The sequence below is a fragment of the Engraulis encrasicolus genome, chromosome 3, assembly GCF_034702125.1.
Source record: "Engraulis encrasicolus isolate BLACKSEA-1 chromosome 3, IST_EnEncr_1.0, whole genome shotgun sequence".
NCBI lineage: Eukaryota > Metazoa > Chordata > Actinopteri > Clupeiformes > Engraulidae > Engraulis > Engraulis encrasicolus.
In genome coordinates this window covers 13,646,370-13,718,458 of record NC_085859.1, presented here as the reverse complement: position 1 = coordinate 13,718,458, position 72,089 = coordinate 13,646,370, and the positions used below count along the sequence as shown (strand labels likewise).

The window sequence follows — 72,089 nt, the reverse complement described above, 5'->3', positions numbered from 1 at the left end:
TTTTGAAAGACCTGTATTGTATCAAAATGTTGTAACATTACGTTTGTTCATGTTTCTTTGTTGCGCATGGAAAGGCTTTGGAGGTTGAGAAGGAATTGTTGTCTCCAGAGAACAGGTTGATGGTCAGTTGTTGTTGTCAATTGTTCATGAAGGTAAAAGTGGTAGCTATATTGATTCATGCATTTAGCAAAGTGGATAGCCATGTTGTGTGTAGGTCCAACAAATTCTGGAAAATAATGTGTGAATGTAGCCTACTTGTTGACGTCCTTTTGTGAAAATAGAAACCAAGTCTGCAAGGAAGGAAGCACACTAAAGGATGCTGGCCTTACAGCCTGCAGGTCCTCCTGCCACCTCAACCATGAAAGTAGGGATGACAGTGGGAAAAGATTTGTCCTCGGATGGCATGATAGTACAGTATGCCCTGTCATCATTAGGATGGCCACTGTGATGAGTTTTATTTTTTTTCATCAATGTACAATACATTTCTTCTCAGGGTTCATTCATGACGATTCATGATGAGGCATCCATGATGATGAACTTTGCCTTGCAAAACCAGTTATATTCTCATCTTTTATTCTTAGAAATAATGAAATAATTTAGGCTTCTAATCTGGCTGTTCTTCATGTTGTCAGCTTTGCAAGGTTGTTTGGACTGTCCCCTTGACCAGGTCATATGTTAGGCTTCTGTTGAAACAGCTTTGGGTGGATGTGTCATTATCATTGCACTTTGGGAAGACAGGTTCATGGGGAACAAAGGAATGGTAGGGATGGTAGCCAGACGCTCAGGGCCCGTTCAGTATGTGGTTGGGTAGTTTCAGCATTATTCAGCTGTTGTTCCAAATAAAATAACATTTTAGCATGGACATGGTAAGGATGTCATGACAACATCCTCATACACTGCTGAGATTTTTACAGTCGCGAGTAATGCTGCAGCTACTGATGATGATGATCATGGAGATGATGATCAAGTCAAGTCGGCTTTATTGTCAATTTCTTTACATGTGCTGGTCATACAAAGAATTTGAAATTATGTTTCTTACTTTCCCATGCAAACATAGACATACCGGTATGTCTATGTCTGCATGGGAAAGTAAGAAATGTAATTTCAAATTCTTTGTTTGCTCAGTGGTCATACAGTGATCATGGGGGTGGTTGATGATGATGATGATGATGATTATGATGATGATGATGAAAACCATGGTCGATGTTGACAGGAACAGGACTGGAGGATTTAAGATTTGTTTGAGTTCTGATGCTTCTGAGGCTTCTGTGAAAATGTATTTTTCCAAACCTAACAGGGGACTACCTGAGCTGTGGGAAGGGAACATAGTTACGCTACAGTTGTAGACAAAACTCCTACTGCAAATTAACTCAATATGGTGTCATCACTAAAATTGCTGCGTCTGCAAAACCAAACCTTGTCGCCGTGATCTACTTTGTGAGTACCCTCCAGTGTTGCATTGGTAATTGTGTTGCTTTCTTTTTTTACTGAGGTTCACTGAGTGCACTGTAGACATTTGCTTCACATGCCACTTACTATAAAAAAGAGCTGCTTGAACAGTACAACCATCATTTAAAAACACAAATTAGATGTGTAATGTCACCTTTTAATTTGGGTTGACCCTCACGTTTTGTATGGGATGCATTTGTATCAAGGGTAGTCAAATTAATCGTCAACTCAACTGGCGGGAGACCCAGGTGATATGGGCATGATGAAGTGCTTGTGAAGAGAGGTGTGAAGAGTATGAGCATTTCAATCACCTTTGGATGAAAGAATATGAACAGAAGTTAATTTCAATTCAGCATTTTATCTCATTGTTATTCATTTTTAGATTTAATATGTTTTTTTGAGAAATAGTGTGATGGGGGGGGTAGATTGGGATTATCAATTAACCGTAAATCGATCGATAAGGTCAATCAACCAACAATTAATTAATTAATTGATAATTTGCATCCCTAGTAGTTCATATGTTCAAAATCGCTGCTTGAAATAGTCTGAGGAAGACAGGGTAAAGCAAATGTCCTTCTTCTTTAATGTCGCGTCTAAGCAGCACTCTCCCAGTGTATTGCTGGGCCTTTGTGTTACACAAAGGGGAGAGCAAGTGCTAGAGGCTCTGATTAGTGTAAACAGTGGCTTCACAGGTCACTGGCTATGCCATTTTGTTTCAGTTTCCTTCTGGTCTTGGCGGAGGCCCGTGTGAGAGAGAAGCTCCAGCTTTGAAGTCAGGCCATGACTCACTAAACTGCTCCTTTTAAATCTGCTTTCTCTGAGGTGCAAAACAAACATCACACATAAATGCATGATGGTACTAGGGATGCAAACGATTAATCGATTAGACCCAGGTGAAATGGGCATGTGAAGAGTGTGTGTGAAGAGGGCTGTGAATAGTGGGAATATTTAAATCACCTTAGGATTAAAGAATTGAAATATAATTCATTTAAATGTGGTATTTTATCTAAATTTTTAAATATGTTTTTTAGATTTAGTAGGTTTTTTCCGAGAAACATTGAAATTTGGGGGGGAAAACGCCGCTTATCAATTAATCGTAAGTCGATCGATAAGGCTATCAACTAATGATTAATGAATTAATCGATAATTTGCATCCCTAGATGCCAATAAATGTCCAAGGAAGAGCTATTCTGTGCATTAAGCTTATTCTACCTAGTTATATCTAGTTGTTAACTGTCCAGTGCATTACAGTAACTCTGTGATTGTTCAGTGTTTATCCCATTTCCCATGTTGCAAATATGGCTTACTTTGTATGGCTTTAAGGTGCATTAAAACACTACAGTACGTACATGTTGCCAGGAAGTCAAGTCCAGAATTTGAAACAGATACATGAAATTACATACTAGCTGCTGCACAAAATTTCACCTGACCTTTCAGAGGTGAAAACCTTTCATCATATGATAATTTTTGTATTTGATATTTTAACGTGTATGAAACGCACAACACTCATTGTGTGGTGTGCTGACTTCCTGAACTTTGTGATTACTCAATAAACAGAGAGTGCCACATATATGATAATCTCTAAATTATTTTTTTCACCACAAGCCAAAATGGGAGCATGTCTTATGTTCCCACAGCCCATTGGTCCCACATCCCATTGGTCCCACAGCAGTAAGATTTTTAACATTGTTTTTTAGGCCTATTGGTTCTCTTAGTTTAATTGGAAATGTGGGAACACAGAGTTGTAGAGCATAGGGCCTATATTTGAATAATTTCTTAAAACTGTGGGAACCTGGAGCAGCAGGAATAAGCTGGGGCCATTGGGCTGTGGGACCAATGGGCTGTGGGAACATAGAGCTGACCCCGCCAAGATGGCTAGTAGATGCTAATCCTAGTAACCAAACACACACTCACTAATGGGTCAGTACTGTAAGTGGCTAGTAAGCTGGTCTTTTCTACCAGTCAAATTAAAATTTCACCAGCATTTGGCCGGTTGGCTGGTGTTAATTTAGAGCCCTGTATGAGATGCACGTGAAATGCATGTGTGATTTTTGTGTCATTCTGAAGTGTAATGCTGCTTGCCAAATACCAAGAGTGTGAAGAAAAAACACTACTGACATGTCCTCACCAGAGAATAGAATTGCAGATATCTCCTTCAGAATTTGTGTGCTAACTGACTGACAGTGGACAGTCCAGTCTTACCTAGCTTACTAGTTGGGTGCTTGAATAGAGTAACATTCAGACTACCAGCCTGTCATGTCTAAGATTCTAAAAAAATTCTGATATTGAGCATTGGCAGCGTGCATTTCCTCGTAAATTGTCCTCTTACCATGTGAACACTTTAAACGAAAGTATGTCAGCCTTGGCCTAATGGTCAAAATATTGGCCTAAACACACAGTTAAGAGACCAAACATTAAAAGGGTCATTTTTTCCCAGTCAAAATAAGTCAAATATAGGCAATCTGTTAAGGATTGAAATCCTCTGCCTCTGCAGCTCTGGGGGCTGAACGGAATTCTGCACAAGCTGTTTCCCTATTATTCGGGTGTGTGTGTGTGTGTGTGTGTGTGTGTGTGTGTGTGTGTGTGTGTGTGTGTGTGTGTGTGTGTGTGTGTGTGTGTGTGTGTGTGTGTGTGTGTGTGTGTGTGTGTGTGTGTGTTTGTGTGTGTGTGTGTTTGTGTTTGTGTGTGTGTGTGTTTGTCTGTGCGTGCGTGCGTGTATTTGTGGCAGTGTGTGTGGGAGTATGCGTACAGTAATGATGCATGTCCTGATGTGGTCTGGTGTCTGTGTGTGCGCGTGCGTGCGTGCGTGCGTGCGTGCGTGCGTCTTTCGGTACGTTTGTGTGCTTTTTTGTCTTGGCAGGTGGTGCATGAGATTGACAGCCTGACGAGCAGCCTGCGCCTGGAGGAGGAGATGACGGACAGCTCCAAAACAGACACGCTCAACAGCAGCTCCAGCAGCACCACCACCACCACCACTGCCTCCAGCATCGACAAGATGATCAGGACCTCGCCGCCACGCCTGGACGAGTGCCTGTGTCGACCGCCGCCACTCCCATCGCTCCCATCGCTCAACTCAGGTTACCTGGCTGTCTCCAAAAATATGTATTTTATTACTTAGTTTAAAGGCTACATGTTTGATCCTCTTGTCAAGGATCGAAAAGCCTGAGGAGGGTCCGGCAAGAAGATGGAAATGTTGCTTCAGGTTAAGTTACCTGGAGGTTACCTGGACTGTCTGCACTAAATTAGTTTCTGCCATATTTTGAAGTAGTTGTGAATATATCATGGGAACATACATAGCTGTGAACATACCACAAGCCTGCATAGAAAGGGCACAATGGGCAATGGCAGAACAGTAGTTTTTAGGACATCAAACTTGAACACTTTGAAATTGGACAGTGTTGAACTAATGTACATACAGTATATACAAAGGATGACTGAATTTTGGTTAAGCTTAAGAAGAACATAGAATGAGTCTCGAGAACACAGAATGCATCGGTTCATACTTTACCCTTTACTTACAGCAATAATTGTGTGATTTTGTGTCCAGGTGTTTTGACCGTTTTGAGAAAGCCCCACCCTCCGCCTCCACCCCCGCGCCTCACCCCACTTCGGCCAGAGGACCACCACCACACTCACGCGCGCAGCCGCAGTCCCGGGCGCATGGTCAACGGCACCCTCATCCGGAACGGGACGTTTCCCGGAAAGCCGACGGCGCTCCACAATCTCGAATCCTGCTGCCTGCCTCGACCAATCCCTGTGGACAACAGTAAAGCGCTGGTGCCCATTGTGCCATCTCAGCCCCCCGTACCCGTACCCGCGCTGCTGCCTCCAGTGCTTTCCAGACACGAGAAGAGTCGCTGTTTGCAGTTCTCCACGTCCATGGCACCGCCAACAACAAACGCTGTGGTCCCGACAGTAGCTGCAACTCGGGAAAGGGTTCGGTTCAGTGAGACTGTGCAGTACCACGGCTATTGCCCCGACTGTGACTTGCAGTACGACGAAGATCACACAGAACTCCACCTCCATGACGGCATCCTTGAGGAGGAAGAGGAGGAGGAGGAGGAAGAGGAGGAGGAGACACCTCTTAGTCCCACACATCATCATCACCACCGCTGCTTCGCCTCCACGCCTTCGCCTCCTCCACACCCGCTCCCACTGGAGAATGGAGGAGGTCTCAGCTCGAGCCACAGCTTCCCGCCAGGTGGACTACTCCCCTTACCGCCGCCCTGCACACCCCACCACGCCCAGTCCTCTTCCTCCGTGGCCAGCTCCACTCTCAAGCCTGTGCCCAAGACCATCTTACGCAAGTCCACCACCACCACCGTTTGACGTAGGCCTGCCTCTGTTGAGAATGGATACCGTAAGCATAGTTGTGGACGCTTGGCTATTTTTGGATATGGAATAGTTGTCTATTTTTTACAAACTCTTCTCTAAAAACGATGACGTTCGGCACGTTATCGATCAGCCCTCCATCAGCAGAGAGGGAGCTTGAAGGGAGAGTGATCTCACACTGGTCCTGCCGTTAACCTAGATGGTGAGTATCTATTTGTTGCTTCTTCTCAGGGATTAACCCATTGTGTCCTGGAGACACATATACGCTGCATTCAGGCTCTTGAGATTTGACCCATTTTGTTACAAATGTGGGTATGTTAGAGCTGCATGAACACATTCTAGTACAAAATAAAGCTTCTAGCTTTTAAATGCAACTTATTTCATGTTTTTAAGTGCTTCACAGGCTGAGATATTTAGGTTTTAATAGGGAGGCGTCATACGTCGGCATCACACGTATGACATGACAGTGTCATAGCAGTGTCGTAAGACAGTCATGTACGTGCTATAAACATTATGTCAATCTCATGAGCATGTTATGACTGTTTACATGAAATGGCATTTCGGTTTTGGTAAAGACAGCCCAAACAATGTCAACTTTTTATGACCCTTTCATGGCATTGACATAATGTTTATGACTTAGGGCTGGGCGATATGGAAAAAAAACAATATCACGATATGGATTACTTTATATCACAATAACAATATATATCACGATATCGCACAATTACATACGTTTTCAGTTATTCTCTTTATTTGCTCTTTATTTTTTCATGTCGCAAAACAACCTTTCTTTAAAATTGATCTTTTTATTCTTATTTTTACAGTTACATGAACTTATAGTGTGTATTGTGTGTATTAAATGATATTCAATTGTATAAAATTGATAAAATTACTATCACGATATAAACGATATAGGAGAAAGGTCACAATATACACTTTTATATCACGATAACGATATATATCGTCATATTGCCCAGCCCTATTATGACTCATCTATGACTGTGTCATCATACCGTTTTGAGACTGTCATTGCATGTGTCATCTCATGCCGGTGTCAAGTAAAGTGTAACCGGAGAAAAAGAAAAGCATTGTGATTGAATGACCCATTGCTCAATCAAGACTATCCCCTATGGTGCAGCACTTGACTAACCTGTCAAGCAAAAATATATAAACAAAGTTTTGCTGCTAGGGTTCATCTAGTTTACTGCTATATAGACTATGTACAGGAGGCTCATTGAGGTATTCTCAGCCCCTAAGTAACAAGCATACAATATTGGAAAATATTGTGAGGGAATGAATACCAAAATAAGCTGAACTAGAGCAGACCTCAGTCACACCGTGGAAGAACGGCAGCCCAAAGGTTCATGTACACTTGGGGTATGTGGGATATTGGAGAGTGGTGTGAGGGGCATAAATAAATACCTATTTTCTCCCACATTGTCTCATATTAGTAAAAGGACTGTCAGGATTCAATTTCAGTGCTCTATTAACTTTTATTATTTACATCAATTTTGGGCAACCTGGATTCATTATTAGTTACAATCCAGTTCAATCCCAAATGACGTGGTTTTAACAGCTAATTGTCTGGTTGCATTGGAATATGGAATATGTGTCATTGGGTTGAAAATATTAAATAGATGTTGCCATGTTTACACTAATGACTAGCGGGAAAAAAAAAAATGAAAAAAAAAACATTGTCATTTTGGTCTCCCCTTTCCTTCTTTATGAGGTCTGGGTCATGTCATCTAGCCTCGCGACGCCATCCTATGTACTCCACCCAAAGATTTTGGCTCTGTCAACAGTCGGCTTTTCGCCCAGGCTACATGTCATGCTCTTGGTTTGGACTTTCTGTCTTTCTTGACTTTTCTTTTTCTCTGGTCCCACCCTCTCTCACTCTCTCACTTTTTCCAATTGTCTCTCTGCAGTCTCTTCTCTTCTCTTCTATTCTCTTCTCTGCTTTCATCTTTCATCTCCATTTATCTCTACATCGATTGATGTCTTCTACTGCTGGGCTTTCTTTCTTTTTCTGTTGTTTGCTTTGCTCTTTTTACACATTCTCTCTCTCTCTCTCTCTCTCTCTCTCTCTCTCTCTCTCTCTCTCTCTCTCTCTCTCTCTCTCTCTCTCTCTGTCTCTCTGTGTCTCACTCTTCATCTGTGCTTGTACAGAGTTGGGTCCCACTGCATCCATCATTTAGATAAGAATTGCTGCTTACTCAAGTGTGCTGAAACTGAAACATGAATTTCAAATGAAAAGATGGTTGCGATGGAGTAGAGATACCCCCTTTAAAAAATACCACCTCCACACCCCACACCCCTTCAGTTTTTGTATTGACCAATCACACCCTAGCCTGGCCATAGCCATCCTCCCGTCTTTTTCATGTATTTTCATCAGGCAACATTATATTACTTGATGGGCCATCTCAGCAGTGGCCCTGTGCTCTGTGATAGGTCACACACGCATCGATGGTTATCACTGGTTCCCACCCAAAGTGAGCCTTTTTTGCCTGGGTAAAACAACAGTGTATGAGATAGATATTTTTATATATACAGATGATGTGATGTTCCTCTCTCTATTGCCATGAAAACAAAAGTGCTGTGTGCGTGTGTAGCTATGTTTGTGTATTTATGTGCTGCTGCCTAATGAATAAGGAACGAGCCTAAAATAACCAACAGATTCAGAAGCTACTGCTTTCTGTTACTCAGAAAAGGAAAAGGCTGGGAAATATTTGTGGTGTACTTTACTTAAAAGAGAACAATAGGCGTTGGCTGGTGAATATAGCAAAAGAACAATATAATCCCCTAGCCCTGGTAGAAACGCTGCAGTCATCTGATTTACAATCTGTGAATGAAGTGAATATGAATACTGGGGAACTAATTGTTTAAAGTGAAATCCTCGTTCATCATGTTTCCTTAATATGTGGTGACATGTTCTTTGTCCAACGACCTTATCATGAGCGATTGCTGTAATAAAGACAGGAATGAGCATACCCATATCCAATCATTCGGAAGCATATTGACACAAAATCCTAATTAGCAGGAGACAGCAGCCAGCAAACATCAAAATTGGATGGAAATTTCTGTGTTGCGTTAACAAAAAAAAATAAACAAAATGGTGTTTAGCGCTAAATACCGGACTATCCAGTGTCCTTATCCCCTTAAGAAGCATCTTAGCAGGGAAACATGGCCCTTCTCTGTGAATCAAGCTGTACATCAGTTTCAGTTTTGACCTTCTCGCCCAGCCCAAGTCAGACACATAGTTTTGATGCAGTTCTTGGCTGACATTAATATGCATGGTTGTTGTGTGTGGGCTTCCCTTTGTGTGCCTCTATTGCATGCGAGCGTGGGTGGGGTGTATACTTGCCATGTGCTCTTAGCTCATCTCCAGTGTGTGGAGGTCGGATGAGTTAGTCAAGTGTCCTAGCTGTAGAAGGGAAAAAAATAATGAGGCATTTAATTTAAGAAGCGTCTTTGAATAGTAATTTCAAAGGTCTGAAAAAAACAAGACAATCATTTGTTGTATTCCTGTTTAGTTGTGCTTTCAAGATAGATACTCCAAGATGCGCAACTAGGTGATGAGTGATCTCCATTATATGGCAGAATTGTCACCACATACGTACCAGTATAAAGTAATAACATTAATCTTCATGTATTACACAGGAAGATTTGAAGTTACATTTGAATAGGCCTGACTCAGCTTAAAGTGCTTTTCAGCATTTTCATTTTTTAGGTCTGAAAAATGCTCACATTACAAGACTTAATCATTTACATGCACAGCTTGGCAAGACTAGACTTCTCTCCATCATGCTCAAATGGCAAGCACTTTGTTATACAGTACATGCCCTGCACAAATAGGACTGAATGATATCGCTGGGAAACCTCTCACAGAAAACCATGTTAGTGTGGAGGAATGTGAGCCTATAAGACTGTTTTCGCATGACTTGTCTCAAAACAATAATCCTAAAAAAATATCTTTACAAAAAACACCCTTGCACTTCACTTGTAAAATATATTGAACCACCAACATTTTAAAAGTGAAAGCAATGTTTTTGAATTGTTATTGCATCAGGTTGCTTTTTCTTTAAGTTACTGTAGTTCTAAGCAGGTCTCGTTGTGTACGTGGGCTGAAGGAAATAAATCAATGCGGCACTTCACTCTGCCATCCCACTCAGGTTGACCTTAAGATGCCGTCTCTCTGTAGGCAAAGTCATCCAAAGACGGGATGTTCATAACGAAGATGGCCATAATTATCTTGGATCATTTGGTACTGTGTGTTTGATCATCACCACAAGAGAAAGAACAGGCACTCCCCTTTTCTGAATTTCAGTGACAGAAAAACAAGCCTAAATCTTAAATTAAGTAAGGGCCCTCTTGCTGAATCCCTTCATTGCAGCGAGTAGTTAAATATGCCAATTAAAATCAGAATCACTAAAAATAACCACAGCAGTTTCTGTAATAAAGAAAAGAACATGGTAGAAAAGAAAACGAGAAATACCATAGGTATGGCCTTCAAATGACCCAATAACCCTATCAGATACTGTACCAATAGCATACTGTAGCCTGACTATACTTTTAAACAGGATTTGTCAAAAGCGTCATTAAGACTTTTGACATCTTTGGCCTACAGCTCTTGAAAAGTGTGAAGCTACTGGAGTTATAACTGATGTTACTATCAATGTGTTTTGAACACATTCTGTGATACCCCTACTCCAGTCTCTCCTTCAGTTACAATACCTGTGAAGTGTCCTATCAAGTTGGTAGACAAAACAACCAAAGAATCATCAGACCTACATTGTGCACAATCACAAAACAACAAACCGGTTTCCTACCTCCCTCATGTCCCCTGTGTATGTATTGGGAAGAAAAAGGGGTCGCACACAGGAGCTGGATGCTATGAGTGAAACTGTATTAAAAGCAGAAAATGAAGAGAAGCCAAAACTGAAAGTGGGTTTCAAACGTTTCGGGTCTAGCCCATCATTACTGTTCCCTGTGTATTGAAGGAGCAATTGTCAATGATGCTACTTGTGTGGAACAGCTCCTTTCCCTTGCTATGCTGTGTGTCATGGGTTGGGTATACTGTGTGACCTGGGTGTCTGTGTTGGGATCTTATCTGTATTGTAGATAGGCCTACTGAGGAGTAAAGTCCAATGGACTGCAGATCTACTACTGCACACATGATCATGAGCTCTTCTCATTAGAGATGCACCGGATCCTGATTTTTAGGATCCTGCCGGATACCGGATCCACTGCTTAAGATCCTGCCAGATCCGGAACCGGATACCGTATCCTACGAAAGGGTTGAAACACATAACCTACTCCCACACGTGGGCCCTTTTTATTACGTTGGCTCAAACTATTTTTAGACTCATTCCCGTACTGCCACACTGCCCGCACTGGCCACTTCCAAAGTTCTTTCACTCCATGCAGCAATTGGGGTTGTGAAAGACTGACTGAAAAACCTAGGCTAGAGATGCACCAGATGCTGATTTTTAGGTAACTGACGGATACTGGATCCACTGTTTAAGATCCTGCCGGATCCGGATCCTGTGAAAAACCCTATTATCCTGCCGGATCCTGGATCCTGTGCATCTCTACTTCTCATTGATTGTATATTACAAGAATTATTAATTAGTTCTAATATGCATTATACAATAGTTAGATCCGGTCAATTTATTTTGCGATATCTGATTGGATGAGACGCGTTCTACTGGCATTCTACGCGTCGGTAAGGAGGATGATGTCTAGGTGGACATCATCCTCGGAGACTCATCACACCTAATAATCACTCCGCCGTGGATAGAATGTAACCAGGGCCGCGCATTTTGAACTCGCCATCATTCTATCTCATAGTCTACTGCGGAGAAAGTGAATGTAACCAGGGCCGCGTAGTTTGAACTCACCATCATTCTATTTCATTGTTCTATGCTGGACTAAGTTGGGCGCACGCACGCCCGCATGACAGAGAGCGTAGGCTATCCCAGTTGGTGGCTGGATTCTGGCAGAGAGGAAAGAAGTTATCTGATTCTAGTGCAGTTGTCTGGGCAGTTGGCAGACCTCTGCGGCCGCTATTTCGTAGTCTTTTGAAGGCAATCTAACATGTAGCCTACTTTAAATATTAAGATAGTTTCAAACGGGGAATATGCGAGACAACGGACACTTTTTTGACACAGAGACAGAAAGGCTATGTCAGTCTACTGCAGTGTATGAGAACCGCTATAATCGGATCTCATTTGTGCTGCGGGAGAGGGAATGACGAGGAAGAGATGCTCTTAAAAATATAGCCTAGGCTATCAGCAATTGCCGTCCACCACGTGCAAATTAGTAGGCTACAAAGTGGGCATCTGGAAGCAAGATACCGTGTGCCATGCGATTTAAAATCATGGCCGCTTGGAACTGGAATGAGTTGCCTTTTCGTTTAGGAGGGAAAACGCGAACCCCTTTCTCGGGTTCGCACCCACATCAGACGTTTGCATGAGAAAGTGTTTCAGCAACAAAGTTGTAGCCTAAACTTTAGCAGACATCGGGGTATCATAGGCCTACAAGGGATTGATTTGTGTGGTTGTGCGTGTGAGAACAGCGCTCGGATCTCATGCGGCACTGGAGAGGAAAGGACGAGGGGGGTGTCTTTACGCAGCTAGCAGCAAGTTTGCGGTCCACAAAAATGTGAAAATCAATATCGGCTGAAAAAGGCTTATAAAATAGGCATCTAACTAAAATGTTGAAGTTGCACAGTGTTTTCATTTAGGCCTATCATGCATCATTTTAGTAAGCGAAGCCCAGTCACAGGCCACACAGAAACACTTCACACCGTTTCATGGAACTTTGCGCGCTGGCGCTGTCAGCTTGTCAGCTCGTCATTGCATAGCAACCATACAATCAATTCGGAACTACTTTGCTTAGCGGAGCAGGTAAACAAAGTATGATTAAGGTAACTAATAAACACGAATTCGAACATTTATTCTGGTATTTTGTTGGCAAATGAACTATTGTATAAAAGCAATATGACCCTCGTGGTCGGGATGATGTGCACTGACATCCTCCCTGGTGTGATTGCCGACGGCACTCAGCCTTCGGCTTCGTGCCTATGGCCGAACCACACCAGGGAGGATGTCAGTGCACATCATCCCTCCCACTCGGGTCATATTGCTTAAACAATGGCTCTTCTGCCTGAAAATGCTCTCCCTGGACTTCAATTTGCTTTCTCTCTTCTGCCTTTCCCAAGTACCTTTTAGCCTGACCAGTAGATATTAGAGAACTAAGGCAGATGTGGTGTGTGTGTGTGTGTGTGTGTGTGTGTGTGTGTGTGTGTGTGTGTGTGTGTGTGTGTGTGGTGTGGGGTGGGGTGGGGTGTTGTTGGGTGGGGTGAATATTTGATTATATTTTGTTATAATTTGTTGTATGTGTGCGTGCTGTGTATGGACTGTATACTGCATGTGTCCCTTTGTTTCTCTGTAGTAATTCATTATTAAGTCGATCTGATCTTCTCTTCTCTTCTCTTCTCTTCTCTTCTCTTCTCTTCTCTTCTCTTCTCTTCTCTTCTCTTCTCTTCTCTTCTCTTCTCCTCTCCTCTTCTCTCCTCTTCTCCTCTCTTCTCTTCTCTTCTCTTCTCTTCTCTTCTCAGGTTCTGTCAGTGTTTGGCTATCTGCTCTTTCAATGAGAACGGTGGGCCACGTGGATGGAGGAGGGAGAGGAGCTACCGTTGTTTCACAGCTAAAGGAATTCTTCCAGTCACATCCACACGGCTCCAAAGTGTCACCTTCTGGATGGCCAGAAAAAGTATTACATAATTATGCAACAAATATCACACACTATTGAGATGATTTCTTTTTGTTTTACTGAAGTATATTTGATGGGCTTTTGAGCCTTACTGTATTCCACTGGATAGTGATGACCAGACAGGAAATAAGTGGGTGAGAAAGATGGGGTAGGTTTGGGAAACGACCCAGGCCAGATTTGGACCTGGTCCCGATGGGCAGTGAGCACTCCCATTGAGCTGATTTCTATCAGACAATATTTGAGTGTCAGACAATATTTTTATTTATTTTTGGTCATCATCTCATATTTCTTAACCCTTTTCCTTAAACATTCTACAGTTCCCATAGAGCTCTATTTGAAAAATTGTGACATCTTAGTATAGTGAGAACTTACTTGTACTCCTCAAAAAGGCCACCACATATAATTTCTAACAACATTGCAGAACAATGTCCGATCCAGCAGTTTTCATTTCTCCCTGCACATAATCGGCACACTTTTTTTCTTGCAAACAAGAATGGCAGCCGTTGGATTCAACAATTAACAAGTGGATCCAACAAAATTAGAGCTCAATCATAATCAACAGCGAATGTCAGTGGTGGACATGGGCTATGGTGTACTGGGGTTGTAATGAAAACAGTGGAATTGATCGCTGGCAGAGCAGTGCTATGCACTTTGAGGGAAGCAATATGTGGTTGCCTAAACACTGAAGTATCCAGTAAAAGGCCTATCAATGTGAGTTTAAGATCCTGAAAAGCCATTATGCTGTTCTTTGTTTTCTTTTGTTTTTGGTTTATCAGATTACAAGTCAATTGCATATTTATTTGAGACACAGATAAAAGAGGCTGGAAGAGGTTATTTTTTTCTGTGATGGTGGGTACCCACCTTACACAAGTGAGGCGAGCAGTTCATTCCCAAAGAAAACGTTTCAAATTCTCCCAGAGCTTTCAGTGTGAAATGCATGTTAGAAATGTTTTAACAACGTGGTAACTAAACTGTCACAAGAACATTAATGAAACAGGAGTTGTGACCTTTGGTGCAGTGTGCACACAGCATACATCACTGAAACTGTGCCAGAGTGGTATGCAAGGGGCAGTGTAGCCTATTTCCCTTCCCTCTCCATGCTAATGTTGTAGTCCAGTGTTTCTCAACTGGTGGGTCCCGACCCAAAGGTGGGTCGCGGAGGGGTCATGGGTGGGTCGCAGAGCCGTGGTGTAAAAAAAAAAAATCGTAATTCATTGATTCGCAAAAAAAAAAAAAAAAACCCTTATGAACTGGTGTCATCTGTCGTCATAGATAAAATCAGAATGTTTATGCGAGATAGTAGCGTGCAACCAGACATTCGAGTGTCGCTAAAAAAAAATGGGTCGCGACCGAATGAGAGTGGAAAATGTTGGGTCCCAAGACTGTTCCAGTTGAGAACCACTGTTGTAGTCAACAGCCAACCTGGATATGGGAAATTTGATCCTACCAATACAGCTTACTTGACTTATAAAAAATAAGTTTAATTGGCTTTTGCCTTTTTTTATGGATAGGACGATGAAGACCATGGCAAGAGGAGAGAGAAAGGATAGGATTGGGAAATGACTCAGGCTAGACTTGAACCTGGGTCCCCATGGGTGTGCAAGCCCAATTCATGTCACGGAGCATCAGTGTGATGTGCCACTTCACCTTACTTTACTTTTTCAATAACATATTTTTACCCGATAACACATATGGTGTGGGTAGTTTACTCAAATATAAGTTTAACTTTTTTCCTCATGATTTAAAAATGGCCTGAAGGGTGACTCTAGGCTATGTAAAAAAACAACAACACTCACAAACTGAAGTGTTGTATAAAATGGAAGCAGGTGAGTACCGCAGTAGGTGGACCAAATGTGAGCTGTAGGCATACTCGACTTTGGGTTTGTAGAGCCTGGATGTCCAGCTGTTCTCTAACAATACTGGGGTGAATTTCTCGAAAGAGAAGTTGTTCGCCTGTTAGCAACTTCGGTAGTTGCCAATGGGAAAATGCATTGAAAACAATGAAGGAGCTAATGTAGTTAGCAACTTCGGTTTTGAGAAATGCACCCCTGATATTCCTTTTTGAGTGCTGATAACTACTGCTGTGGCTGTTGTGGTGGCTAGTGTTACACTCTTTACCACTAGGGGGTAGTAACAATCGGATTGGCAAAGGCACAGTCTTTAGATGGAAAGAGGAAAAATCCTTCTCAGCAATTAAAAAAAATAACACAGCAGAGTCTGAGTACAAAATGTGGCGGGGAGTATGTTTTAAACAGATATGTGTGCGTATATATCAATATAATGTATACAAAGTGATTTTTCTATAGAGATTTTGAAGTGTTACAAATATTTTTGATATTTCTAAAGATGATTTTAAAGATTACTCTGCTTTTTTTCCGCAGAGCTGAAATCTTAGCAGGAAATGTATGGATAGTTTATTTATGTATCATTTGAAAAGTACAACTGAAGATTAAAAATGATATTTATATGTTTCTTACATTAGGGAAAAAAACAACAGGACAAGTCAGTCGTTTCTAAGCAAAATGTGAAGCAAAACAACAAAAAATAATAATGATGCCAAATACATGTTTTGTGAGTGGACAAGGCATGACCCACAGGTAGAGAGCATGATGGACTATTGATGCATCATACAACACTGTGGTCTCCTATGCATTTTAACTTACAGAGAGTCTTTGGATATGCAGTGACTGTTGATTTCAGTCCATTTCGTCTCTTTCCTTTCTTCACCTTATGTCCCTCAGCGTGTCTCAAATGGTGCACTTGTGCACTTGGGGCACTATGTTTCAGTGCCACGGGTGCTCATGCTGCAAATGTAGTGTACTGAAAGTACCCGGATGCTGCTCTACGTAGTAACGGTCTAAAATGCAGTGTGTGAACGATAGACACTGTGCACACTTAAGCCTGGCTCAAACTACACGACTATCGCGCCGATTCTCGGCTGAAAACCCCCCTTACGACAATCGCTGGAACGTTACCCCCCAGGACCATCGCAAGCGATTGTCGGGAAAGATTTCCTCGTCGTGAGCGATGTTCTAAGATAGAACTTTGGCAGCTCCAAGAGTCGCCGATCGCAAATCGTAGAAATCAAACAGTGTTTGATATTTGCGACTGGAAATAGAACGTCGGGCATTGTCTCGGTGGCTGCGAGCAGCGACAAGATTGACAGTTGCGATTCTCTTCTAGTGTGCGGTGCACCCCGACGCCAAAATCGGACACACAATCGCTAGTCGTGTAGTTTGAGCCTGGCTTAAACAGCCGCCATGTTAACGTAATGGAAGAAATCTGATGTTCGGTTCAGCAGAAGAATTTCGTCAACAGTCCAGTCCAACGACCAACCTGTTCATGTCAAGCCAAGTATGGTATGCGACATAGTCACCATTTGGGGTGAAGGAAATGTAAGTACGTACAAACATGAGACACTGTGTAATGGGAACAGTAGCCAACTGATATTTTGGCGCGCTAATGCTATGCTAGTCCGTCACTTCCAGTAACGGCACAACGTTGGTGGTCCAGACTTTCTCTCGACACTATGCACTGCAGACTTCAGTGCACTGTGTGCACTATGCATTAAACGCCAGTGCACTGAGACAAGTTCGCCATTTGACACACGCCACCTGAGTCCTTTCTCTCTGTCTTGTCCATAGCTCACCCATTGTATATTGTGTCTCTGTCGCCCACTCTCTTTTTATGTATTAGCTCCATGAAGGAGCTTGTGTTTTGGCGGCATAGGCGTTGTTTGTTTGTTCTTTTATTTGTTGGGTTATTAGCTAGCAGGACAACACAAGCATTTGTTCAGGATGTATCAGAAACTGGCTAATTCAGAAATTATACGATTTTTCAACTGATCGGCACGCTTTTTGCCTCCAGATATTTTTAAAGGATCGTTCACCGCTGCTAGATAAGACCGATATTGATTGATTTCTTGTTTTAATGATCCACATGGGCTGATGTTTTTATGGTTTTAGTTGCACTTACAACTAGACCGCTCAAGAGGGTGAAATTGAGCTGCCTCGGTGGATATCTGCATCTCTGGGCACAATTCTAGTTTTTCATTTGCATTGTTTTTCAGCTGCTGTCTTCCTTGCTTCTTCACTAAGCACCTCTATACACTTGCCTTTTTTAGGCTATATCCACATTAGTCCATTTCTAAATAGAAACGTAACATGGTTGTCATATTTTTTTACCCATCAATTGAAGTCTTTAATTTTTGGTCTCTACGTAATGAACGGTTAAACCAGTCCTGTGTTGTATTTGGAGGTGGAAACGACAAACAAGGACAGAAATAGTTTAATTTCTGAAACCATATAAAAAAATGGACCAATGTAGACGTAGCCATACTTCTCTCTGGTGTCATTGTCTGCCTCTGTGTCTGTTTTCTTCAATTTTCTCTCCCAAACCTCCTTCCACCCCAAGTCCTAGTTTGAGGACCTTCTGTCCGGTGAAGCAGCTGGGTGCTGCCCATTGGTTGCTATGATGGTATGAAGCTTGATGATGTCACTGATTGAAGACTGTGAGAGAGGCATGAGTTTATACTAGATCTTGTGAATCATTGCACTTTGCACTGTAAATTTTATTCTTTATACAATGGGAAGATTGAACCCCCTTTAATATGTGAAATACAGAGTACATTTACAATTTCTCCTTTGTGTCATCTCTTTCTTTCCTTCCTGTATGTATATAGGCAGAATAACAGGACATAAAAATAAGAAGGAAAAAAGGTATAGTTTCGCCTTGGAACAGCAAGAATCTGTGTGCACTTCACAATTCAGAATTATCTTAGTTCAAAGGTGCACAGTGTATTATTTTCAGTAGTTTCCCCTGGAATTCATGCTGCCCATTCACAAATGTTACTTTTTTCACTAATTTTCATTTACCATTATCAAATTCTAAGTATTTTGGGAAAATTGCACTTTTCATACATGGACAGTTATGGGTAAGCGGTTAGAGCATCAGACTTGTATCCCAAAGGTTGACGGTTCGACTCCTTACCCGCCAGGTTGGTGTGGGGAATAATTAACCAGTGCTCTTCCCCATCCTCCTCCATGACTGAGGTACCATGAGCATGGTACCGTCCTGCCGTACTACTCCCGTGGGGCACCATTGGGGGCTGCCCCCTTGCACGCGTGAAGCATAAATGCAGTTTCGTTGTGTGCAGTGTGCAGTGAACACTTCTGTGCTGTGGAATGCTGTGTCACAATGACAATGGGAGTTTCCCAATGGGCTTTCAAAAGGCTTTTCTTCTCATTACATTACATTACACTTAGCTGACACTTTCATTTATTCAAAGCGACTTACAACTATTATTTTTCAGGGTATTGGTTACAGTCCCTGGAGCAATGTGGGGTTAGGTGCCTTGCTCAAGGGCACTTCAGCCATGGATGGTGATGTAGGGAGAGGTCAGGGGGGATTCGAACCGGCAACCCCTAGATTGAAAGACGAACTCTCTAACCACTAGGCCACGGCTGCCCCAATTCCCAATTCTCCATGCCTGCCATTTTGAATTTCCAGAAATATAAATTTTAGCTGCAAATCTTACTGTACTTTGGTCATACCAATAAAATATTGGTTTATTTCTTAGTAAATAATATTAATGAAAAGATCAAATTTGGTAATAGGCAGCGAAGTTTCAACGAGCAGAGTAATTGCAATACCTAGCCTACTCTGGCCACCATCCTACACAGTCTACCTTTAATTCTGGATAAAATTTAATTTTGCTTTGAAAAGATCATGTAAACACTTCACAATTCAGAATTAAATGAATGTGCAATGTAAATTACTGTAACTTTTAATTCTGAATTATTTAATCGGAAATTAAAACATCATGTTGTAAATGTCAATACAACAAACGTCATTTTAAACTTTTAACAACACATCTTTTCAAGACGTCGTTCTATCGCCTTCTGTTAGGACAGTCTAACATAAAATAATGTAACAGAATCAATTCTGTCATAAGCCTAGCCTAGTAAACTAAACGAACCCTAGTGGCAGAATTTTTTTTTTTGTCTGGCAGGTTGTTGTAGCACTGCACCATAGGAGATCGTCCAATAGGACACAGCGGTTTGCCCCATCCACAACCTAGAGCTTTGGACAATTCATTTCATGTTAGGCACATAGTTACAAGATACTGTAATATTTGTGTGTGCATGCGTGTGTGCGTGTCAGTAGTTCATGGATGACCAAATGCAGACAGCAATTTTCCCTGAGGGATAGTAGCCTACAGTACATGCATACATGCTATGGATGCAACTCCCTCCTCACCACCACCAGCCAGCCTCCATTGTCTGCCATGTTAAGTGTGTGTGTGTGTGTGTGTGTGTGTGTGTGTGTGTGTGTGTGTGTGTGTGTGTGTGTGTGTGTGTGTGTGTGTGTGTGTGTGTGTGTGTGTGTGTGTGTGTGTGTGTGTGCGTGCGTGTGCGTGTGTGTGTGCGTGCATTACATAAGCTTTCAACACGTCTCAGGGTAGAAGATGAAATCATGCATAATCCACTCATGACTTTTTCATAACACTCTGTCATAACTGGGAGAGAAGCTGAGGCAGCCAGACAGAAACGTTCTAGACACAAGAGCTTGGTCTATCTGGAAAACACTACTTAAAGCAGTTGTACAAAAATCTTTTCTTCTGTTTATTTTATGATAGAGAAGCAAATGGATGGAAAGTGCAGTACAGATATACTCGATGAATAGCCTACATACAGTATGACAACTTGCTGTTGTATTCATAATACTGACACACACACAAGAACTGTTCATGTTTGACACATACTTTTTGACACATACAAGAGCTGAGTCTGTTTGATGAGTGAATAGGTTAGTATTTCCTTTACAGCACTGGATTTTTTATGTGTGATCAGGATCAGATTTGACATTTGAGAGGACTGGGGATTGGGGGATGAATAGTGTACATCTATAGTTGACATGCTAACTAACTATTTCGTTTTGTTTAATGTTGCATGTTTTATTGGTGTGACACCATTTTACATTCTGTTGTGAGTATTTCAATCCCACTGACATGGATGGTTGTCACATTTAACCTGGCTCTCGTCAGCAGAATTTAATTCCTCCTTGCTCCACACATACATCTGAGGGCGAACAGCGTTGGACTCTTTTTCAGAAGGCGTGGCCTTGTCACCAACTAATTCCTTTAAAACCATTCTCTGTTCACCTTTTAAAGTAAGCTTATCAATATATGAAAGATCAGACTGGCATCATGCAAACACATTTGTATTTCACGCCAGTCCATTCCATGTAGCATGTTAAGTTGTGCTCTACAACGCTGCAGAAAAGCAGTTTTGTCACAAGACCAGGCTTGCGCCGTTTTCCTGCCACCGCGGCAAATTTCTGTTGCTAAACACGAAAATGCTCAACTGTGCCCTGAATAAAACCATCCCTAGCCCCAATCTGTCACTAAAGCAACGTTTCTGCCGCTTAAACATTGGCCAGACATCCCTGTGACCTTTAAGAAATTAATGTAAAATGAAGATTATGATGATAGGAGGGAGGCCTAAATGTACACCCCTCTTCCTTGATATAAACACATTGTATAGCTAATGTTAAAAACAACCACAGCAACAACCCAAACAAGGTTTTCCATACAGAGGTATATTTCACTTACCCTAACCCTTGAATGCAATGTAGCCTATCGCAGAGGCCGACAGAGGGGACAAAGGGGTCACTTGTCCCGGGCCCAGGGAGAGAGGGGGCCCAGAATTGGATTCTCATTACTTTGTAGTGTATGTGTTGGGTTTGGGGCCCTTTCAGATGTGTTTGTCCCGGGCCCAGCCAAAGCTGTCAGCGGCCCTGAGCCTATGCATTTTGCATTTACATTTTAAACTGCTTGGCTCGACCATAGTGGCTCTCTGCGGAGAGCTGGCTGCTATTGGAGTGCTGCCTACTGACAGTGGTCATCCCGTGCAGTCTGCCACTTAGGAGCGCAGGTGCGAAGCCACTGAACCTGACGTTTAGGGTCAATGTGTATCAAGCCATTAGCCTGGAAAACCAGCACCAACTGCTGGACGGCAAAATGTTTTGCCTTAGACATAGACATCCAATCCATTTAGGCTGGTTTATCAGGCTATCAATCCATCTGTGTGAGGCTTTGGGGTAGAAGGTTTAACTATGTTCAACTCTGCTAGTTGGCATGCGCATGTTACACCATGCAGGATCCAGCAGTACCAAAAGCACGTCAGCAGGTCGTAGGTGAAGACTGCTCCTCTTTGACTATGCAAAACCAAAATCAAAGAGATGCTTTGGTGAGCTGCTCATGATCAGATCTAAGGTGAGACGCATCTGTGCTGGCAGGACACATCAGAAAGGGGGTTTGGGGACAGGGTTGCCAGATGAGGCTGATGATTTCCAGCCCAAAAAATGCTCAAAACCCTCCTAGAAGCACTAAATCCCGCCCAATTCTATTGATTTCTATGGGCAAAATTGGGGGTTTTCTTGCAAAATGCCATTTTTACCTGCAGACTGCCATTCTAACCAGCCCAATTGGGCGGGAAACAGCCCAATCTGGCAACACTGTCTGGGGGCTGGAGCAGGTGCACGGTGCACCTGCATGACCACGGGCACCTGCGGACATGTGAAAGAGCAGTATATAGCCTACAGGTAAATGGAATAGCGTGACAAGTCAGAACATGAAAATAATCTAGTCTGGCACCACACCGTTCAGAGTGCTGAGGGCTTTGGGTGGGACCCCATATTCATTTCAAACCACCTCTGTCAAGACTGTGGCAGTCAGAGGTTCATCTTGTCACCAGGCTAGGCAGGCAGCCACTTGGGGCCCCCAAGCCTATAGATGAGTGAGTAACAGCTAAGACTTCAGACTACAGTAGTGGCGATTTGTTGCGAATGTTCATTCTTTTCAATTTTCCCTTGAGGCCTCAACTTAGCCTAGAATCGCCTCTGGCAACACTGTGACTAACCCACCCCTCTGAGGACTAACTGCTGGGTGCTAAGACAGGTCAAATTTCACCAAGCCCCCCTGACCTTTTTTTCTTTTTACAAACATGATTGATTCATACACAATTCCTTTATCCAAACAGATCTACAGACATCGATGGTATCTGGATCATGTATCTTCATAATATCTCATGTCCTATGCCTGCAGCCTGCATATTGTCAGTAGGGACTTGTTATATCTTTAAGTCCACCAGGGGGCAGCAGACAAACATCCAACATACAGCTCTGATTCTGAAGGCAGACACACCAACCACCAGGCAGTTGGTCATCTGTAAGATAGTGAGAAATTCTCTCCCAATTCATTGGAAGCAGTCGGGAGAGTTGGTGGGTTCTAGCAGGCAGGGTGAGGTCAGTTTCAGCATGCAGTCTGTTGAGTCGTACATGAGCTGTTTTGTACTCTGAATGGTTTGTGCAAACTGTGAGTGTTTGAGGTGTACTGGTACACTGTGGGCCCTTCTCAAAACCTAAGACAGTGCACTTCCAAGTGTATAAGCCTAATTAGTCACACCCAGTGATCGGATACTCTTTATTAGTCATACCCAGTGATTGGATATTCCGTAGAGTTCACCAAAGAGTATCCAATCACTTGGCGTGACTAATTAGGCTGATACACTTGGAAGTGCACTGTCCTAGGTTTTGAGAAGGGCCCACTGTGTGTGGGAGGGGCGGAATTCCAAGCAGGGCCGGCCCAAGCCTTTATATGCAGGCCTAAGCAGAATTCGATGGGTTGTCACCCCCTTTCTGTCATCCTGTATTGATATTGTAAGACAGCAAGTTCACAGAGCACAATCAGCACGTTTCCATATTTGACTGAGTGCAAAGCTGCAACATGGTAAAATGGTATGTTAAAGTGTCAGTTAAATACATCCCAGTGTTTCCCATAATTTAGAAGTAGCAAAAGCAGTAGCAATAGTATTTATATAACACATTATCATACACAACTTTCATTCAATGTGCTTGACGGGAAAGAAAGAAGAAGAAAAAATAAGATAAATATTAATTATACAAAGGAAGAAAGAAGAAAGAAGCATTTTACCCAAGGCATAACCAGGAGAGACTGAAGACGTAAGACATCTTTTAGGGTGATATTGCTGTAGCATATTTGCAATATACTTTTAGAGTTTGTATAATTCAGTTACTCAGTTTTAAACCTCTTTGGGAGCCAGTGCTATGACCTAGAGTAGGCCTACTTAAGTGATATGGGGTCCATTTCAATATATAGTATAATCTCCTGCTGTAGATCTTGTGATGATGTCGCAAGATGTCATTGACGATAGAATTTTAATTCAATATCTTACAAAAACACAATTCAAAGGTTCTTTTCTCATTTGCAATTGTTGGAACTGTATTTTATCCTTTAGTAGAGCAAACATGTTGCCTTGGTACAAATGTGCCTTTTCGCATTCAAGAATTGCTGTTCAAGGCTGAGCGGAGGATTACTGGACTGTGCGAGGACTTTATCTGTACCAGAACGATGGAATGCCCAAACACAACAAAGTTGCATCTACACATGGCAGGCCAAGGCCTGTGTGTTTGTGTGTTTGTGTGTGTGTGTGTGTGTGTGTGTGTGTGTGTGTGTGTGTGTGTTTGTGTGTTTGTGTGTTTGTGTGTTTGTGTGTGTGTGTGTGTGTGTGTGAATGAACAAATCTCTATCTGGGTGATTGCCCCCCCCTCCGTAGCGGGTAGAGATTAAATGTAATCAGGGACAATCCTTCAATAAAAATGGCTTGGAGCTGTTAGAGCGGTTAGAACGAATGGGGAAAATTGTAGCTGATTAATGATTCTCTGTGTCTTTCATTTCAGGTGTTTCATATTTACAAATGTTAAGGGTTTGAACCTAACAGCAATTGGATGTTGAATCTGGAAAAGTCCCCCAACATGTTGTCGTGCTCACACTGACAGCAGGGAAACTTTATTGTTTTCTCCACAGAGGAGGGGTGTCGTGCCGAAAAGCGAGCCCCTGCCAGAACACGAGTGCCCTCATTGAAAAAATGACATTTTTTGAGAGAAAATTATACAAATTTTTGCAGAATGAATTGCATAATTTATGAACTAAACATATGCTTATGAAACATTATTCGTCCTCCACTTAATATGAGCTATTTTAATGAAACCGTAACATTTGTTATGCCAATTCTTCGATTCTTTTATGGAAATAATACTGAAATTGTAACCAGCTCTTTGTAATACTTCCAGAAGGAATGTAGATGCTTTATTGATAGGCTTTCCATCTTAAATTGTGTCGGATTTGTCTGCAAAAATGGGTAAAACATATCTGAAAAATTGGTCATTGGTTTCCATTGGTTTCAATGAGGGCAGTCGTGTTCTGGCAGGGACTCGCTTTTCGGCACGACAGGGGCACCAGAGAAGCTCAAGACCACAAGCACAAGTCGAGGACAGGAGTTTGGATAATGGACACATGATCAGATCTCTTTTCCTTGTTAGAATTCTAGCAGCAGCATTTTGGATTAGTTACACCTGCCTCGCCGATGATCGTATTTAGTGTTTGCTACATCATAACAACATAGCTACGAGATTACCAAGAGTCTTCAGTAATAGATTAAGACATGGCCATTATCGATTTGGTGACAATAAGTTTATAACAGAGGCTCTGAGTGAAAGGGTTAACATCCACCAGACACATACAGTCAATCCGGAAAGTATTCACAGCGCTTCACTTTTTTCACATTTTATTATCTTACAGCCTTATTTCAAATGCTACAAATGAATCTACATTCATTACATCACTACATTCATTTTTAATCGGTGTGTGATTCAACCTTTCAGTACATTGAAATTGTACATTTTGAGTCTGCACCCGGCTAAAATAGATGGGTGTGAGTTCTGATAGAAATCCTATGGAAAGTATCATGATCTGCTTCTGTAGTCATAGTGCATGTTGACATGCATGCCTCTTTGGGTGTAATTCAGATTTCCAATGTTGATGGCATCCATACATCCCCAAACCATGTCAGTCCCACAACCATGCTTGACTAGCCAGATGATGCACTTTTTGTGTAAAACTCACTTGTTTACCACCACACATGCTTGACGCCATCTAAAGCAAATTTGTTTATCTTGGTCTCAAGAGAGATGAACAGACCAAGGATATGGATCACTGGAACCATGTTGTGTGGTCTGATGAGACCAAGATAAACACATTTGCTTTAGATGGTGTTAAGTGGTGGTAAACAAGTGAGTTTGAAATAAATAAAAAAAACTAAAAAAAAACTGCATCATCTGGCTAGTCAAGCATGGTAGTGGGACTGACATGGTTTGGGGATGTATGAATGCAGTCAACATTGGAAATCTGAATTACACCTAAAGAAGCATGCATGTCAACATTGCACTATGACTACAGAAGCAGATCATGATACTCTCCATAGGATTTCATTCAAATCTCACACCCATCAATTGTAGCCAGTTGCAGACTCAAAATGTACAATTTCAATGTACTGAAAGGTTGAAAGACACACAGATGACCTCCCTTTTAATCCCTTTTCATTTCGAAATGAAAAAATGAATGTAGTTACTGCCAAAGGTGGTTCTACAAAGTATTAAGATAAGGCTGTGAATACTTTTGTAAATTATTTATTTTTATACATTTTCAAAACTGTCAAGACAACTTGTTTTTCACATGGTCATAATGGAATAATTTGTGTAGGATTTTGACAACAGAGATTCATTTGTAGCATTAGGAATAAGGCTGTAAGATAATAAAATGTGAAAAAAGTGAAGCGCTGTGAATACTTTCCGGATTGACTGTAGTTGCTAATTAAGAAGAAAAGAACAGTATAGCCGACTGAAATAGCTTCATTAACCTACCAGGCTGTCAAGATGTGGACTGTCTGTCTCCCTCCTTCCCCACTATCATCACTCTCAGCAACAGCCACTAATGCCTCTTTTCATAGTCTAGTCATTGGTGATGCCAATATTACTCAGGTGGACTCTTACAAATATTTGGGAGTGTACTTTGATAATAATCTGTCTTGGAATGTTCATGTTAACAATGTGTGTACCAGGATCCAACAGAGACTTCATTTTTTACGTAGACTCAGGGTGTTTATGTTACTTTTTTACCGTGCTGTTGTTAAGAGCGTAGTACGCTATGCAATCACTGTGTGGTTTGGAAACCTGACAGTGAAAGTGAAGTCTCAAATAGACAGACTGACCCGCACTGCACTGAAGGTAGTGGGGGTGAGGGACTACCCCACCCTCCAAGCAATATATGAAGAGTCTGTAGTTAGGCATGCTAGAAAAATAACTGAGGATCCATCACATGTTCTGTACCCAGAATATGAGCTGCTACCCTCTGGCAGGCGATTCAGAGTACCAGTTAAAAACAAGAAAAGGTTTCTGAATAGGTACAGGTTTTCTTTTGTCCCTGTTTCTGTTAACCTACTGAACGCAGGTCATTAACAACTACCATCCTGTAATGCCATGTATGTATGCGGGTGGTGGGCTGTGGTGGATATGCACTTGAGTGTTTCTATGTATGTGTGTGTTTATTTTTGTTTTTTGGCGTCATGTGTATGTTGTGTGTATGTGGCAGCTATGTATGTCCAAGACAAATTTCCTTGTTGTCTACTATTAAAAAGAATCTTGATCTTGAATCTCTTCCACAGCTGGTTTTTGGGTAGGCCTACGGCTTGACACAGCATGACTCGGTCGCCACTATTCGTGCCTATTCAAAAAGCAAAAAAGTGGCGGGCGAGTCGAGCTGTAGGCCTACTAGGAAAAATGGCAGTGGAAAAGAGGCATAAGCTGCCAGGGAGCTAGAACCTGGCCAAACACCTGGAGCGAGCCCCCAGGCTCACCAGAGGTACACTGACACTCAACCCACTGGAAGCATCACCACCCAACAAGGCATAGTGGGAGAGTCAGAAATGTAGCCTAATTTTAACCCTTTTGTATGTTTAGTGTATCGTAAGCAATTGACAGTAAAACAGATTTTGAATTTGGAGGCTCTCTGGAAGCATTTCACACATGGAGGTGCACAGCACCTATTGCAAATATGTTGCCAGTAGTGGAGAGTGACAAAATGCATAGGCCTACCCCCAGATTACAGTATTCAGAGTACAAATTATAGGCCTGAGTAACCGTGTTCCATTGCAGTTACCTTTTACCGTCAGAATGTACAGGTAGTATGTTTTTGAACCAAATCAGTCTGGGTTGATCCAATTGGAACTAAACCAGTTCAAACCAGAGCAGGCCGAGTGTCATGTTAACAGCTCTATCCATCAGCAGATCAAAATTTATTCTGAACTGTACAGCCCAAAATCTCCCTTCACTGTGAAGAGCTGCCATGTGGTCAGTTTAAAGTCAAGGCCTTGACCTACGGCAGGGGTCAGCAACTAGATTTGTACCAGGCCCAATTTTTTTCTGACAATGGCATCGCGGGCCATAGCCATGCTTTCCAGCTCGGGGGAAAAAAAGTTGTTCTATTTTTTTCTATTTTGTGAATTTAATCTAATCTAATTTAATGTAATTTCATCAAATTTAAGACATTCATTTTCTTCTATGTGCTGTTGTTATTATGCCATCTGCTGCATCTCCTTAGCCTAGTAAACCAGCGCCACCCGCTGGACGTTGACATTTTTCAAAATTACACATCCACTCATATTTAGGCTGGTTTATCAGGTTAGCATCTCCTGGCATTTCTCATGAAACAGGTGACCTGTCTTAGCAATCTGCCGTAACTACAGTAAGGTAATACAGTTGCCTGTTGTTCATTCTGGAAAATTTCTAGCTTTCAATGCAAAATGTCATCAAAAGCCGCGAAAAGAAAAGTTGATTCTGAATGCAGGACCTAAAAGAAGAATGGAAGGAAAGGTATGCATTCATCCTCCCTGCGTTTTTTTTTTCTAAATTAGGCTAGTGTACTGTCTATTTGAGTCAACCTTATGTTGTGTTTTTTTATGCCATGAAACTTTTTATCACTTTGTACATTACAAGAGGGAGACAGCGCACTTTTTTGAAACCACAGATTGGGACATGTTCAAAACAGCTGCCACCCACAGCAACCACATTGACATTGAGGAGTACACAGACACCGTGACCTCCTACATCACAAAATGCATTGATGATGTTACAGAAATAAAACGCATCACCACCAGGGCCAACCAGAAGCCATGGTTCACAGGAGACGTTCACAGACTGCTGAGGGCCAGAGACAAAGCCTTCAGAGCAGGAGACGTAGCTGGCCTAAAAGCAGCAAGAGCAAACCTGTCCCAGGGCATCAGGAAAGCAAAAAAGGAATACTCGGACAAAATAACAACACACTTCAAAGACAGCAGAGATGCACAGAGCCTGTGGCAGGGCATACAGGCCATCACGGACTATAAGCCCGCACCACGAAGCTGTGACAACAACACCTCTCTGCTAAACGACCTGAACAGTTTCTTTGCCCGTTTTGAAGCACAAAAATGACACTCATCCACAGAAAACTCCCCCTCCCCCCCATGATCAACCCCTGTACCTGTCCTCTGCCAGTGTGAAGAGGACACTGGCCACCATCAACCCACGCAAAGCAGCTGGCCCAGACAACAGTGTTGAAGGATTGTGCAGAAGAGCTGAAGGATGTCTTCACAGACATCTTTAACATCTCTCTGGAGCAAGCAGTCATCCCATCACTTTTCAAAGCTGCTACCATCATACCCGTGCCGAAGAAATCATCACCATCATGCTTCAATGACTACCGTCCTGTAGCACTGACGCCCATAATCATGAAGTGCTTCGAACGGCTAGTCCTGTCACACATCAAAGCCACCCTACCCCCCACCCTGGACCCTACCAGTTCGCATACCGAGCCAAGCGATCCACGGAGGATGCAATCTGCTCTGCCCTCCATCCAGCCCTCACCCACTTGGACAATAAAGACTCATATGTGAGGAATGCTGTTCATTGACTTCAGCTCAGCATTCAATACCATAATACCACAACAACTCATCAGAAAACTGGACAAACTAGGTTTCAGCACCTCCCTCTGCAACTGGCTGCTGGACTTCCTGATGCAGAGGACCACAAGCAGTACGGGTAGGGAATAACACCTCAAGCACCCTGACCCTGAGCACGGGGGCTCCGCAAGGTTGTGTTCTCAGCCCCCTGCTGTTCACGCTGCTGACACATGACTGCACAACGACCCACAGCACTAACCATCTAGTGAAGTTTGCGGATGATACAACACTGGTGGGCCTCATCACTAAGGGCGATGAGACCCACTACAGAGAAGAAGTAGACCTGCTGGCCAGATGGTGCAAAGACAGACAACCTCCTGCTGAATGTCAACAAGACCAAGGAGATTGTTGTCAACTTTCAGAGGGTCCAAAAACAACTGCCACCACTGACCATCGACGGTGATGCTGTGGAGAGAGTGAGCAGCACCAAGTTCCTTGGAGTGCACATCAGCGACGACCTCTCTTGGACCACCAACACTACATCACTGGCGAAGAAGGCCCTATCAGCGTCTCTACTTCTTGCGCAAAACTAAAGAAGGCAAGTGCTACACCCCTCCATCATGACAACATTTCTACAGAGGAACCATAGAGACAGGTCGTGTCCAGCTGCATCACAGCGTGGGGAGGAAGCTGCACGGAGAAAAACAGGAAGACACTCCAGCGTGTTGTGAACACAGCGAAGAAGATCATGGGAGTACCACTCCCCTCCCTGCAGGACATTTACACCGCACGCCTCACCCGAAAAGCACTGATGATCATCAAAGACACAAGCCACCCTGCACACAAACTGTTCAGCCTCCTGCCCTCTGGAAAGAGGTACAGGCGCCTCCGTTCCCGTACCACCAGGCTTACAAGCAGCACGATGCATCAAGCAATCAAGATACTGAACACTCAACCCACTCTCCCTTCACTGTCAGCCTCTAGCCAGCCAGGCCACTGACAACGCTCCCCCCTCATCATCCCCACCACCATATCTCTGCGACTGAACACTCCACCTGCACTACTACATCTGTGACTGAACTTTCAACCTGCACTAACTCAAAAACTATACACATGCACACACACACACACACACACACACACACACACACACACACACACACACACACACACACACACACACACACACACACACACACAAGCACACTGCACTTTCTGCACTAAACCCAAACATACACACACTGACACACAACTCATACTCACACCACATACACACAACACACACACACACACACACACACACACACATACACAGGTACACACACACAGACGCACACCGCACTTTCTACTGCACTAAACACACACACACACACACACACACACACACACACACACACACACACACGCACACACAAAACACATACAAACACACACACACACATACTGCTGCTGGTGTATTTAAATAAAAACCTTTTTTAATTATTTATTTCTTCAAATGCTACTATTACTATGTCAGAACGCTATAAAGGACTTTTAGGAAAAAGAACAACAAAATACCTCCTCTTAATGTATGTTCTCTACAAGTCTTCTGTTGTCCAGTCTTGCACTTTAAATGTCTGTATGAGCAATGTCTACGTCCATACTGTCTATGTCCATGTATGAGTACTGTCTATGTCTATACTGTCTATGTCCTTACCTAGATTAGTCTATGTCTGCATGGGAGAGCAAGAAACGCAATTTCAAATTCTTTGTATGACCAGTGCATGTAAAGAAATTGACAATAAACTTGACTTGACTTGACTTGACTTTTGTTTTCCATAAGATGACACGCACATGCACCGTTTCGATCTGTGCGTCAAGGAGGCTAAACAGGCTGCAAGGATGTTATGTGTTGGTTTTGTCATGTTACTTATCAGCTACTCTTCAATAAATGTTATGAAATCTGTGAAATTTTATTTTCTTAAATAAAACATGAAGTTAAAAAATATGTTTAAAAGATCTTTAAAAACAAACAAAAAAAACATTATTTCGTGGGCCAGATTTGGCCCCCGGGCCGCTAATTGCCTACCCCTGACCTACCGTATGGTGTTTACTGGGACCACAGATCCCTGCTATACAATCAGCCGAGAGAAAGGCCTAACCACAGGGAATGGAGATACACGCCAAGGTTAGAAAAAGAGAGAGACTCTCACTCCATCTAAAATCAGGACTTACGAAACTTTCAATTGTGTAACATATTTACTTGTGCAGGCTATTTTCATTTGTGTAAGATTTTGTCCTTCAATATGCAATTATTTAGATTTTTAAAAAATCTTCTTTAAATTTTGCGCAAATAGTTGTCAGCGAAAGATTGTCTTTGTAAAGGTGAATAGATGTGCACACACAAAGCCTCAGTATAATTGTCAATGAAAACATCCATTCCATCCATTCTCTTCACCCCCTTTAAATGTTTGAGACAGTATAATATATTATGCTTTTCCAACAAAAGCTTTTCTTTTTCTATATCCTTTACCGCAAGCCTCCGTTAGGGGCAGAGTTTTTTTTATTATGAGGCCTATGGAATGCTTGGTCTGAATGTTTCTTTCTGTTTTTTTTTATTTCTTTTTTGCACATCACACAAATTACCTTGCAGCAGTCCGATCTACATCAGACATGACACCACGATTGGTTGGGGGACCTGGTGGACAGCGATGGGACACAGGTTTGTTGAGGGATACACTGAAAAATAATTTAAGTGTTGGTGAAAAATGCACCCATGTACACAGACATCAATGACCTTCTGACCAACCAGTTCAAAGTGACTTTAACGTCTCAAATAGAAAATAGGTTGAGCGTTGTGACATGTGACATGGACGCACCTTGTCATGAGCACACCTTTTGGTCAAATTGTACATGATTTCTAACTAGCATCCAACATGTTCAGAATTCTGGGTATTCTTGCTATTAGGGTTCAAAAGAGAATGTGTTACAGTGGCCAGGGCCGGCCCGAGGCATAAGCAAACTATGTGGTGACTTAGGACCCCCAAACCACTAAAGGGCGGGTTATGCTTCCTACTTGTGCCACAGAGTGAGCTTGTCGCAGCCATGATGCAGTTAATTTTGGTTTATGCCCTGTTTTGAAGCACGGTCTGCGCGATGTCATTCCACGCTCAAACTGCCTTCAATACAAAGAGTAAACTAGACGTGTCGGTTGTTTTTTAGCATCACAGACTCGACGACAATGAAAATGAAACATTAAATCTTTATATCACGTGCATGTTTGATCGCACTGGCAGCCACAGTGGTAGTTTGGAACAAAGAAGTGGCTCATTTGTCGAGGACGAAGCGGAATGTTTCCTCGACCTCGGAACCACTGTTCAACTGTCCAAATAACTTCAGCGTCGTAACTTGCAAGCGCATGTGTTGTCTTTGGTTCGTGTAAATAAATCAAACAACAAAGCACGGGCAACTTATTTAATGAAGAGCTCACAGTCCGTAGACCGACGAAGGTTAGAACAAGGAAGTAGCGCTTGTTCTCGACTCGAGAGGACTGGTCGAGAGGACCAATCAGAGACCTATTTTCGCCCTTTCACGCCGTCGCTCCCTGCGTCGAGACACAATTTTGGGGAGGTGCCCCAGAGTACCTGCGTGATGGGGGGGGCTTCACTCCGTTAACTGCGCGGCTCACTGCATCATGATGCAGTGACGCTGATCTCGAGGCATAAACCACCAAGGCCCCCCGTGAGCAGCGAAGTTCCAGGAAGAAATAAATTGTAGGAGTAGGAGGCGGATGTGTTCTATTGTCTGTCAATGAAAATGTGCGGATTCCGCGTCTAATATCAGCGCATGGCGGATTGCGGATTCTCCGCCTCTCCGTGCCGGGCAGATCGAGTTGAAAAATGTTCAACTCAAGACGGAAAATCCGTGGCGGACTTCCAGATGTTCGATAGGAGACATTCAACATTATCAACATTCATATCAGATTCACTATCCAACGTAAGGAGAGCAAGAGAAGAGCTCGTCTTCTATCCATTTTACATAGATGAATGGACAAAGCATTTTGTGTATGTTTTCACAACATGTAGCCCCTTAATGCGCGCCGTACCTCCAGTGGCACGCTGTAATAGTCATTGAAATGTACCTACCATAGCACTCGAATACTATGACACAACACAGGCCCTTTAGTAATGCACCACGACTTGGTCATTACCATACTGGTAACAACAAATGTATAAAGCCGCATCTTAAGGGGTTAATGACACAACACCATCAATTAGGCTATGTTGCGAGTGACAGTTCAGCCGTTACGTTGCCTGGTCACCGCATTCGAATGGCCAGTTGATCCGTGCTCGGTGTGATCACAACTGAAAAATCAGCTGGACGTGCATGGCGGATTGGAGGCAGAAACCTGCGTCCGGTCAGATCACGGTCTAAAGTAGTAAGGCAGTCGGAAGTTCCACATGCCCCCAACACCCCCTTCAGCACCTGCCCTCCAAAATGTCTGTGCTCGCCACTGCACACATGCATAGTCTTCGTGCATCCAGAATTATATGGAGAGCTGAGAAATAGGCTATATGTCCTCAAAACAAAGTAAGCCTACATCATATCATTATCAGAAAAAGTACCTCAAAGGCCTATTACTTATTCAGGAACACCACCAGAAACTTGATGAAAGTAAAGAAACGGACACACAGCATTGTACTAAATGTTTAAGGGTGCAGACAAAGTTCTGCTCCACAAGTCTTGTGTAAGCATACGTTTAGAAAGTTACATTGTTAGTAGAAAAACTTTTTTCTCTCTTTTCTTCCTTTTTTAATAAAAGGGACCTATTGTGTCCTGGTTTTCCACCTCCGTTTACAGAGGTTACAACCCGGCTCTTTTCCCTGCCGAGCACACTCTCATTACGGCACGCAGTTAAACCTACAAAACACCAATGTCGCACCTGCAACTAATAGCAATGAGAGCCATGGCCTGCTGGATCTTTGGTAGGAAAGGCCCCCCTGTGTGCTAAATGCCCCACTTCTTTGATGTTTATGTGCTGCCGTGATAAAACCTCTAATGTTCACATTGTCAGTTTTTCCTAAACCTGTGTTGGTTGTTAATTTATCTGCACGTGACAGTGTGCTTACAAAGACACACGTGTGGTCTTTCAAGTGTAACAAAATCATATTGGGTTTTTTTTAAGAATTGTATGAGTAAACTAGGGCATTGAAAATAATTGTGTGTTGCTTTATCTGTAATTGAAGTAAAAGGAAAAAAAGAAAACAAGCTGCTTGTGTCAGACCACATAAGCATGGCCCATGAAACATTGAGTCGTTCTGTTTTCATCTGGCAACCTGAATATAATATATTTCCCATGATTGTTAATTTACCAATAGGTTAGGTTGAAAAAAACATCCAGGAGATTGTGGACTTGGTTGCAATATGGTCAAAAGACACTATGTGTACACACTCGTGTTAAGTATGCTAATCTGTTTGTTATGAACTCTGTATGAGTAATGGTGCATTTGAATCCATCAGGTAAAAGTTGGCACATTTTTCTTTCTGCCAACCACAACAGTACAAGAAGAACTTTTACTTTTACTGCACATCACCAGCACCTGGACTGTGGGGTAACACTTTAGAATAACATCCTATTCACAGCTTTATAAACCCTTTATTAACATTTAATAACTATTAACATTTAACAAAGCATTTACAAATGTTTGTAAATGAGTAATAACCAAACTATGACTGCACAGTGGAGTGGGAATCAACTTCTACTGTGTGAGTTTTATGTGGTTTCATGCCTTCTGGTCTTTGGAGGAGTAACTTCCTGGACCGCTGCGACGGCGCTGTGTCTACTGTGTTAGCATAGTATTTCTTGCCCATTTATAAACATTTGTAAACATTTGTTGAGAATTAGTTCATTATTTATAAAGTGTTTATAAAGCTGTGAATAGAACTGGGACTTTGAGTAGTTCAAGAACTGTTAGATATTTTATTGTGAATGCTGAAGAAAATCACTGACTTAAAAAAAGCAAGACAATGTGCTGTGGGGGTGTTTTAAAGTTGAGAAGGCCCTTGAAACAAAAAAAACCTCCACTAATGGACATGTACTGATCAAGCTGCCTGAAGTGGACTGTAGGCTATATAGTTTTTCCGAGATGAATTTCCAAAAAAGCTACATTTTAATGAATCAAATTAAAGATATTGTTTATAGCCTATTTTCTCCATTAACTAGACGGGTCAGAAAGTGTTGAAGAGCAGTAGGACACCACACAGAGACACCGCACGCAATGTTGACTTGACGGATATTTTTTTACTGCTTGTTTATGGCAGATTAAATTCCGAGCAGAGTCAAACTGGGAACCATTAACCAGCACCATGTGCGGTTCATACAGCAGCAGCCTATGCTAGCCATCCAACAGGCAGCAAGGGCAGTTTTCAGGCTTTTCAACTTTATTGTTCAATGAAATGGTAGCGATTTTCATAAAAACATATAGGCCTACACATCTGTGTGTGTGTGTGTGTGTGTGTGTGTGTGTGTGTGTGTGTGTGTGTGTGTGTGTGTGTGTGTGTGTGTGTGTGTGTGTGTGTGTGTGTAAATGTTGACAGGATAAATGAGCTGTATCTCTAACAGCACCAATAACAGCTCTTCAAAATTAGTCTGATATAATCTATTTTAGTATCCTAAATGTATCTTCATCCCAGTTAGTTTAGTTAACCACAATAAATCATAAACCATGATGTGGCCTATATGTTATAGAAAACATAAGTGATGTAAGAGACAGAAACGTGGCGGCAGTCTAATCTCCACTTGTGTAAATTGTGTGAGAGCATCGGTCAAATTTCCCTTGTGTAACTTTGTAACCGTTCCAGAAAGTTTATAAATTTGACCCCTCCTTCCTGCATCCGCACTTGGAAAACACGAGGTGAACGTGAGCGTAGCGCAAGGTGTAGTGCGTGGTACCAGACCCAATGTAGCTGACGTTGGTTTATTTTAAGGTGTTTGCGTCTCAGGCTAATGTTTTTTGCAGGATACTAAACCAAATTAGTTTTACTTTTTAAGTAAGTGGCATAATGCATACATCAATCTTAAACGCATGCCCATTTTCGTACTCACAGCTGTGCCTACTTTGGTGTATTTTGCAAACTGCCTTGGCTCAGACGAACCTCGGACAAAGAAGACCGTCACAGACGAATCCTTTCAGAACACGTGTCAGGTGGGAAAACAACGGACGCGTCTTTAATTTGTTTAGCCAAGGCTCTCAATATGTCCCGTCGGGTTTGAGGGCTCGCCAATCGAACCCCCATGGCTCTGTCGTAGTCATTAGCGACACTAATAATGATACAACCGACGGGTTGAGCGCATCCTCGATTGATGAGCGAAGGGAAGACTCCAGAAGGGCTCAGAGGCAACCGCTGGTGAGGACACAAGGCACACAGCGGAGATCATCACAAGACGGCCAAGGGGAAATTGATGCGCATGGTGGTGCCATAGCGCGTCCAACGGGCTCTCCATCCGTGCGCAACGGTGGAACGGCGGATATCATGGTCGGTGATGACCCGTATGATCCATACAAATCTTATACAAATCCTTACTACAACTTTTACGACGCCTACTTTCATCCGAGACCGCGCTTCCGAGAGAGTGAAAACCCGAGCTCCAACTCTGTCCAACATGGTAAGATGCTTGATGAAATCAATCAATCTATCTAGCCCCTCAACACACACACACACACACACACACACACACACACACACACACACACACACACACACACACACACACACACACACACACACACACACACACACACACACACACACACACACAGTAAGTCTATGTATATGACAAATACAAATCAATGTAATTCTCGTAGAAGTCCTCTAACCCTATGCCCTGTGTTTGTGTTTGTGTCAAAATGAAAGGGCTCCCAGATTTGGTGCCAGATCCTTATTACGTCCAGATATCCACGTATGTACAGACATCTTCCATGTATAACCTCCGCTGTGCAGCAGAGGAGAACTGCCTTGCAAGGTAAGGCAAAAAAAGATGAATAATTTGAAATGGATAATTCAATGTGATATGAGTGAATGAAGTGTGTGGGGTAAGTAAAACCTGGGCATGTAGACGGACTGAAGCACACACACACACACACACACACACACACACACACACACACACACACACACACACACACACACACACACACACACACAGGGCCGCTGACAGGTTTTCCCGGGCCCAGGACAAAGTCTTCTGAAAGGGCCCCCCACCTAGTACATATATTTCTGGGTCCCCTCTCTCCCTGGGCCCAGGACAACTGAGCCGCTTGTCCCCCGCTGTCAGCTTGCTTGTAAACACACACATACACACAGGGCCAAAGCTAGACATAAGCAGAGTATGCGGAGTTCTTCGGGCACCAACCAGTGCTTGAGGCACCAACCACTTTGTCCCCAAAATTGGGGCCTCTTAAATTGTGATTTACTAAAAAACATCATAAAAAATATTGAATTACATTACAAAAAATATATTTATAGTTAGGGGATTATTATTATTATTTTATTATGAGGGGGGCCTCCTGACCTGTTATGCTTAGTGCCTTTAAAGCCTTAGCTGTGCACCCCCCCCCCACACACACACACACACACACACACAATAGCAGCTTGAAATGTGTGGCCAGCTGTTGTTAATTTTCTGCTTCTCTCTTCAGCTCCTTGTAAATAAAGAACAGAGGTGCACAGTAGTGTTAATTCAACACCAGGGGAATAGGACCATAACTATGAGTGTTACAGTCCGCCCTCTAAGGTGCTGTTTCTACAGCAGGATATTTCTGAAAACGCATTGGTTTTGGCCTTCCGTTTCCACGTAAACAGAGTTTTAAAATCCACACATCAAAAACCCGCTTTAAAAATATCCTTAGGGGGCTAAAACGCACTTGCTACAATGGCGTTTTTATTGTTATCCACATGTTGCGTTTCAAGAGGAGAACAATTTCCACATTTGAAACAGCACGTAAGTGTTGAATTAAAATGGCAAAATGTTCTGTGTGAAAACTAACAAAAAATGATCTCCTCAACAGCTCAGCAGCATCAGCAAGAGATTATGATACCCGAGTGCTGTTGCGCTTCCCTGGGCGTGTGAAGAACCAGGGCACTGCCGACTTCCGGCCAAGCCGGCCGCGCTATGCCTGGGAGTGGCACGCCTGCCATAGGTAGGTGGACACTGACACACGTCTCAAGGCAGGATTTAGACTCGACCTGCACCGGAATGGCCGGAAACAAGAAACCCATTATCAGAGGGGGGTGGGAGTAGCCTCGCGAGCCATCCTACGTACTTCCGCCAAAGGATTGGCTCCACTACTGTAGTCTGGCCGTGCTTCTCTGTGGAGTGCCTGGAGCAGTAGAATTTTGATCGCGTGATGTTCAGCCGTGTCATAGCGTACCCTCATACTAACGTGGAAGGACATTTTTGGATTGGAACTTATGTATGACAAGGCTAAGGCTATACAATTCCAGCCTTGTCTTGTCGTCCATACTCTTACTGTCTGTCTACTCTTACAGGCCTTTTTTTAAAAAGATAGGCTATTTTTGGGCTTTTTATGCCTTAATTGTGACAGGACAGTTACAGAGGGACAGGAAATGAACGGGGAGAGAGAGATGGGGAAGGTTCGGCAAATTACATGGGCCAGAATTGAACCCGGGCCGCCGGCGTAGTAACCCAGTGCCCTACCGTTAGGCCATGGCAGATCCAGGCCTATTCACCCTTTACTGAAAACACTGAACTACATCATAACAATCTTGCTCTTACCGAGGAGATACAATATATTAAGACTTGGGCATTACAATTTTGTTGATAATAAGGTGGGAAGGGGTTAAACTTCTCACACATATCCCTGCACGTTACAGACATGACCAATCAGTGATGGCGTACATACAAGCAAATTACATTTGTACATGTCACGGCCAAATGATTGGATAAAATCAGATGCACATCTCAAACTTCAATAGACTTCACTACAGTATTGTTATTATTTGCCTATTTATGGTGATGATGATGATGATGATGATGATGATGATGATGATGATGATGATTAGTAGTAGTTGTAGTAGTAGTAGTAGTAGTAGTAGTAGTAGTAGTAGTAGTAGTAGTAGTAATAGTAATGTAACCCAAATGTAGGCCTATGTATTATTTCATAAATCTTTTTCTCCATCTTCTGAACTAGAATGTTATGTGGTCATATTATATTATGTTAGACCCATACACCTTGCTGTGCTAGGAGCAGATGATTCCTCTTACCCTGCACCTGTAGAAGCTGAGGCTCTAACTAACAGATGTCATCACTTTCAGTTATCTGCCCCAATCATGGGTGCCGCGAGGGGGTGCAAGGTGTTACAGATTCTAAGGGCCTGACAGGGCCCTGGAAGGATGCTGATAACATAATTTGACATTTTGGGGGGGGCAAAATTTTAATCTTTCATGGGGCCCAAAATTCCTCCCCTGGCCCCAATCACACAACAAAACCCACATTTTCCCTCCCTTATTGTATTGAAATAATTGAATAAATATCCATTTTTCATCTCAGTGCTCTTGTCAACACACCGTGTAGCAAAATGGCTGGAAGTGCTCTGTGGAGCAGCACACACAGATGGGAGCTTGGGTCGCTCCTGTGGTGTCTCCAAATGGCAGGCTACAGGCATCTGCTGGAGACCACGGCACACACGTCTTTGGCCTCTTACGTGCTAGCTTTACCCCTCTCAGGGATCAGAGGACATTTGCAAACCGCTTAGAGCTGGAACGTCTTCCTAGCTTTGTCCCTCAACAAAAGGGCAAAGCAGCCAAATTAGGGTCCTATACTGTGGCGCTAACGGTATAGGGCACTCGTCTAACTACCGGTCGACCCGGGTTCGATTCCGGCCCGGGTCGTTTACCGGCCCTTCCCACGTCTCTCTCTCCCAACTCGCTTCCTGTCTCTCCTCCACTATCCTGTCATGTAAAGAAATAGTAAAGGCTTAAAAAGCCCCATTAAATACCAAAAAGCAGCCAATTTAGACAGGCCTATATGTTTTATTTGTATTTTTTATCCATGGGTATAATGCTCTTTCAGATAATCACCATCTCTCTTTCTCTTTCTCTTTCTCTCTCTCTCTCTTTCTTTCTCTTTCTCTATCCATATCTCTCTCTATCTATCTATCCATCTCTCTCTTTCTCTTTCTTTCTCTTTCTCTATCCATATCTCTCTCTCTCTCTATCTATCTATCTATCTATCTATCTATCTATCTATCTATCTATCTATCCAGCCACTTCCACAGCATGGCTGAGTTCTGCCACTACGACCTGTTGGACGCCAATACACATGTGCGTGTTGCTGAGGGACACAAGGCCAGTTTCTGCCTGGAGGACACGTCATGTGACCCGGGATACTACCGCCGCTACGCCTGCACGTCTCACACACAGGTAGCTATTACAGCAGCTTGAAATGTGGAGTTCTTTTCTCAACCCTTAAGTTGCTGGGTCACCTCGGACACAATGGTCAAAATATTCGGGTACACTTTGGGTATATGGCATTTACTTATCTATCTATTAGGGCTATAGCGATACACTCAACTCACGATTCGGTTCGTATCACGATTTTTGACCAACGGTTCGATACACCTCGCGATTTCTGGAATGTATCTCCATTGAAGCTTGGAAACACTATCACATCAAATCATAAGGTTGTTTTCTGGACTAATGGGTAACAAAACTTCGAAAGGGTGTATCACGATACTGCCTCCTTGTATCGCGATACAGTATCGTGACTCTGAGTATCACGATTTCTCGGTTCGATACAATATCGTTACAGCCCTACTATCTATCTATTTATCTGTCTATTTATCTATCTGGCTATCTATCTATCTACTGACCTTTCCATCTCCCCGTCTATCTTGCTGTCAGTCTGTCTCCTTGTCTGACTGTCTGTCTCCCTGTCTATCTGCCTGCCTGTCTGTCTGATTACATCAATTTAATACAGCGTGGTTGTGTTCTGCCTTCAGGCGTTCTGCCTGCCTGTCTGACTGCCCGCCTACCTATCTGCATATCTGCCTGTCTGTCTGCTTGTCTGTAGTTCTACCTTCCGGTCTGCCTGTCTCCCTGCCTGCCTGTTTGTCTCCCTGTCTGTAGTTCTACCTTCAGGCCTGCCTATCTGTCTGTCTCCCTACTTGTCCTGTCTGCCTCTCTGTCTGTCTAGTTCTGCCTTCAGATCTGTCTGTCTGTCTCCCGGCCTGCCTGTCCTGTCTGCCTTCCTTTCTGTCTGTGGTTCTGCCTTCAGACCTCTCTGTCTGTCTCCCGGCCTGCTTGTCCTGTCTGCCTTCCTGTCTGTCTGTCTGTGGTTCTGCCTTCAGACCTCTCTGTCTGTCTCCCGGCCTGCTTGTCCTGTCTGCCTGCCTGTCTGTCTGTGGTTCTGCCTTCAGGACTGCACGTTTCCTACCCAGGTAGCTATTACCCAGCATGCAATTACCCCGGCGTGTCCTTCCCCCGCAGCTCTATAATCCACTGGTGTATACACAGCTACGCCTACCACACAAAGGAGAAAAGCTTTTGTTTCCAAGTTATTGTCGTAAACACTCATTTTGATGCGGAGGACTTTCACCATGTTGGAGGTGGCCAATTGAGAAGAACATAAAAAATACATATTTCGGTTTTTTAACATTCAATTAACATATTGGTTATGTATTTTTCATTATTGCTTGAACTAATACTGTATGGTCATGTCGTAACACATTGTGCAGAATTATGGAATTTTGAGTCTTCTGCTGCTTTGAGCTGTAGCTACTGGCTAAAACCTCAACTGTCTCAACAATTCAGCAATGTCTCACAGCCAGTTTTTTTTCTCCAAAGCACCATGTATAAAAGCGAGTTTGTGTAACAGTACAGGGTGTCCCGAAAATGTTGACAACCTTTAAATCATTTTGATGTCCGGGGCTATTACGTAAAAATTCATGTAGCCTAGCAGTCCAACAGTGGTACAGATTCTTATTTTTATATTTTTCTCAAACTGATGTCTATGCTATAAGACCTGCAACAGTCTCCAAAAGTGAATGCAGAAATTGCAAGTGCATGCACAATAAATACCAAGAGAGCTGTGTGCTGTCTGCATTGTCAGCACTGTCTGGACCAGATAGGATGTCAGTTTGAGAACAGGTGGTGACAAAAGAGCAAAATGATGATGTCCATATATTTTATTACACATGAAAAATGACATAGATTTTTAATAAAGCTCTATTTTATAATCATTTAAAGTGTGTTTACATTTTATTCAGACACTGCATATATTTTATGCTTTGCTTATGCAGGGACTGAGTCCTGGGTGCTATGATACCTACAATGCTGACATTGACTGCCAATGGATCGACATAACCGACATTAAGCCAGGAAAATACATTTTAAAGGTTTGTACATTCATATGGATGCCATCAAGTAAAATGTCTGTATTTGAGTTATTTTCCTCTAGTGAACCACATAAGAGAACTTTGTGTTCATATTGTATTGGCTTACAGTTTTTCTCAGTTGGTTTTGTACATATCTCAAATCTTACTCGCATTTTGCAAAACATCACGTTCATTTCCAAAAAAGATTTAACAAGTGGCAAAACACCATGGATGACCTGCAAAACCCAATCTCTTGCTCAAAACCCTTGGCCAATCTCTCAAAACCAAGCTTTTGCGTCTGTGAACGTGTCAGAGCCATCAAAATGTTATGTCACTGTGTAAATGTTTTGGGGAGTGAGAACCTTCATAGATTATCGTAACAAAGCATTTTGCAGAACACGACAAAATCAATTGATAATGTACAAAAACACTGAGAATTGTACACAACCATTTGCATGGTGATGAAAGCATTTTCTAAATGCTGAAAACTACGAGAAACGTATTTTACCATGTGCACAGGTAACAGCAGGAAGTCACAATTGAACAAGAAGTTTTGAGAATGATTATTCTGTTGTGAGAAATGTACAAAGCCAATTGAGAAAAACTGTAATACTTTAGGCCTATATCTCAATGACTGCAGAACCAAAGAAAAAAAAACATTTTAATCTGGTAAGATTAGATCTGGTCAGACAACTTCAGCAATGCGCACTAGATTCTTCTGAGAAATATCACACAGTATATCATAGCCATGTATTGAATTTAACCTTCTCTTTCAGATCACCGTGAATCCGGGCTTCCAAGTTCCTGAGTCTGACTTCAGTAATAATGTTGTGCGCTGTGATGTTCAGTACACAGGGAACTATGCTCACGTGTCAGGCTGTCACGTGACTTCGTAAGTCTCCATGCTCTTTTTCTTTTTTAGTAGCCTACATTTCTTGCCCAGATCAATTTGTTTGAACTTGAAACTTATTTATTTTTGTCTTTTATTTAGTTTGGTGCTTGGATAAGAATTGAGCCCAATCTAATGCATGTGTTGTTTGCTACAACAAACTGTGAAAAATTGGGTTGGGTTCTGTTCTGTTGTTGATTGTTTAAGATTAAGAATAATGAGAACTTTCAACATTTCTTTTCAGGAATTAATTACTGGAGGGGTCCTCAGTGTGTGACGGCCATCTTTAGCCCTTGAACCAACTTCATTTGTGAAGTGGTCTCTGGAAGAGCCATCAAAGAAAGAGATGTCTATTTGCAGTAGCAATGTGCAAAAAACGTATCTCAATAACACTGAAGGCACGTCTAGAGAGTATTACATCAACTGTTCTAATACAATCATTGTTTTACAGTATTCTAGATTATTAGGCTAATTGTAATAAGCAGGACTTCAAATCAAATACATGTTAATGCATTTATTTTTATTCTCTACTTCCATTTCTTTCCTGAACATTGTGTATTTATTGTTTATTACCTCCACCAAGGAGGTTATGTGTTGCGTTGCGTTGGTTTGTTTCTCTGTTTGTCTTCTTTGTTTGTGTGGAGTTGTGGGAAATGACCAAAGGAACAAGTGATTACATTTTGGTGGTCATCCGGATCACAAACCGGAACCAGGATTTTTACAAAAGATTATTCACTATTGAAGCCTACAAATCTAGACGCCCCTAGTGACCGCAAAATGAATTGTGGGACAGGGCGAATTTTAACATTCCAGTTTCTAACTCCACAAAAAGAAGGCAGAAAGACTTAAAATACAAATAGGGTGTAACATAGTCAAATGTTCTAACAAACAGCTTCCTTGGCGGAGGTCTGCACTCTCTGAGTGCATTTGTAGTTCATAAAATATATTTGTGTAGATCAATTTGCTATTCAAAATGGAGTATTTTAGTGGAAATATAGGTAGTGCTTGTATAAGTTACAAATAAGTTAGAGCTGACAAGTAGATTCAATATTTTGGTGCTAAATAAACTGCTGAAAAGTTTTTTTTTTAATGTTGTTAAAGTTCATGATCATGATTCCATTATTATGGTGCCTTAAATGTTGTAGACATAGTAGCTTAATATGTATGTTAATAGGCCTAATAATTGCATGTGACACTTGTTTCATGTTACAGACTGTGGTAACAGTTAATTGAAACAGCCTGTAGACTTACCTATACATTCAACTTTAGCAACATGCTGATTTATATAATATACGCTGTTCAGACAATTACGCATTAAATATTGTTTTTTTTATTTATGCAGGTGCTATTAGAATAAGAACATTTGTGCTATAAGATAGGTAACTGATACTTGAATAAAGACTGTTTTGACTGAGTGTTTTGTCTGTTTGTATTTCCCCTACACCTTGAGAAAGAAACAGGTTAGGGATGCATAGTAAATAAATAGACGTATGAAAACGGCTATATGAAAGTTTGGGCTTAATAATGCTTCATGCTAGAATTCCCTTGATCTGAATCTTATGGTGGTTTTGGTTGTTTAGCTCAGTGGTTCTCAGTGGTCCTTTTGTGATCTCATCTACATGTAGCATGTAGCCAATGCCACACCCACCATCCTTAATGATAAAAATGAACAATAATAACAATTATAATAAGCCCTTTTGTATATATATATATATATATATATGTATTATATAATAATAATAACAATAATATATAATAATAAGGCATTGCTCTTGCCACACCTTACTATTCTGCTATCTAGTGGTGCAGGTGGACAGCCACGTTGAGGAACACAAGGAAACATGTAGGGTTTTTTTATTTTTATTTTTTTATCGAGACTTTTGTATGTGATCCCTGGCTGAATTGACATAGAATGAACCAGAGACTAAACCCTATGTAGCCCACGTCTACGTGTGAGGAGAGCTCAGAAACCACAAACCAATTCATGACCCAGTTCTACAGTTCTCATATTACTTTTGACTGTTTTTGGTTACAGTTAGGAACACACAAACTAGAGTGAGGATTTTGTGATGAGGTTAGTTTAAATGCATTTTTTTGTCAATTAACAAATAGGAAGCAAGCAAGCATGAGAACCTTGGGTGGAACTGACACTGTCCCTAAACATGAAAAGGGCGAAGGTACATTATTATTGTTTTTTTGGCTTTTTTTAAGACTTTATTGATGATAGTTTGAGAGGTGGACAGGAAGTGAACGGGGAGAGAGACGGGGAGGGGTCGGCAAAGGACCCGGGACGGGAATCGAACCCGGGTCAGCCACATGGCCGGTTGGCCACGGCAGGACCGAAATGGGTGAATATACATTAATGTGGGCTAATTGCCAAAGTAGCCTGTCAGTAAGTGACATTATTTGTTAAACGGTTACAGTTACCTCTCATGTCAATGCTTATGTGCTCATCAAATCTGCCTCTGCGCGGCACCATGTGCCCGGGGTTGAAGGAGAGGATTGTGCACATCCCAGGGAAAGGTGCAGGACGAAGGTCAACTGTAGTTTTCAGAGTCAGGAGTCAGCACCATGTCCCCCACACAGAGGTTCTTCTGCACCCAAAAAAATGTGTGTCAAACCTACACAAATGGTCATGGACAAAATAGAGCCAAGGCCCACAGACCCAACACAGGGTAGGCCTATATACACCAATCTTGAAGTCAAATGTACTACCATTTAATACCCTTTTTCACTACCTTTAGATTTTTTTTACAACCATCACGACACTCAGATGCAAGTACTAACTAACAAGACATCTTTTGTCATTTCTACCTCCTTAACATTACATTACACTTTCGTTTTTTTGCAAAAAGATGCTCGAAAGGGAGCAGTGCGGCGGGACGGTGCCGTGCTCAGGGTACCCCAGTCATGGAGGAGGATGAGGGAGAGCACTGGTTAATTACTCCCCCCACTAACCTGGGAACCTGACGCCCTAACCGCATAACCATGTCTGCCCCATACTGCCCTCAGATACACAATTAATCATTTTTCAGTCAAATTGGTACAACAAAAAACAATACCTCATTTCTATAAAAAATAATACCTTTTGAGCAAATGTACAACTTTTAAGGCCATTAAATTTTGCCTTTTTAATGTATCACCTTTTAATACTTTTCAAAACCCTGCATACACCAGCCAAAGGCATCCCTGAAGCCCCAGCCTCCATGCTGTCAATTTCAATATCACTTTTAAAACATTATGCGTCCCAATATCCTATTGGGCCCGTGAAGCTGACTGATAACAGTAGCCTAGGCTATGCCGGTCATACCTATGTCTTTTACATAACAGTGACCCTCTATTGTAATTCATCCCTGTTGCGTGAAATGGCGCCCACTAGGCTACTGTATAAAACAGCATTGTGTGTAAATATTTCATAGGGACGGCTGACTGTTAAAATGTATTGGCCCTACTTGGTATCAGCAAAGGGCCCCTCAATCACCATTTACCAGATGGGGCCAAAAACACAGGTAGCCTAGGCTACATCTGGCAAGTAGCCTAATATTGACATATGAATAGACACCCCTGAACCACCACCAACAAAAAGGTCTCTAACATCTTAGCTAAACTCCAGAATCTTCTCTGAATCAACAATCATGGAGGGGGCTCTTTCTTGTTGTCTGGCTCAGGGGCCCTAGCATAAAACACAGTGCTATACTGCTGGACTCTACTGCTGTACTGACATCTAGTGGTGGCATGGGTAATTACCAAACTTTCAAGCTTGTTTGTGGGCACTGGGCGCTGGAAAAGGTCCGACTTAAACCCGGTCTCTCATTGTTTAACAGTTTATCTTCATTTGTAGAATGTAGCAGCTGCAATGCAACAGTAACCAGAGCTCGTGAGGAAGACTTCATAATTTGCTAAGCCTATAGCCTGATAAACCAGACTAAATGTGGATGTCTAATTTAGTCTGGCCTCGATGCGTAATACATCCGAAGATTGTTGATGAGAACAACCTTCCCTCAAAACCCTGCCCGCTTTGATTCAAAACACATATGCGTTGTAATTGGTTTGCCAGATTCATGGCATTCTGGCTTCATTAGCCTTGGTCTCATTACCGCGCTTCAGCGGCCCGGGGCCGCCCGGGGCTCAGGAGAGTGGCCGGCTCGGAGCTGCCGGCCCCGGGCCATTTTTTGCCTGATCGGACTCATAGCCGACCCCAGGCACATTCAGGTACACGCCTTGTTTGTGAAACGTCAGTCGCACAGCCCACTTTCGCCCCAAATCACAGAAGGACAACAACAGAACAACGACAAAGAAGGAGAAGAAAATTGAGCAAACTCTGCTGGAGCAGGTCGCCGTTTGGCTCGTAGCCTACGGACAAAGACGACAAGAACTGCAAAGAAAATGGCTTGCCTTTCAAGAACAGTTTTATTACATGGCAAAGTTGTCGATTCAGAAGCTGTATGGGACGCAGCGCATGTTAAGAAGACAAAGACGCATGAAAAACAAGTTTTTCCATGAAAAGAGCTAACTTAGAAAGAACTGGTCTTGTGTTGGGGACGTACAAATGTAGCCTATTTAGACCGTCGGTTTAATTCGAGGGAACAAAGAACACAGCGACAAAACAGATTTCCTCTCTATCCGGCTGGAGAATAACGCCATTGTTTACTTGAAGTAGCGGCCGCTTAAGGTTAAATAACTGTGGATTGAAAGAACATAAAAACGTTCCGTAAAAAACTGTAAAAAGCTAAGAATCTCAGCTTTCGAACAAGCCCTAACACATGTCTGTAGGTCTAGGTTAAGGAGATCGCTGGCTGTTAGGAAAAAAATGACGAGATAAAAAAAAATAGTTGGAAAGCGCTATTTTTTCACTTGCAACAGCGGCCGCTTACAGTTTAATAACTTTTGAATGAAAGAACATAAAAACGTTCCGTAAAAAACTGTAAAAAGCTAAGAATCTCAGCTTTCGAACAAGCCCTAACACATGTCTGTAGGAGAAGGAGATCGCTGGTAATTTATATATTTAGACCTATATATCTTTTAGATTAGGACTCTTTAGCTTAGATTCACCATGGCGTGAAAGCACAGGGGGACTTATCGCTAAATTCTGGGCAAATTATTAGTTTGGGGTGTTTGGCTTTCTTATGGCATAATTTCATAAGATGCAACTTTGGCACTTCTGTTTGTGTTTTTAAAGTTATTTAGCCAACATAACTTTTTTGTTGTTATCAGGGCATCATGGGCACCACACACTTAAACTTGGGATGTCATAGCTAAGTCATGTCGGCTTTTTTCTGCTTTTAGCCGCCAACTCTTGTGCCATTATCGTGATTTGGCATGCTTTCCACTGGACACCAATACAAAGTGTCTCACAAATACTCACACATGACATTTATGTCGGCTTATTTAGCTTTTGCGCTATTATCGCCGAAGGTCTGGTAGGCTATATCGCACGTGGGCTATATCGCCCGAGGTTGACCCCGCCTCCGAGCCTCAGCGGTGCTTGCTGGCCCATCGAATTCGACGGGCCAGGGAAAGCGGCCCTTAGCCCCACAACCTGGCCCGGCGGCCATCTTTAGCACCTAGCCCCCTTTTGATGAGATCACCGTCAGCCCGCTTTTGTCCGGGCCAGCCCGGGGCTGGCCCTGCAGTGAGACCAAGGCTATTGAATCATTATGCGAGGCCAGACCTAGCCTGGCTCTCGCGAGACCCCTAGTGCTTCGTGCATCTTCGTTACACTTTAATCCATCTGCGCGAGAGTCAGGTTAGGCCAGACCCACCCGTAGACAAAAATTTTGCCGTCCAGCGGGTCGCGCTGGTTCACCAGGCTACTAAGCCTACTCAACAGTGAAGAATAAGTACACCACTAGGGGCACCATATTCCTATGCTCTGGACCCTGGAAGGATCCCTAGCTCCTTGAATAACGGTGACTCGACGGCTCCCGTCCGATGTCAAATGTCTCGGGTTCCAGCTGAACACTCAGAAGAACAGCTGGATGATTGTTTGGCAATAACGCGATAGGCAATCGGCGGCAGCGACATCACCCAAGGTAATTTATTAAAGGCACAATAAATAATTGGTCCTAAATCATAATGTGTTCGCTTACATCTAGGTTCTGTTCCTTCGTTTTAACAAATAGATTAGTAATGGCTAGCTACAACAATGATGCTGGCTCAAGGAAAGCTAGCCACGCGAACAATAACCTATGGGTTGTTGCTGGCAAAAAGGCTAGCTCTTTGACAAAACCAACTAGCAAACGCAGATATCCTTGATTTTTCGTTAAATGCTCTCCAAAAGATTGCTGTTGTGGATCTGTTATGCAATCGCCGGATTTAAATTATTGTATAGATTTATTGTATACCCAGATTCAATGGTATCAGAATAACACAGCTGTATTAGCAGACGTTAGCTATCGCTCACTGCCGAAGTCGAACCGAACCCAATGTACATAAGGCCTAATTATAATTTAATACGACAGTGAAACTCGTTAGTCTTGCTTGTCAATCATTCAGTCCAACTAAAACCAGTAGGGCTATTTGCTTTGTAGCATATTTTCTGGCACGTTATAACGTTCTCCTCGCCCTCCTCCCATTTGCAGTGCATTCTTTACATCAAAAGGATTGTAACACAACTGCTTTGACACAATTTATAGTGACCATGTAATTATTTGTTGCAACCTGTTTCTCCTCGCGTTCGTGTAATCAGCTGACGGTCACCTAGGAGTCGGACGCTCACTGAGAAATTTGGGATTTTGTCAACACAAGGCCATTAACTCTGCTCTTAGTTAGGGTAGGGAACACGGCCCGAGCCACACATTTCAACTGAACGACAAATATCCCATTCCGAAGTAGCTCGCTACTACAGCCTGCATTTGTGTTAAATAAAGGTGATGTCTCCGACATTGTTTTTTTTCCGTAGAAAACAATTGAGCTCTGTCTATTTATAGACTTGACGTTTTGTCCATTGGCAATAAGTCTTCCTTTATATGTGCATAATAACTCTACCGGTATTTTCTGACAGCCCAAATGAAATCATTAAATTTTCTGTCATCAAACAAACACACATGTGACCTACCTAAAATAACATTTGAAACTGTTTAAGATTGACACGTAATCTTGCGTAGGCCTATTTCTAATCTGGTATTCGTTTCCATTTCAATTATGAAAGGCACGTGCGTCCAACTACGTAGTTCTACCCATTTATTTACTGTCAATGAGTTCTACCAGAATCTTTGGTTCTACCCAAGGAGGTCTACATAAGTCTGGTTCTACCCAATGATACAGTAACCACCTGCGTGGTCTGGTAGGCCTAGAACCCATTGTAGAATATCTGATCAGTGATGATCAACGAGGAGCTATGTAGCCAACAATGAGTTCTGACAAGTAGCCAACAAGTGACACAAGTAGTTACAATGACATGATGACAACCTCATGATTACACTAGGCTATGGAAGTACCGTACTCTAGCACATTACATTTCACTCATTAGATACAGTGGAATGACAGGTATAACATTACAGGTATTATAAAATGCATTATTATGAATCCTTATGCAATTAGCATTTCATAGTTGTTATACCAGTCATTTCACTGCACCCAATGAGGTAGATACACAGTGAGCTTGACCCCTTGAAATAAAATGTTACCTAAAACTGAAAATTCTGCCACAAATTTGATTCTACCACCTCAGAATCAGTTGAAGACAGGCACTATTCTACTGTGTTACAGTGGGTGAGAAACTAAACCCTCCACAACTTTCCTTTGACTGGGAAAATTACGTTACAGATATCACACATGATAATTCTGACTATCCTTAATGTAATTGCAACTAATCAGAATGACGTCTACAGTGTTAATATCAGATGGATAACACGGCACACGTGACATTGTTTGAAACATAGTAATAAAAAAAAAGCTACAGTGCCGGTAACTCACGTCATCATCTCAAAGAATGGCAGGAAGTCCCATACAGCCCTCTGTGGGGTTCTTCTCTATTAATGTCAGACAAGCACTTTTGGTCCGGTGAGTTATCTGCAGATTTTATTTGTCTGCTTCCGATATGGAAACAGTAACATGGAACATCCTAGCGAGAAATACCATTCTCGCTGATCTTAGTTAGGATGCCCCTGACCTGTGTCACCCCATGGCATTTATACTCTGGGCCCACCCAGCCCCATGGTCCAGCCAGGCCCTTTACAGATGCAAATTAGCTTGACCACACCTCAACTGAGCTGACACTCAACACAGATTACAATGCTGACACACTGGAACGATATATACATAAAGTCACAGACATATATCTATATTCCTGCATATACATGTACATATAATAATCTGCATATGAATCATATAAGATAAAAAATTAACCACACCTCTGTAATAGCATCAGTCACGTCCAGTGAAGGTCTAGAAAGAGACCTACAAAGAGAACACATGCAACTCTAGAACTCTGGAAACACAACTTTCTACTAGCAATGTTTTAAACAGACATAAAGAGTTGCTTTGATTAATTATGTGAGTAGTGATTTGATTTATTATTTGATTGACGGATTTGTTATCGTCTCTACTCTTCATATGGTAGTTGGCTATTGAGCAGCTGATGCATAATTCACACTATTTAACAGTATTTCGAGTGTCATGCAAAATATTTCCCTGATCAACACATTTAGCATTGTTATGTAGATGTTGGGAAAGAAGATCTTGAGAAGCGTCTTTCTTGGTATGGCATAGCATAGGCTATATCAGCGTTTCTCAAAGTGGGGCGTAAGCCCCCCTGGGGGGGGCGCGGAGGTATCGCAGGGGGGGCGTGTGACATCTGATTTTGGTCCTCCTCCCAACCCCCACCCTCGCCAATAAGCCAATACTTTTAAGCATTATATACATAATTATAAACATTATATTAGTAAATGCTCGGAAGCATCCAGAACCTCCGAAGGGGGGAATGATGGGAAAAGTTTGAGAACCACTGGGCTATATGTAGGCTAAATCCTTGTCATGCTTTGAGCCTTTCCCTGTGCTTGAGAGTATAGGCCCCTGGTCCACAGTTAGTGTTAGATAGTGTTTTGAGGCCATCTCTGTGGTGATTTGACACTTAAAGTGCATTTTCCAACCCCTCCGGTCTGTCAGTGTTTATCTGTCCGCTGTGTCAATCAGTCGTCTGCAGGGGGCACTAAACACATCATACATCACACGTATCACGCGTTAGCCCGTGGCCTGGGGGGCAGGTTGCCGTCTTTGATTGCGCTTGTTAATGTTTAATTGGCAGGTCAGCGCCCCCCGGATGGCCAGAGGCCAGAATGCTGGCTGGACATGGACGCCCCAGAATACCTGGACCTGGACGAGATTGACTTCAGCGATGACTTAGCTGTGAGTTCAAAACTTAACGTGTTATTTTAAAAATACAAAAAAACCCATTGTTGTCATGTTGTAGATGTGTTCTTATATGGTGTCTTCAAGTCATTTTACCTTCTCTGTACAGCACTTTGGTCAGCTGTAAATGTTTTTTGCTTTTTTTTAAGTGCTCTACCAAAAAAAACCTTCACTTGACTTGTAATGCATACCGGCAAACCACTAACCATAAAGCATGCATTCATATTACAAGTTAATTCTACATGAGTAAGATCTTTGATTCAAAACTGAGTAAACACCAATATCCAGATAAAAGCGCTGCTTTAGTGCTTTCACATTATACTTCCTACTACATATAACCTGGACAACATCAACTTGAAAGAATGCAACAGCTAACAGCATTCATTGTATAATTCTTACTGACTTTGTTTTGTTCACATCACTCAAATAACCTCAAACTGAACAGATTATCCAATAAGTCGTAGTAAAATGTAAAAACAACATACCCAGTGTAATAAGACTTAACCTGAGGGAAAAGCCCCAAAACCCTAAGCTGTTTGTCCGTGTTCCTGCAGTACTCTGCCAAGAGCATTCCAGAGCTGTGCAGGAGGACAGATGGGCAGAATGAAGAAAGACAAGGTATTGACTACCTCTTATGTACTGTATATCCATTGTTTTGTCTGTTTGTTTAATATTAGTCCTGTGGCCTTTTAGCCTGTGTTGGGACAAGACAGTGTAGTTAGAGACAGCAGGGCATGAGGTAAGGTTGGGAGATGACTGAAAAGAAAATAAAGGTCCGCAACACTGTTAAATGCCATTAAATATTTGGGAGCATTTAACAGTGTTGCGGACCTTTATTTTCTTTTCAGTTATCTTATGTTTGGTCCAGCACCTGTGCCACTGATGTGCGCGCATTCTTTGACTTTCTCAAGGTTGGGAGATGACCCAGGCCGTACTCAAACCTGGGTACGCAAGACCATGTATGCATGGGTACCATAGCGCACTCTGCCACAGCACACCCTTCATTGTTATTAACTAGAAGTCCCATAGGCTGTATTATTTTGTTAATTTATACTGTTTGTTTTGTGTACTTCCTAACCCTGGAGCCCCTTTGGCACAGTGAAGCAGAAGCAGAAGTAGAATTGCTGATGTTATTATAACATGGACATGGACATGACATGATCTTACATAGTTTATAAACCAGTAATTCTACTGTAAGGTAGACACTATGAGACTACTTCTGCTTTTACTTAAGACATCTCTGCAGTGAATTGATTGGACATGTGCTTTGAAAGTTGTGATTATCAATGAACTTAAGTCCCGTTTCCCATCTCATCAGCTCCAGCCATCAACTGGAGTCGTGGGGTGCCACACAGCGGAGCGGGCGTCAAACCCACGGGCATCGCAGACGTCTACAGCAAATTCCGCCCGGTCAAACGGGTCTCGCCCCTCAAACACCAGCCCGAGGTGCCGGCTGCGGACAGCGAAGGGGATGCCAAGGGCTCCGCCCAAAATGGCGACCGGGGGAGCAAAGACGAGGCCACCACCCTGGTGGCCAAAACTGGACAGGCTGGTGGAGGAGGGGTGGGGGCACCATCGTCTTCTGCTGAACCCCAATGCGTGAAGCCCCGCGTGGGGATGAGTGCAGGGGTATTAATGGGTGAGCTGGAACACTACGACCTGGACATGGATGAGATTCTGGACGTGCCCTACATCAAGTCCAGCCAGCAGATGGCCACGCTGCCCAGAGTGGGCTCCGAGCGCCGGGCCTTGGGCGGGGGAGGAGGGGGGTCCCTGGCGGGGGGTGGTGGGGTCGTCGGGGGCATAGGGGGCAACATGGGTGGTAATAGCAGTACAGAAAGGGTCCATGGGCACACCCTGACCCGCACGTCCACCCTGCCCCTCAGCGAGAGCGTTAGCATGGCCCCCCAGATGTGCGTCCTGTCCCCGGTCAAGTGGCCCGACATGCGGAAATCCAAATCCATGGAGCCCGATTTCCTGCGCTCGCCGACAGGTGCTTTCCAGCCTGTCTCCTCCTCTTCCTCCTCCTCCTCCTCCTCTTCCTCAGCTACCACTGCTGCTGCTGCTGCCGCTTCTCTGCACTGCACCTCCACTCCAGATGGGGGTGCTCTGGCAGGAGGCAGACCGCAGTACCCGGACATACAGGCCCTGAAGGCGGGCTCGGACTCGGCGTCTGGAGGAGGAGGAGGAGGAAGCCAGGGCCAGCCGGCGATGTTCCCCCTGCAGGGGGCAGGCGGTGGCGGGAGAGCGGAGATGGGGAAGGCCTGGGGGGGCTCCAGGCCCTATGGAGCTGCAGGAGGAGGAGGAGGAGGAGAAGTTGACGAGGAGACCAAAAAGAGCCAGAACATCATCAACATCGTCCGCGAGGGACAGATCTCACTTCTGGTGAGGAGGATAAGACAATCTGTTTTGTCTTTTGAAAGCACTCACGACACAAATGACCAAAGCTTGACATACGTAGTTATAAAACAAATTTGTGGTAAGTGTGGTATAAAAAGCATAGTTTAAAACAGAATGTCCATTTCTTTCCATTAGTGAAGGGCTTTCGCCAAACCCAGCCCCAGTTAGCAGTTCATTTTGTGTGCTGTGTGTCTTCACATGCTACGACTAAAATAAAGGGCCAAAACGTCACCTGAGTAAGATTAGCAACTAGTAAGGTGGGTCCATGTGATAATCAACCAGCAAAGTTGTTAAACTTCAAAGTTTTTCATCATGTCCTCCCCAGCTCTGATCAAACTGATCAAACAACTTCCTTTGTGTAATTGGCTTGTGACTATATCCAAAATGTCAAGGTCCAAAAAGAAGGTTCCTTGTTGAAAGTGGTAGTCAGAATGATCCGAGGCACACGGATCTTAGTGAAAAAAGTTAAAAATCCTTTATTTTAATGGATAAGGCCTACGCGTTTCGACTACAATCAGTCTTCATCAGGGCAAAAACATAAACTTCCTTTTGTGTGTCTTCCACGTTAGCCCCACTTGGCAGCGGACAATCTGGAGCTGATTCGGGACGAGGAGGGCAGCAACCTGCTGCACGTGTCGGCCTCGCACGGCCACGCCGACTGCCTGCAGCACCTCACCTCCCTGATGGGGGAGGACTGTCTGACGGAGCGCAATCTCCAGCAGCTCACCCCCGCTGACCTGGCAGTGCGGGTGAGACTCAAGTGTTTTGTTTTTTTTTGTAACTTTATTTATAGATTTTCACAATTATACAAACAGTAACCCAGATCCCACCCACCCAGAGGTACACATAACACATACAGTATTCAGTTTGAAGTAATAAGAATACAAAAATGATCATTAATAAAGAAAGTAAATAAATGAAAATAACAGAAATATAACATAAAGAAAGTACAATGATAATAGTAACAACAATAGTAGTAATAATAATAATCTAACAGCAATTACAGAAATAAAAACGCACAAAAAAAGAAGGTCTGCTACCTTGAGGAGCATTTTAACATTGCCACATGTGGATTTGTTTGAGTGTCAATTTCTAATCAGTGCAACTGTACTACGCCCAGTGCCTTTAAATAGGCATTATTGACGCTCAAAAGAGAGACTTTCTGCAAACTCCAGGAAAGGACTCCAGAGACTCAAGTTTTTATTACAAAACTGGGGTGCATTTCACGAAGCCAGCCATAGCTGCTAACTACGCTAGCTACTACTTTGTTGTTTGCAATGCAATTTCCCATTGACAACTACCCAAGTTGCTAGCTAACTGGCTAACAACTACGCTTTCGAGACACGCACCTCTGATTTTATTGAAAAAAAATGTGTGCACATTTAAATCCTTTTTTGTCTTTTTTAATTGCCATTGTCAAATGTACAAGGCCGTGGTGGACAAGTGCTTGCCGCTTCTGTTTCACCTCAGGTGCTCTGGGTTATCTTATCAACTCTCCACGCTTATACTCATGAACGGCATGACGTTTTCCATGTACGTTACACTCATTTGTGGGGGAAAACAACCCATGCAAGTCAATTAGTGATGTTGGGGTTTAATAAACGAAAGATACGGACCTGTAGACTAGCGTTGTTCATGCGCAACATGCCGAAAACGTGTTGTGTTGCCGACTGTTCAAATAATATAGCCAAACAGCCGTGGCTGAAGCATGGAATGTGTTCATTTAGGCTAGCCGATGTAGCATGTAAGTCAATGAGACATTTGGTTTGTTTTCACCCATAAAGGGGTGTAACGCAAATTTAAGAGCAAAGTACCCGGATGGCCGTTCATGAGTATGACTGGACAGATTCAAACAAAAGTGCTCTGTTCCCTCCCACCACGCGCTTCTTGCTTCTTCACATCCCACCACCTCCACACCTCCACCTTATTGTGTGTCACATGGTATAGGCTACTCTTTGTCCTGCTCTGTTCATAGGGGAATTTTTGCTCTCCTAATTTGAAATGGGGTGAGAATTGCCTTATGTTGCTACTGTCCCCTAACTCTCCTTTGTCATTGGGCTGATGAAAAATCAGGGGACTCCTCTGAACAGAGCCATACCGCCAAATCTAATCCATAAGTTTTCAATTAAGAAATTGCATTCAGAACGTCTTGTATTTGTATTTCTTGACTTAAATGGACCTGACTGAACTGATTTTACTCAAGGCCTCAGACTTTGAATGACGAACTGATGGTAAACTACAGTACATCTTTAGTTTTGAGTCTAGCAACGTTTGTGTTATCTGAATTGGAAGATTGGGACGAATGGGAATCGGGTTTCTAGTTTAAGTATTTTAACTAGCGTGAGTAAGCAGTGAGAGTGGGAGAAGCGATGGGTGAACACATAGTCAGCTTAAACTCTTCCAACAGTAGTGAGAAGATGTGTATCATCAACCTGTGTGTGTGTGTGTGTGTGTGTGTGTGTGTGTGTGTGTGTGTGTGCGCGCGCGCAGAATGGGCACCTGGAGTGTGTGCGCTGGATGGTGAGTGAAACAGAGGCTATTGCTGAGCTAAGCTGCACTCGAGAGCACCCCAGCCTTATCCACTACGCCGCCCGCTATGGACAGGTAAGAATCCCCTGACACTATATCACCTAACACTACTGGGTCAAAGACGTCCAAAAAGGAACTGTCATTCCGTGTAACGGATACCTTCTGCTGACTGTAACTGTAAAAAAAACATGACTTTTAAATTGTTTCAAGTGAATGGATGACAGCCGAGGCTTTCATGAATTCACTGGAAAAAAATAAAATAAAAAGAGTCTTGCAGCTCTTGTACAGTTCTTACAGTTCTTACAGTTACAGTCAGCAGAAGGTATCCGTTACACTGAATGACAGTTACTTTTTGGACGTCTTTGACCCTACTGTGTATGCAATGGCTAAATAGCATAAGCTGGGTATTAACTCCAAAAATACTTTATTTCATTTTTACATACGGCAACGTTTCGATCCAACAGAGGGATCTTGGATTGAAACGTTGCCGTATGTACAAATGAATGATAAAGTATTTTTGGAGTTAAAACCCAGTGTGCAAACCGATCACACTACTTACCTCTTTTTGTCTGGCACCTGGATTACTCTTGTGGATGTGCACACCCTACTTAGCACCCCAAATAGCATAAGCTGCCCATCAATACTGTCCTGTTGTCAAATATACTAGGCTTTTATTTTTTGCCACAATAGTGATGTACTCAATATAATGCTTTAGCCATATCACCACCCATTCGAGCACTGTAGTTTCAGTGTTTTTCAGCCAGATGTACAATCCGTGCTTCACCTGGTTGTCTATGTTTGCTTAAGAAGTGTAAATACAGGCCCTGCCGTGGCTCAAGCAGTAGGGCACTGCACTGCTACACCGGCGTCCCGGGTTCGATTCTGGCCCGGGTCCTTTGCAGACTCTTCCCCATTGCTCTCCCTCACCACTTACAGTTACTTCTTAACCACCTCGACTTTCCTGTCACAAAAATAAAGGCCCAAAAAGACAAAAAAAAGGAAGTGTAAATACAGTCTGTTAGTTATCTATTGGATTAAATTGCGCTGTATTCACACAGGAGTGATGACGGTAAAGTTGAATGGAATCTAATCTATTGTTGTTTGTTGGTCTGATTGCCTCGGTTGTGTTCAGGAGCGCATCCTGCTGTGGCTGCTGCAGTTCATGCAGGAGCAGGGCATCTCTCTGGACGAGCTGGACCAGCAGGGGAACAGCGCCGTGCACGTGGCCGCCCAGCATGGACACTTGGGCTGTATACAGGTACCACTGGTGACCAGGGCTTGACATTAACTTTTTCACCCATCGGCCACTGTGGCTAGTGGCTTTCCCGAGTCACTAGCCATTCAGGTATTCCACTAGCCATAGATTTTCTACTGTTTTTTTTTCTTTATCATCATAGTGTACGTCTAACCTCAGAAGATGAGGCGCTAAAGCAAGATCAGTGTATAGCTTGCTACATGGAAGTATATCAAGCAAATACAGTAGACGCTGAGTTATTGACCTTTTTCTTGAACTTACATACAAATAATTGATACACAATTCATACACAAAATAATAGGCTACTATAATACGTATATCAATAAGCTGCCAGCCAAATTGGCTAGTGACACTGAAAGTATTACTAGCCACAGCCAAGTTCTACCAGCATTTGGCCGGTAGGCAGGTGCCAGTGTCAAGCCCTGTTGGTGACCCCACTGCTTGCACGACTTCATGTCTTTATTTTAAGGAGATTATACGGGATGGGCTGCATACATAGAGGGCTGCTGCCCTACACAGCAAAAAGGCAGTAACCACACAGAGCTCCAAACTAGTAAAATTACTTTAAAATGATCCTGTTGGCCCTGCTGTGGCTCGAATGGTTGGGCACTGCACTGTCACACCGGCGACCCGGGCTCGATGCCGGTCTGACGTCATTTCCTGATTCTCCCACTCGCTTCCTGTCAGCATCTCAAACTGTCCTATCACATTTAGGAATAAAAAACCCAAAAAACATATTAAAAAAGGTATATTATTGACGTGTCAATTTTGTGACTTTATATTTATCGGATTCTTTGCAGATCATTTTATTGACCTTAATATTTTGATATCTATGTCAGTGGTTTTCAAATGGGGGGCCGGGGACCCCTGGGGGGGCCATGAAGGGGTGCTAGGGGGGCCGTGGCAAGTTGGCAGGAGAAATATAGCACAACAAAAATATATTTTTCATCTATTCTGCATTCTTGTAGAAAATGCTAAAAGCGGGCTTGCCTTTTGTGCCAGAGCTTAGCGGTTGTAGTAAAAATAACATAAGCTAATTTAGCTAATGAACACTGAAGAGTAAATGTCAGAACCCTTAATTGGCAACACCTGTTCTGGTTGACTCACTAGGCCCAGCAACTAACTAATTATATTAGTCCTCACAGCAAGCAGTGGTTGAGTATTCTACAGCAGAGTTCAAAAACTCAAAAAAACTGACAGTTACTCTTTAGTGTTCCATGCCTTCCTTAATTAGCCACACCTGGTTCTGGGTAGCCTACTGACAGTTAGTGTTGTGCAGTAAAAACTTATGTACACCAAAATAAACCAAAAATAATCTTAACAATATTCCCATTAGTTAAGAACACAATAATAATCTATTGCCTCTCTCTCATTACAACTATTATTGTTAAGTTATTATTTCATATATCCCAGTGAGGCACTGACTAACAGACCTAGACTATGATTGTGAAAGGGAATCGATACAAAGAAAACTACTGTGGCATGACCCATGTAAGGGGGGCCTTGGCTGGAATATAACGGTACAGTATGTGGGGGGCCTTGCGATGGTGAAGTTTGGGAACCCTTGATCAATGTCATAATTGAACTCTCAATAACTCATTTGCAACAACAATACAGTGACTGCCTTTGCTTTGTAAGGCACACTGGTGGAATCTTGAAGCTTGCTACAGTGTTTTGTTACTCTGACAGATTGTCTCAGACAACAAATCTTAGTGAGCACCTGGGCTGCAGACAGATAGGACTGACGACCAGCCCTCTGCTTCTATGCATAGGAGATGGTTTCTCATAGCGCTGTTGATTTGGCCTTTAACATTTCATGCTGATGTTTATCTAACTAATAATTTGGTAATTCAGTTCATGAATAATAACAATGATAATAATAATTATTATAATAATTTTAATACTAATTAGTAGAGCTAGTACCATATCAATAATGTGACTACTACAGAAATACATCCAGGCATATGAGAGATATGTACACATTACACATTAGTTATAAGTGCTGATCAACCTGCAATATGCACTTACATCTGTGGTAGAAACCGGTAGGTGCCTATTTGAAACTCTAATCATGTTTTTTTAACTTTCTCGTATCTTGACCACACTAAGCTTTGGCTATTTTAAAGGGACACTCCACCCATTTTGCATTAGGCTTTCCATTGATAGACACCCAGTCATACTTTTGAATGGTCTTTCAAAAATCTCTCAATTCCCCCTGAGATAGGAGAAATCCGCATTCATCACTTAACACTTCCTATGTCAATGATGTAAAAATGGTCATTTTGCATCATCGACATAGGAAGTGTAAGAGAGGTGGATTTCTGTTGAGACTACAAGCCTTTTTCCCACCTTTTCAACCCCGCCCATAGGGGGTTGGACCTAATGCTCTAACAGACCTATCACAGATCAGTGTCCCAGTGCTTTTGAAATCACTGACATTGAGGCTCCAGTAAGCAGTGTTGCCAGATTGGGCTGTTTCCCACCCAATTGGGCTGCTTGGGGTGGCCGTCTGCGGGTAAAATTGGCATTTTACAGGAAAACTCGCCCAATCTTTCCCATCGACATCAATATAATTGGGCAGGATTTAGTGCTTCCAGGCGGATTTTGAGCATTTTTTGGGCTGGAAATCATCAGCCTCATCTGGCAACACTGCCAGTAAGTCACTGGCATAGCTGGAAAGGAGAAGCTGGAGCACACTGCAGCTTAGTTTTCAAGACTTTATTTTGTGCACACACCCGACCAACGTTTCGGTGTTGCTACACCTTCTTCAGAGTCAAATGATAGCAAGAGAGAGACACACATTTCAGGACTTGACATGCACAGGTGATCCCACTTGGTTTGGCTAAATTGGTCTCACAAGATTGCAGACAATTAGACAGAGAGGCTTTGTGGAAAGGCATTTTGGATTCATACTCTAAATTCAGTGGAGCCTCAGGGCATAAATGAGGAACACAATATGTCTTGCTCTCTGTAACAAATTGTTCCAGCATCGCGGCTGTGGTCTTCTAATAATTGTAGCTGTGGTTTTATTGACAATGTTCTTTGTGTATTGTTTTTTTCACTTTTTTTATTTTTTTTGGGAAGTTGGCAAGCTGTCTAATTGTCTACAATCTTGTCCTGGTGTTGGGGGGTGGGGTCAATTACCTGCAATGAGATCAGACCAATTTAGCCAAACCAAGTGGGATCACCTGTGAATGTCAAGTCTTGAAATGTGTGTCTCTCTCTTGCTATCATTTGACTCTGAAGAAGGTGTAGCAACACAGAAACGTTGGTCGCGTGTGTGCACAAAATAAAGTCTTGAAAACTAAGCTGCTGTGTGCTCCTGGTTCTTCTTTCCAGTGATGTCTGTCCCACTGCGATGCACCTGCAAGGAGGGTTGCCAGATGAGGCTGATGATTTCCAGCCCAAAAAATGCTCAAAACCAGCCTAGAAGCTCAAAATCCCGCCCAATTCTATTGATTTCTATGGCTAAAATTGGGCGGGTTTTTCTGCTAAATGCCATTTTTACCCGCACACGACCATCCTAAGCAGCCCAATTGGGCGGGAAACAGCCCAATCTGGCAACACTGCCTGCAAGCTGAGGGAGGGATGATGCACAGAGTCCCAAATAACTGGGTGTGGCTTGTGGAACTTGAGCATTGCAGTGCATTATGGGGATTGTTGTCACAAATCCACAAGCACTAAAAAGTCATTTTCTGCCTTTTCTTGGCCAAGAAGGCACCAAATTAGAAATGTATGTTACTATTCTACTATACATATGACCCACTTTCAGTAACATATTCATGTATCCACCGGTGGAATGCCCCTTTAAATCTGCGGCTTAGTAACTAACCTAGATAAAACTGCCTCTTGTAATCCTCTAAATAGAAGAGGCTTATCACTTTATTCTCCTACTGAGACAAAGCCTCAAGCTGCATCTTTTAGGAGGTGTGCCGTTTGCTCTGGCTAGATGTACCCAGGTACTGGAAGTGACAGCATTGGCTCTCTGTTCCCTCTCCCCTGCTCTTTTCAGCCTGTGTAATTTTTTAAGAAAGTTGTTTTTCTCCACAAGAGGATGTGTTGGAAAAACACGGACAGGATGAGAAAGGCCCTCCCCACTCTTTCCTGTTCTCCCTTTTAAGCTCTTGCTCCCTATTGTGTGCCCACTGACTGCTGAAGGGTAACCAAGTGAGTTACTTGTAGAGAGTTACTTGTGCACAATCCCTGGTGCTGAACAAAAAGATTACGTATTTTTTGAAAAAAGGTTTGCACACTCCTTTGGATTTTTTCTTCTTTAAGTTATTTTTTCTTCTTTTTATTCATTCATTCATTGGCAATGACGTTTCGACCTCTTGGTCTTCCTCAGATTCAATGAATGGTGAATCTGAGGAAGACCGAGAGGTCGAAACGTCATTGCCAATGAATGAATGAATAGAAAGAAGAAAAAATAACTTAACGAAGAAAAAATCCAAAGGAGTGTGCGTACCTTTTAAAAAAAAAATAACCAAGTGAGTTAACCAATGAGTTAACCCATTTTAGCCTGATGCTGCGACATACATTGTTTGACTTTTGGTGCCTGGAGCGACATATACACTGTATTCAGGCTCTTGGGATTTGAGCTTTTTTTTTTTTTTTTAATTAAAGGTGTGGGTTCTGTATGGTAGAGCTGAATGAACACGTTCTAATGCAAGATAAGGGTCCTAGCTTATAAATGCAACCTATTTTATGTTTTATGTTCATATCGGAAGCTGAGATATTTAGGTTTTAATAGGCAGAGGGCACCATTTCCCAAAAAGGACCTAGGCATTCAGCAGGCATTTTGTGCAGGTGCCTTAGGCTAAAATGGGTTAATAGAGGAAGGGGGCATAGACATGGCCTGAACACGAGCAGCAGAAGGATCTTGTTCACCATGTTGTGCTCGATAGAACCCTGCTTGTATAACATTTCAGCTTTCACTGGAAATCCACCTTCAGTTCTGGCTTGTAGGGGAAGCAGCTGTACCACTGGAGATGGGGTACAGGATTACTCCATGAAGTAGCTTTAGTCTCTTAGCTGGCAGTGGTAACTCAAAGCAAATAACAAACCAACTCTGGTTTTGCAGTTTAAAGAAGTCAGACAGTACTGGACTTACTTACTATAGATGTGTCTGTACAGAAAAGTATGCATTTTTAAGTGAAGATAATCTGTATTATGTTTTTCCTATAGACCTTGGTGGAGTACGGTTCCAATGTGACTGTGCAGAATCAGCAAGGAGAGAGGCCTTCCCAGAGTGCCGAGCGGCAGGGCCACACCACCTGCTCCCGCTACCTTGTTGTCGTGGAGACGTGCATGTCATTAGCTTCTCAGGTGGTGAAGCTCACCAAACAACTCCATGAGTAAGCCACAGTCACAACACAGTCTTCAGCAGTAAAGAGTACACGTTCACACTACATTATGATATTTAAAGGGACACTGTGTGAGATTTTTAGTTGTTTATTTCCAGAATTCATGCTGCCCATTCACTAATGTTACCTTTTTCATAAATACTTACCACCACCATAAAATTCTAAGTATTCATTATGACTGGAAAAATTGCACTTTTCATACATGAAAAGGGGGATCTTCTCCATGGTCCGCCATTTTGAATTTCCAAAAATAGCTGAAATTTTTAGCTGCAAAAATGACTCTACTTGGACCATACTAGAAAATATTTGTTTATTACTTAGAAAACTTTCATATAAAGACCAAATTTGGCAATTGCCAGCCCAGTTTCAATGAGCAGCATAGTTGCAGTACCTTTTTTGACCATTTCCTGCACAGTGTCCCTTTAAAGACCGAATATGCCGTCAATTTATGACGTAACCCTAACGAAAAATCGACCATGGTTTTACTGCAGTAACCATGTTTTCTCCAAGTACTCTGAACCAACCATAGTATTACTATGGCTTATGTTTTTTGTGGTAACCATGAAAACCGTGATTCCTGACTAACCATGGATCATGGTTATTCATGGTTTCACAAACCATGCTCAAAAAACATGGTTAATTGTGGGTTTCATGGTCACCCAAAAAAACATGAAAACTGGTTAATTTTATAGTTAAACCATAGTCAAACCAAAAACCGTGCCGAACCATGCTCAAAAAACTCTGAAATCATGGTTTACCACAGCCGATTTTCGTAAGGGAATACATACTTGTCTGACCAAAGCATTTGCTAAGTGGAATAGAATCGGTACAGACTACTTGTCATTGACTTGTTTCCCTTCACAGACAGACGACAGCCAGAGTGGCCCTACAGAACCAGCTGCAGCTCCTGCTGCAACCGGCCACAGAGGCAGGTGGACCTCACGGAATGCAGCCCCTGTCCCCAAGGTCTCCTCCCTCTCCTCTCCTCCCTCACTTTTCACTGTGCCTCTCCTCCTTCCCTCGCAGTGTCCATTTCAGCCCCTCAACCTGCTCTCCTCCTTGTGTCTCAACCACCGTGACTTCATCTGATTTTTCTCTTTAGCCCTTCTCCTCCTCCTCCTTTTCCTCTGCCAGCTCCTCTTCCCTTATGGGCCTTATCAATCCTCTTTTATATACATCATTTATCAGTCTACCATAGCTGCTATGTATTTTTTTTCTTGGCGGTCACTCATTGTGAAACCATATCACACTGTTTTCAAGCGATTTTTGGGATTTTGTTTGCATGTGTTGTCCTAAATTGTTGTGATGTGAGTGTGAATGTGAGGTGGAGATTAGTTGGCTGCAAATCTACCTTTGGATAAACAGTGGTGTAGTGGGGATTTTTAAAGTGGGGGTACGCGATTTTTAACGTCATCAAATAATAAGGCAACTTATTACTTATGTCAAACCCCACAAATGTCCTTAATCTACCGTCATTGCTTCTCCGTTTTCATCTGTTTGGTCAATCACCTGCAATACTGCTATGTGATCATTCCTTTTTGTATTCAAACATGGGCAGAAGATTTTTTTTTAAATCTCACTTCAGGAGAAGTGGGTGGACTGCGTACCCCCGCGTACCGCGCCCTCTACACCCCTGGGTATAAATATAAGTCATTGGATCTAATCTAACCCCTTCCTTCCTTCCTTCCCTCCCCCAGTCACCTGGTCCCCCTGCCCCAGGACACCTGGCCTGAGATGACCCTGACGGCGGAGGTCTCCAGTGGGGATGGCCAGTGGGTCCTGAGGCAGCAGCGTGGGGCGGCAGAGTCGGAGGCCGCGCTGCAAAAGCTCCTGGCCGCAGATCAGTTGGCAGAGCGGACGGGCGACAGCAATGCCCAGAGGTAAGGCTGCGCCAAATATTATTTTTTTTACAAACTGTATGTGTTTTTGGCCTTCAGTATTGCAGTCATGGGTAAGCGGTTAGGGCGACCCGCCAGGTTGCTGGGGCGAGTAACTAACCAGTGATCTCTCCCATCCTCCTCCATGACTGAGGTACCCGGAGCATGGTACCAAAGAGGTTGGATATATAATAAGAGGAATCGAAACATGCCCACTCAACCACTCAATGCAAAAGCGTGTGCTCAAAAATTGGTCTCCTAAGGGGGCGTTGTCCCTCCTTCTTCTTCTCTTTTCGTGGTGTTTGCACAAGACGTGAGCTACCGCCATCTACAGCGCTAAGGGGACTCAATTTATTCTCTACCGCAAGACTCCCAAGGTCTCCTAATCGAAGGTCTCCTAAAGGGGCGTTCACCCGGCGTAAAGTGGATACCGGAAAAGAACCCGCCTGCTTTATCTCACTCTCATACAACTACAAGTGAAAAGTGAAAGAAAGTGAAAGCCCATTGGGAAACTCCAACTCCCATTGTCATTGTGACACAGCACTCAGAAGCACACAAGTGAACACTGCACACTGCACACAACGAAATTGCATTTATGCCTCACCCGTGCAAGGGGGCAGCCCTCAGTGGCGCCCCATGGGGAGCAGTGCGGTGGGACGGTACCATGCTCAGGGTACCTCAGTCATGGAGGAGGATGGGGGAGAGCACTGGTTGATTACTCCCCCCACCAACCTGGCGGGTCGGGAGTCGAACCGGCAACCTCTGGAATGCAAGTCTGACGCCCTAACCGCTCACCCATGACTGCCCAATATACGATTCTCTGACGGTACCATCGTGCCCCAATGCTCCCTTGGGACGCCATTTGGGGCTGCCCCCTTGCACGGGTGAGGCATGAATGCAATTTTGTTGTGTGCAGTGAGCACTACTTGTGTGCTGTGTCACAATGACAAAATGGGGAGTAGGGGTTTCCCAGGGCTTTCACTTTACAGGACACAGTAGGGGTGGGTAATACAGATATTTTTTCCTAACAGGGCTCATTCAACTTCTTCAAAACTTCTTTTGGTCAGTCTAGTTTCTCAGTTATTGGAACTCAAATGTGGAACAGTTTACCAACTGTAATAAAAATCCAAACAGAGTTTAAAACATTTAACAGACAACTGAAACACTGGCTGAAGGAAAACCAAAAATGTAATCATAACACACAATAGTTAACACACACACATGCACACACAGCATATATAGGTCACCCTCATCATCTTGTTTTTTTCTTAATGCACAAGGCTTTTATATTATAGGGAGCATGTTTCAAGTTGGCTTATTATTGTCTTGTATACTGTATTGTACAATTGTTCTTTTAGATGATTTATATGTTTTATTAGAGTAGGTAGCCTGATCAGGGACTGAGGTTGCAAATTAGCTATCTAGCTATAAACCTTCCATGTACTCACATCTGCAAGTTGTGTCATGGCTCTGCCATGTCATGTTTGTAACAATGTGCACTGCATTGTCCCTGCCAAATAAACTACAAATAAAATAAATAAATAAAAGTAGCTGTCTTAAATGAAATGAAATTATTAAAAATCACTATTTGAAGCATTTTGTCTATTTAAAGCACTATTTATGATTTTGAGAGAGAAATGCTTGAAAAAATGTTTTGTGTTAACCCAAAATAACAATTTAATAATTGTGATTTCGATATTGACGGATATAATCGTGATCATGATTTTTTTTTTTTCTCCCGTAACCGACCAGGCGGCTCGGCGTGGCGGAGCGTCGGGAGCTGAAGCTGGCGCGGCTGAAGCAGCTCATGCAGCGCTCCCTGAGCGAGTCCGACTCGGACGTTTACCCGCCAGACGATGCCAGCGCCGCGCCAAAGCACACGCCAGGCGGAGCGCCGCCACCGCCGCCCCCTCGGCCTGAACGGCCCAATCAGCTGCCTGTGGGAGGCGGGGTCGGAGGCGTAGTGGACGAGACGGCCATGCCCCCGGCACCCCCTGGTGGCCCCGCTGGGTTATACGCCCTGATGAAGAAGCACCATCATCCTCATCCTCATCCTCATCCTCACTCCGCTCAGGGCTCCACCGCTGAGCGCAAACTCTCCTTTGCGCTCAGGACTTCTCGCTCCATGGACGCTCCCGACCTCGATCCCGCCATGTTGTCCGACTTCATGGACGGAGACGCGGACCCCGGCTCCGACGCGGCCAGCGGGCAGAAGGCCAACACCACCAGCCCCAAGAGCGCCCTCAAGTCCCCCTCGTCCCGCCGCAAGACGGCCCAGAACCTGAAGCTCCGCGTCACGTTTGACGAGCCCGTCGTCCACAAGGAGGCGACGGAGGCCGAGGGCCGAGGAGGGGAGAAATCCGCAGCAGGAAACGGCAGCAGTGGCGGCGGCGGCCGCGCCTCGGAGTCTGGAGGAGGAGAGACGTGGAAGAGGCCTTTCGGGACGTTCCGCTCCATCATGGAGACGCTGAGCGGGAACCAGAACAGCAACAACAACAACGTCCAGTCGCCTGGCGCCGCGGGGTCGCCACAGGGACCGACGGGCAAGAAAGTGGACAGCAAGGCGGCGGGAGGTGCGGGGTCTCCACAGGGACTCGCTGGCAAGAAAGTGGACGGCAAGGTGTTGGTGAGCAGGGGAAGGAGCAAGCCCAGCGTCGTCTAAAGTGCCTTCTTCCTCTGGGCCACTAGGAGCATTATGGACACATCATCATCATCAGCACCACTACAACGGGCTCATTCAACTTCAAGCTGTCTTAAATATCATCTCTAGGATTACAGCATCCAAAGAATGCGGTGCAGTCGACCAAATCAGTTCAACATCTTAAAAAGGGTCTCGTTTTTTTTTTTGATGTTTTGAAAGGAATGCAGTAGTCAGTATTTGTCCAAGACAAAAAATGAAGACTTTGGGAAGAAGTCATATTTCCCCCATCTTGCAGTAGAATTATTTCCAATTGGGCCAACACCATCTGATTTCTGATTTGTGTACCTGGTCCGTACCTCTATGAGCTTTGTGTGTACCTCCAGTCAGTCATTACATTGTATTTAAGACGCTTTCATCCAAAGCGTCTTACGTACAATCGAGGACATAATCATAGCATACAACACTTGCAGACAGGGAAGCTGACAGGGGGGTGACAAAGGGCTCAGTTGTCCTGGGCCCAGAGTGAAAGGGGGCCCAGATTTGGGTCCTCATTTACATTACTGGGCCGCGAGCCCTTTTAGTTCATTTTGTCCTGGGCCTGGCCAAAGCTGTCAGCGGCCCTGCTTGCAGATTCAAAGTCCACAGGAAATATACAGAACAGTAAGTCAAAATTCCAAGTAGGGTTAGCAGGGTGTATGCAGGGTTTTAAAAAGTATTAAAAGGTGATAAATTAAAAAGCCAAAATTTAATGGCCTTAAAAGTTGTAAATTTGCTCAAAAGGTATTATTTTTTGAAAAACTAGGTATTATTTTTTTGTTGTTGTACCATTTTGACAAAAAAATTGATTGATTCTGTATCTGAGGGCAATCATGGGTAGGCCTACGTGGTTAGGGCGTCAGGTTGCCTACCTGCCAGGTGGGGGGAGTAATTAACCAGTGCTCTCCCCCATCCTCCTCCATGACTGAGGTACCCTGCATGGTACCGTCCCGCCGCACTGATACCTTTCGGGCGTCTTTTTGCAAAAAACGAAAGTGTAATGTAATGTTAAGGAGGTAGAAATTACAAAATATGTCTTGTTAATACTCGCATCGGAGTGTTGTGATGGTTGTAAAAAAAATCTAAAGGTAGTAAAAAAGGGTATTAAATGGTAGTAAATTTGACTTCAAGATTGGTGTATATACCCTGGTTAGTGTTTTTTAAGTGCATTAGTACAGGGTTAAGTAGAGTAGACACATATACACATTCAAACACAACGAGTCCACCCCGGGTCTGGGCCAGCGAGCTCAGGCATCAGTGCCGTAAATAGTCATGAAAGAGTCTAGTTTTGAAGTTTAATTTCGTGTAACTAAACTTGGTTTCATGTAGCTGTTCATATACAGTAAGTGATTGTAAACAGGGAAACCTTGGAAGAGTTTGGTTGCATCTCACTTCAGGAGAAAAAAAGCTTAGCCTAGCTACATGCTAATGGGAGTAGCAGCGTGTGAGTGACTGACTGGGAGAGCACACACACAGAGCTCAGAGAGGTACTCATCAGCTCGTCCCAGTTCTAAGAAGAACACATTTCATTATGGAAGTACGGTGGACTGTTCCTTTAAGTCAGCAGAAGTTGAACAAGCCCAACATCCCAAAAGCCACTGCAGCTTACACAGTGAAGTATTGAGGGTCAAGGACAATGAATCTGACAGTGAGCACATATCCTAATAATGACTTTTACACCTGTGAATTATGCTGACCACTTGGGATACATATAGTGATGGGCAATCTGGAGTCACAAACTACTACTTAGTATGACACTCCGCATGTACAAATTCTTCATTAAGGATTTCTTACGGGCTGTGAATGAATGAATGAATGAATTTATTTCTCCACACCGTCATTTATCTTTCAATTACATGAGATAAACAAACACAGGTTTTTTTTTTTAATGGCTTTCTTGCAGGCCTTTGTGCGTTTATTAAGGGTTATGGTGGGAAGAGAGGGGGGCAGACAGAAGCTGGGTCCCTATGGGACAGTAGACCAGAGATTCTTTAAGTATATAGAGATATGCCAATCTAATAGGTTGCTATGGGCACCTAACATGACCAGGTTCCGGTCTGCCTAAAGGGCCGTGTCATAATAGTCCTAGCATTGAATAGAACAGTCCTTTGGTCTGCCTAGGTCTGCCTAAAGGGGGATTTCACCCCCCCCCCTCCCCCTTGCAATAATAGAACCCAGAAACAATGGGCCAATGGAACCTCTCTCTCTCTACTCTCTCTGGTAGCACCGTTATGGCGAGGTGCATTACCAGGGTATATACACCAATTTGAAGTCAAATTTACTACCATTTAATACCTTTTTTCACTACCTTTAGATCATTTTTACAACCATCACGGCACTTCATTGCGAGTCTTAACAAGACATTTTTTTGCAAAAAGACGCCCGAAAGGAAGCAGTGTGGCGGGACAGTCATGGAGGAGAATGAGGGAGAGCACTCGTTAATTACTCCACCCACCAAACAGGCGGGTCGGGAGTCACCTAGTCTCACCTAAGTCTCACCTAACTTCTTAATTTTTAATCACAATGCTTCAACTAAGAAAAAATAATGGCTCATTTTTCAAAAATAATACCTTTTAAGCAAATTTACAACTTTTAAGGCCATTAAATTTTGCCTTTTGAATTTATCAACTTTTAATACTTTTTACAACCCCGCGGACACCCTGATTACCATGATCCGCCACTGCACCCCCAAATATTCAAATTCTACCTTTATGGTTATGTGATTCAAACAATGTGTTAAATGGGATTCAGTAAATATCTCCACAGATTCAAAGAAAAGTGATACTGAATTGCAGTTTCTGATGACAGATTGCCCCCCACGAAATACATAAAGCAGTATGTGGCATGGGGAAAAAGTCAAATGCTGATCGTAACACACACAGGTCAACTTTCTTCATGTCAAATGAGGACAATGGTTTCTTTTGCGATTACAATTCAAGGAGTAATCAGGATATTTTAGATTACTT

The 72,089-nt window shown here is 43.0% G+C and overlaps 3 protein-coding genes across 3 annotated transcripts in view; all 3 read left to right on the top strand.

Moving 5' to 3' along the window:
* The window catches only part of prr16 (proline rich 16), a 16,448-nt gene extending 2,671 nt beyond the window's left edge, over window positions 1-13,777 (top strand). Inside the window, exons 2-4 of the mRNA XM_063194311.1 lie at window positions 4,310-4,526; window positions 4,997-5,983; window positions 13,400-13,777. Of these exons, the coding sequence (XP_063050381.1) occupies window positions 4,361-4,526; window positions 4,997-5,778 (948 nt within the window). The 5' untranslated portion in view covers window positions 4,310-4,360 and the 3' untranslated portion in view covers window positions 5,779-5,983; window positions 13,400-13,777. The remainder of the gene's footprint in view (window positions 1-4,309; window positions 4,527-4,996; window positions 5,984-13,399) is intronic.
* A 22,536-nt stretch (window positions 13,778-36,313) lies between these two features.
* LOC134445233 (protein-lysine 6-oxidase-like) lies at window positions 36,314-44,188 on the top strand. Its single transcript, XM_063194310.1, has 7 exons — window positions 36,314-37,053; window positions 37,302-37,410; window positions 38,456-38,587; window positions 40,674-40,830; window positions 42,708-42,803; window positions 43,559-43,674; window positions 43,916-44,188. The coding sequence occupies exons 1-7, from the start codon at window positions 36,450-36,452 to the stop codon at window positions 43,920-43,922; spliced, it is 1,221 nt and encodes a 406-aa protein (XP_063050380.1). The 5' UTR covers window positions 36,314-36,449; the 3' UTR covers window positions 43,923-44,188.
* Window positions 44,189-49,562: 5,374 nt separating this feature from the next.
* sncaip (synuclein, alpha interacting protein) lies at window positions 49,563-69,768 on the top strand. Its single transcript, XM_063194799.1, has 11 exons — window positions 49,563-49,703; window positions 52,919-53,019; window positions 53,577-53,640; window positions 54,341-55,407; window positions 55,992-56,171; window positions 57,913-58,026; window positions 59,084-59,209; window positions 64,391-64,560; window positions 65,434-65,535; window positions 66,267-66,449; window positions 68,199-69,768. Exons 2-11 carry the CDS (start codon window positions 52,963-52,965, stop codon window positions 69,106-69,108), a joined length of 2,973 nt encoding a protein of 990 aa, XP_063050869.1. The 5' UTR covers window positions 49,563-49,703; window positions 52,919-52,962; the 3' UTR covers window positions 69,109-69,768.
* Window positions 69,769-72,089: the final 2,321 nt, after the last annotated feature.

What these genes read in the sequence shown, in the direction of transcription:
- LOC134445233 (XM_063194310.1), top strand. Translation starts at nt 36,450, where the DNA reads ATGCATACATCAATCTTAAACGCATGCCCATTTTCGTACTCACAGCTG. An exon ending in CTCCAACTCTGTCCAACATG is followed by an intron (nt 37,054 to 37,301) that starts GTAAGATGCTTG and finishes TCAAAATGAAAG; the next exon opens with GGCTCCCAGATTTGGTGCCA. An exon ending in GAGTGGCACGCCTGCCATAG is followed by an intron (nt 38,588 to 40,673) that starts GTAGGTGGACAC and finishes CTATCTATCCAG; the next exon opens with CCACTTCCACAGCATGGCTG.
- sncaip (XM_063194799.1), top strand. Translation starts at nt 52,963, where the DNA reads ATGGACGCCCCAGAATACCTGGACCTGGACGAGATTGACTTCAGCGAT. An exon ending in ATGCAGCCCCTGTCCCCAAG is followed by an intron (nt 65,536 to 66,266) that starts GTCTCCTCCCTC and finishes TCCCTCCCCCAG; the next exon opens with TCACCTGGTCCCCCTGCCCC. An exon ending in GGCGACAGCAATGCCCAGAG is followed by an intron (nt 66,450 to 68,198) that starts GTAAGGCTGCGC and finishes GTAACCGACCAG; the next exon opens with GCGGCTCGGCGTGGCGGAGC.